Source organism: Spermophilus citellus (assembly GCF_964194105.1).
Source record: "Spermophilus citellus genome assembly, chromosome: 16".
NCBI classification, from domain to species: domain Eukaryota; kingdom Metazoa; phylum Chordata; class Mammalia; order Rodentia; family Sciuridae; genus Spermophilus; species Spermophilus citellus.
In genome coordinates this window covers 73,517,871-73,589,959 of record NC_138196.1, presented here as the reverse complement: position 1 = coordinate 73,589,959, position 72,089 = coordinate 73,517,871, and positions in this window count along the sequence as shown.

The following is a 72,089-nucleotide window of genomic DNA, read 5'->3' as shown; positions in this document are numbered from 1 at the left end:
AATTCCCTAGTACCTCCCTGTGCCCTCCTTCGCCCTTGTCCTCCTCCTCTCCAGGCCTCTTTTCTATTTTCATGAGATTTCTACCCCTCCCTTTCTTTACCTTTTTCTTCTCTAGCTTCTACATATGATAAAGAACACAGGACCCTTGACCTCCAGGGTTTGACTTATAGTTCTTGATGTGACGCTCTCCAGTTCCATCCATTTTCCTGCAAATGATATGCTTTCATTCTTCTTTATGGCTGAATAAAGCTCCATGTGTATAAATGCCACATTTTTTTTCATCCATTTATCTATCGACAGACACCTTGGCTGGGTTCATGATTTGGCTATTGTACATTGTGCTGCTATAAACACGGGTCTTAGTTACATATTTTAAAACTGCTAGTGTTTACTTGTTTTGCCTTGGGTGGCCCTGCTCTAGGGGACTGCAGACAAGGCAAAGGCAGAAAAGGTGGGATATTAGTTTAACTTGAGTTGTATATTTCTTGTCTGTTGACAAAGGCAAGGTTTTGTTCCCAGTTCTTTGGAGTAATCCTGTCTTTAGTTAAAGAAGGCAACTTTATCAATATTTAATAATAGCTGTAGAATCAGAAATATTATTGCCAGGCATGGTGGCACATGCCTGTAATCCCAGCAGCTCCAGAGGCTGGGGTAGGAGGATCATGAGTTCAAAGCCAGCCTTAGCAACTCAGCGAGGCCCTAAGCAACTCAGCAAGACTCTATCTCTAATAAAATAAAAGGGGCTGAGGATGTAGCTCAGTGGTTAAGCACCCCTGGGTTTAATTCCTGGTACCAAATAAATAAATAAATGATAGATAATAAATACACAGACTGCGGAGTTTGGAGAGTTTCAGTGGCACAGCCCCCATCATCTCAAGCTTAACTTGTCCAAACTGAGCTGTTTTCTTTGCTGTTCCTTCCCTTGCTTTTCCTTGACTCAGAAACTGTCACCATCCTCCATCTGGGTGTTCAGGAAAGACACCTGAGTGTTGCCCTAGACTCCATCTGATCTCCACATCCAGGTAAACTCCCAAGGAAGTCATTCATTCTCTGAGTTTCTCCAGTGTATCCATTTTGTCCCCACCCACAATGCCAACCTGGAGAGTCCCGGGAAGCCAGACCCAGCTTTCCTGCATGGAACCAAGAAGTCTAGCCTCATGTTCCTAGGAGTCTGGCACCTGGATTTCCGACTCTGGCCTCTGGGGAGATGAATGTTCACATGTGGGCCTTGGAATTTTAAGGAAGGGCTGCAAAGAAACAGGCACAAATTGGTATAGCTCTCCAGCCTGCAATGGCTGCAGCAGGAGCATCTTTATTCATGCAGCAGGGCAGGTTCCAGCCAAGAACTGAGCGATGTCCTAGTCAGCAGCAGCGTGGGCAGCAAGGTCTCCAGTGTGTTCTCGCCCACTTTTTCCATTACGAGTTGTAGCTCAGGCAGATCTGGCTCCCTTACCTCCTTGATTCCTGCCCATTTCCCAGGTGAACTCTGCAAAGGATCTTGTCGAATCACAATAACTGCTTTTCTTTAACTTAATTGGGTTGATTTCTATAGCCTGCAGTCAAGGACCCTGGCTGGGACATGCTCCTGTGTAGTAAGCCCTGCTGTGTGTAAGATGTTGCTCAGGGCGCTGCTGACTGCATGAGCCTTCCAGCCCTCCCAGCACTCAGGTGCCTGACACTACCCTCAGGAACGAAACTGTGCAATGCCCTGTGGACTTCCTGTTAAGTTGGCCTCTTCTTCCAAGGTGGTCAGCATCAAAGGAAGGCTCAGAAACACAAGCAGTTAATGCATTCAGAGAAGAGAGGAAGGCTACTTGCAGAGAAGGTTTTGAAAGTCTTGCCTCACCCAACAAGCATTAAGACACATTAATTTGTTAATGCTTCTATTAGTGCACCATAATTCTACTTAATATTGGGGTTCATTTTGACATAGTTTCATGCACGGAATGTAACTTGCTCTGTTTCAGTCCTGGGGAAAGGAAAGAGGGAGACAAATTTTTTTGAGGAAAAAAAATGTACAAGATTTCCAAAGTTACCAGGTTGACAGTCTATTCCTGGTGGATAAAGACCCATTTTTTTCATTAGAGTATTTTCCCCAAATCATAACAAACCTCCAATTATCAAGTTTGAAGATTTGGGGATTCAGCTGTTCTTGTTAGAGAGCCAATAACTTGGAGGAAGGCCCAGCTTTCTTACATTTTTGAAACTAGAGCTGGACAAGGAAGCCCTGTTTTTATTTCATTATATGTGAACGTCTGCAGAGTTGGTACTCACTCTTCCCCGCAGTCATGCTCCGCGGAGTCCCCGTGAACACTGGATCAGTGAATACGGAGCCACTGTTCTTGGAGGAGGCACAGGTTAGGTTCCTACAAGCCTCTGGTCAACTGATTAGTACATAACCTTGTTCTGTGTGTGTTTCTGTGTCAAGACACCTTATTTAATATGTATTTTTAACAGTAAACTTGAGACCACTATCACTCATGCCTGAAGCAAGCATTACCTAACACATGTAGTCTCCTCATAAGGCTCACCCCTGAGGGCTGCTAGACAATCCTTCAGCACTACACCCGGGACCCTTTTAACAGTAAAATCACTAACAAAAAGCATAACAATGTAAACAATGTGACACTAAATAGACCTTGAAAAGGTCTTGTTTCACATATTAAAAAACACCTTCCCCATGAAGGTCGAGTGGCCTTCTTGGGCCTCAGCTGGGAACATGCGCATCAATGGCTCAAATCTCCCTCCACCTGCACATGTCTAAGAAGTGCTTCAAGTATGATTTGGGGATATAAATAAAGGTGAGTGAGTCCCACATCTGTGACTAATGAGGACCTACTGTGCACACATGCTCGAGTGTGTATTTGCCTGTATTTTGGCTTCCCTAAGGGTGCAAAGAGCTTTCTGTTCCCCTGACTGGAAAAGTAGAAGCCACTTCAGGCTCCATGAGCCGAGCATGCCTCTTTGTAGTGGCTCACAGTCAGTGTGCCGATTTTCCTTCGTTGCTTATCACCGTAGGCCTCTCCTGGGACAGATTAGCTGTACCTCTAGGCCACTGGTTCTCAAAGTGATGCCTAGGAGCTCTGGGCCCCCAGAAACCATTTCAGGTGGTCCATGAGATCAGAACTATTTCCCTGGTGCTGAGATACCATTTAACTTTCCCTCCATTTTCCCTTGAGAAGGGGCTGGGGGTTCCCAGAGGCTCCATGATGGTGCAGATGCTAAACACAGTTGTCCCAGAAACACAAGTGCAAAATTGAAGTCTCAGTAACTTGTGTTAAGAACTGAATATCTGCGCTTCCTGCTCCAGGGGAAGCCATCTCCCAGTCCCTATGTAAGGGACACCCTTGTCTCCACCACTGCCAAGTCCTGCTCCTGTTCTGACTTCCTGGGATCATGCAAGCTCTGCTCCCTGACCTCTGACCTACCTACAGGTGGCCTCTCTTCCTTGCTTTTTGACCCCACTGGGACATGCCCCCTCTGGCTTGTTACCTTTGGTTTTCACCCTGGTGGGCCATGTCTCCTGGACAGAGGCAGCTCCCTCTCCTGACGTCCTCTCTAGCCCCTGGCGGGTCATCATTGGGGTCCCCTCTAGGCAGAGTCCTTGTGAAGCCGAGGAGGAGACATCTGAGGATTCTAAGGACGTGGGTGACAATGGAAGGCTGGTCCCTGTGTCACCCACTTCCTTCCTGTCTCTGGGCTGACCAGGTGCTCTGTGGTGGTGGGAAGGGTGGGGGCTGAGGCTGCCTTGGGTGCTGCCGTTTCCCCAGACCTGTGACCAATCACGCCACGGTGTCTCCTCCTCCCTCTGGTTCGCTCTTTCCATTTCCTTTCCTGTCTGTCCTCGTCCTCACTCAGCTTTATCCAAACAGGCAGCCCAGTGGATTTGTATCAATAAGAAGCAATCAGGAGCAGCCTTAATACTTGCAATCAATACATAATTGCATCAGAGTTATTCCATTACCTCGGGCCTCCCCGCACTGATTACCCTGAGGCCTTCGGATGCCAGCTGTCCTCTCCGGGCTCTGCTGCTGCGGGCTTCGGTGGTGCAGTGTGCGGGAGGTTTGCCAGGCTCAGCCCCCGGTGACCCACTCATGCTGGGCAGCTGCAGGGCCCCTCGGAGTCCAGGAAGCTGAAGGGCTGATGGGGGTGACTCCCAGGCAGCCTGGGCTCAACAGCCCAGAGGAAGGTTACTCCCTGGGACAGAGAGCCCCACCCTGCAGGCCCCTATCACCTGGATTGACGTTTACTTCCTGTTGTCCTTTTCAGACCTGCAGGCGTGCCTTCTCTTACAGGACCTCACACCAAGCCTCAGGATAACTGAGGAATCCTAGAGAAGGGCCTGGGGGCTCGGTGCCGCTCAGATGGGAAGTGGAGAAGCCTGGGTCAAGACTGGACCTGAAGTTTGAATTCAAAGTGGAATTCAAGGTTTAAAGAGTTTTCTACTGTGCCCAGTGCTATGGTTTGATGTGGTTTGTTCCCCAAAGAATCCCTGCTGAAAGCTTGGTGCCCAATGTAAGGGTTTTGAGAGGTGGTGGGACTTTAAGAGGTGGAGCCTCATGAGAGGCGATTAGGTCCTGAGGCTCCACCCTCAGGAGGGGCTTAATGTCTTCAGAGAGAGGCTGGGTGAGTTCTCTCTGGAGTGAGTGAGGTTTCTTGGGACTGGATGAGTCACCACAAGAACAGGTGGTCCTAAAGCTAGCTTGTCAGGTCCCCTGGTCTGTCCTCCACGCATGCTCATGCTGCACACAGAGCTTCTACTTTGTGCTTCTCCATGTCTGGATACGTGAAGTCAACCACGTGTGGCTGCCCCACTGCAGAGAGATCTGTGAGCCCCAATCAGTCTTTCTTTATAATTTACCCGACTTCAGGTATTAAGTTATAGCAACTCGAGATGGACCGAGACACCCAGAAAAGTGAACGAAAGAGTAAACAAAAGACTCACTACTGCCTCTGTGTAGCACTTCCAGCACTTTCATCTGGCTTTTGTAATAATCCTTTGAGAAGAAAAACAAGGTGTGTTACGCCCAGTTACCAGGTAAGAAGCATGAGGTCAGATTAGGGAAGCCAGCTGACTCCATTTGATTAGAACTAAGGGGGGGGGGCGTTCCTGGGATTTTCAGTGCTAACTGGGAAAGTCCCAGGACCAGCTGGCCACCCTCGGTCAAGCACAGATCTGCCGATTGATTTTAATAGCTGAGGGATTGGATTTCTTTCCAGCTGCACTAAACCACTTCAGGTAACTGCAGTGCACTCATTTCCTTCTTATCTGTGAAGACTAATGCAATAGCAACAAAAGCAACCGTTATGACTTAGTGAGTGTTTATAGTATACTCTGGTGTGCTATATATTTAGTAATAATGGACAACACATATACTGTACCAAGCCCTGTTGTAGGCACTTTATAAACACTAACTTGTTTGAAGTTCATTTAATCCTTTTGCAGGTGAGAGAATGGAAGCACAGAGAGGTTGAGTAATTTCTCCAAGATCATCCAGCTACTGACACATGGAACTGGGATTTGAATGTAGCCATCTGGCTCCAGAGTTCATCCTAATATCCACTGTCTCTCTAACCCTGGTTAAACACCCAGACAATAGCAGGTGTTGTCAGTGTGATCTTATAGAACATAAAACTGAGGCAGAGAGTAAATGCTTGTTATCTGGATGAGTCCATGAATGAATGGGAGACCTCTGACTTCCTTGAGATGGCGAAGCGGGTGACCCCCTCTCCCCATACACCATGGAATACAAGGCAGCAATAAAAGACAAGGTAACAACAAAGTGAAGGTCAGGAACAACATGTCGAGGGGAAGAAGGCCGACACAAAGCCTGTATTCTTTTTCCTCCGAGTCCATTCATGTGAAGTTGAAGAAAAGATCTGAAGTCGGTGGCAACACTCAGGATCGTTCTTGCCTACGGGAGGTGGGGACCGGCTGGAAGCGGGTGGAGGGACATTTCCAGAGTGATGGGGTTGCTCTATATCTTGACTGGGGTGTTGGTCACATGTCTGTATGTACCTATTTGACAAAACTTGTTGAATTTTCCCCTTAAGACCAATGCATCTCCTAGGTAAATTTTACCTCCCAGATGAAAAGGTGAAAAAAGAACAGATGAAACGGGAGGATGAGAGGCCAGCAGGGGTGTCAGACCCCAAAGCTCACAGCCTGCCCTCTGTTTGAGTTAGGGTGCTGTTCACTGGTGGAGAGGCCACGGGGAGAAGCTAGTGGAGCCATCTGACCCACCTGAGCCCTGCAGACCTAGCTGGCAAGTGCAGATGACAAGCCCAGCCCCTGCCTGGAGCGGCGTCCAGGCTGGAGATTTTTCCAGGCAGGAGAGATGGTCAAGTACAAAAAAGCTTGACCCTAGGGACCAGCTCCAGCTGGTGCAGGACTCCAGCCCTTGGGGTGGCCTAAGGTGGGGTGCATAACCAGCCATGGCAGAAGAGGGTCCTAGTTTGGAAGCAACAGGGGTCCTGAGCATGTTTCAAAGGCAGCCTCAGCTGTAGGGAATAAGGATGGAATTCAACGACTGCTCGTGGAGTGGAAGGAAGGTTGGCGGTGTTCCACAGCAGCCGGAAGCACAGGATCTATACCTGGATACAAGGCGGGAGCTGGGCTATCAGATATCCTGAGGGCAGTTGAGTGTCCAGGGCACTGAGTCCGTGAGTGTAGTGGGGCTTTGCTCCCTGCCAGTGGGGGAGGACCAACTCTGCCTGACCGTTTTGGAGAAGTGCGGTCGGGTGATCCTGCCACTGTCGAGAATCGAGGAATGATTGTGCAGACCCGGATGGTACAGGTCAGTCGCTCCAAGTGGCCTCTTGGTACAGAGATGTGGTCAACACAAGCCATATATTATGGTTTGGATGTGAGGTGTCCCCCAAAAGCCCACCTATGAAACAATGCAAGAAGGTTTAGAGGAAAGGATTGGGTTATGAGGGCCCTAAGCCAATCAATCAGTGCAATGATTCCCTGATAAGGAAGGACTAGCTGGGTGGTGACTGAAGGCAGCGGGTGTGGCTGGAGGGGGAGGGGAAAAGGGGCGTGGCTTGGGGTATATATTTGTATCTGGAGAGGGGAGTCTCTCTCTGCTTCCTAATCCTCATGTGAGCTGCTTCCCTCTGCCAAGCTCTTCCTCCATGATGTTCAGCCTCACCTCGAGCCCCAAGGAATGGAGCCAGCTGTCTGTGGATGGAGACCTCTGAAACCATGAGTCCCCAAATAAACTTACTCCTCTAAAATTGTTCTTTTCAGGTCTTTTAGTCACAGCAGAGAAGAAGCTGACTAAACACTGTGTGGAGATGCTGTTGGGGTAACATGCGTGCTGTTTTACAGCAAACTTTTCTGATTTGTTTTTGGTTTTTGAGACAGGTCCTCACTATGTTGCTCAAGTTGCTCTCACACTGTGAGCTCAAGTGATCCTCCCACCCAAGCCTCCCGAGAAGCTGGGACTGAAGACGTGTGTGTGCGCGCCTGACTTATAGTAAATTTTTTATAACTAGAAAAAGTACACCCTAAAGTAAATGATAAAAGCAGTTTCAGTAAGTACATCACCAGTCACACGGTTGTTACCATCATTATCAAGTGTCACGTGCTCTGCCTAATCGTATGTGCTGTGTTTCTATGTGATTGGCAGCACAGTAGGTGTGTCTACATCAGTCACCTCAAGCCTGTGAGCAATGCTGTGTACTATGATGTCATTATGTCCCCTGGCAACAGGAATTTTTCGGCTCTGTTATCATTTTACAGGACCCCTGATGTGTATGTGATCTGTCATTGACTGAAATGTCACCTAGCATGTGACTGTACTAAGCCACTGGTCTTTTGAGAATTCTTATTTTATAGGTACAGAAGTTAGGCCAGTGCCCAGAATCCCAATTTTTGTTATTGTTATCCTGGGCATTATTAAATTAGCGCTCTTAAAATCATACAATCTGAAGATGGAGTTGGAGGCCGGTCCTGGGCAGGGTGCTGTTTGTGAATTGCCAGGGGGTTCAGAGGTGGGTCAGGGGGATGCAGAAGCAGGGAGCTTGGTGGGTCTCAATGAAAGAATTAAAATAAATGCCATTACCCCATTTCACAGAGCCATCTGTCGAGGCCTATAGGGGGGAATGCTTGTCTGAGATGGAGACAGTGAGTGCAAGACCTGTCAGTTCTCCTGCTCTGCTTTCAGGGCTTCCTCGTCAGCTCAGCCCTGCCAAGCCCTCTGCACTCATTACCCGACCTTGGGCAGAGGTGTCGCTGATCAAGACAAGGGCTGCCTGCCTGATCTTCAATTTGTATTGTGCAGGGCATCCTACCTGGGACTTTACTGATGGGTAGGCAACATCCTTATCACATTCTGGCTTGTATCCATGTCAGAAGTGCCTGTCACAAGCCACCTGGGCACCTTGATCACACATTTTGCTGTCACATTCACATGCTCAGGGACTGACAGTCTGCCATCTTTACAGAACACACCATTCTTCACCCAGAGTCTCTGATCCTGACCCTGATCTCTTCTCTGTTGTTCACATCCGAACACCTGGGGGGCGTCTATATCTGCAGCAAGTGCACTCCTCACGTCCCCTCCCCATTAAGAGGGAGATGACTACTTCCTGGGGGAAGACTGCTGGCTAAAATTAGGGGGGAGGGACAAGGAGCCTCACCTCCAAGGAAGCAGGGCAGGGAAGAACTGTGTGGACGATGGTGGCTGCAGGTGCTGCACAAAGTGGGAACTCAGCAGTGGCAGCAGTCACAGCAGGCGATGCCTAGGAGAGGGGCTGGGCAGGGGGAGCTGGCCAATTTCTACAGGAAAGGCAGTCAGAGGCCTATACCAAAGAAAATGTGCACTGAAAAATGGCCCGAATATGCAGGCCAAAGAAGTGTGAAGAAAACTGCATTTATATACAACCTGGCTTAATTTGGGGATTAAAAGATTAAGGAGTATAAGCATTGTGAAAGAAAAAAAATAAAACCAGGAACACAATCACAGAAAGTCAAAATTAAAATGCCCTCCCACTTCTCTGCAAATAACCCAAGACAACAGCGCAGCTCCGTGGGAGACGGGGCTCCCTGGTCACAAGTCGATTTGCTTTCCTAGTGGCAGCTCTGGGAGACATGGTTTCCCAGCCCCCTGGTAAGTCAGTGGCCAGGTGAGCAGTTGGGTCTGATGGGGCAGAAGAGACGTGGGCCTCTTGGGGCCTGGCCCTGAAATCTGCTGGACTTCTACGATTGTCCTTCTCTCTTTCCTCCTCTTTCCCTGCTCACTGGCCTGTGAAATACAGAGGACTTACCAGGTGCCCCTGAGTAAGAACAGAAGGACCCAGGGGTGCTGATCCATCCCCTGCAAGGCTGCCTCTGTCCCTGGAATGGACTCTGAGGGGGGTTCAGCCATGAGATTCTGAGGCTGCTTGTTAGCGTGTTTGGCCTGCTTTAAGAGAAGGGTCAGAGTTCAGAGGGGAAACAATTCTGATTCGAGTTTGTTTCTTTTTTTAAAAAATTTAGTCAAACTGTGATTGAGGTGTGAACGCAACTTCAAAAATATAAGAGTTCAAGGAGGGCTTGGTGGTGCATGCCTGCAATCCCAGCTACTGGACAGGCTGAGGCCCAGGCCTGGGAGTGAGTGAGACAATGTCTTGATCAATCAATAAAATTTTTAAAAAGGGCTGGGGAACACTTTGAGGTGGAGCATTCTGGGTTCAATCTCTAGTACTAGGAGGGAAAAAAAAAGAAGATGTAAGAGTTCAGAATATATAATAGGCCTATTTACTTCCTGAAATAAGTATTCAAGGGTATATTCTAGTTGATTGAGGCATGTGAAGATAAAAACTTAATCATGAGGAGGTTATCCAAGAGTGACCCTCCTGGTAAGCCCTGAGATCCGTTAAGATGCTGTAAAGTCTAGATGATTCTTGTTAACATGGCTATAAAGTAGAATGGAAGGAAAAAAGTCATTTTCAAAAGTGAAAAAAAGCCCAGTAGATTTTTGGCTTTCATACCTGACTTTATTCCTGGAAAAAAAATGAGGTTAAGGAAGGGTAGAAGCATTAAAAAAGCATCCTGGCTTTCTCACCTGACAGGGAGAAGTGAACGAGTCTTTTATTTTTGACATTGGTTATTAGAAAAATAAAGTTTAAAAATTATTTCTCAAAACTTGAAAGGGCCACCAACAGAGCTTAAAATATGTTTTCTATCATCCAACCTATTGGGGCAGGGGATCACCAAAGAAAATAATACATGGTCTCTTTAGTAAATAGAAATTTTTTTAAAAAAGGAAAATTATAAAGCAAATAAAATCATATAAAATTAGGAAAATATCAGGAAAATTGAGAAAGTCTCATAAGCAGAAATAATAAAACTAGACTCTCTATATAATTCATCACAATAAATGAAAGGGTCAGTATTCCCTTTAATATGCAGAGAATCTCAGCTTAGATCAAATAATAAATGGCAACTCTATGCTGTTTGCAAGATATAAATTCAGTACACAATGACTGACAGGGAAAGATTAAAAATAAACAGCTGGGTGAAACATATCAGGATAAGATATACAAAATGCAGTAGTGACAACATTAATATAACAACAAGAGGTTTTGAAGCACAAAGAAAATTATGTAATATTGATAAAACAAAATCAAATAGATGATGCCAGGTAATTGAATACCAAGATATTTAAAGTAAAAGCAGTAGAAAACAGAAAGATAACAAAGAATATAGAAGGATGACAACACATGTTCCTCAGAACACAGCAGATGAGGTAGGCAAAAACGGAATGAGGGCATAGGGTTCGTGGATAAGGAATTAATAACTTACTTAATAAAAATGTGTCATCACTTTTAAGCCTATGAACAGATCACACATTTCAGGTCATGGTTGAAATTTCTTTTCAATGATTTCATTTAAATAAAGTAAAACCCATTAAATTTACTGAAAGTCAGTATTTACGTAGAATGTATCTACTGACTACCATAAAATACTGAATAGATAACAGTGACAAAGGCCATTGTAATAACAAAGGCTTAAAATAAGGCAGAACTGGCATTTTAGAAACTGAAACCTACTCAAGCTTAATAATTGTTGGGTCAGAGAAGAGATACAAATTACTTGTAAAGTAACAAAAATGAGAACAGTATATGCAGAAGCCGATGGCGTGAAGTCAAAGCTGTACAAAAGGGAAAATTCATAGACTAAATGTTTTTATTGTTTAATTAGAAATAAAATACTTAATCCAAATATTTTAAATAGCAGCAAAAAGAAACTAAACATGAAATAAGAAAAGAAAAGAAAAAAAATCCTAGAGGAGCTAGTCTTGAATTAGCATAGCAGCAGGGAGACCTAGAAAGTCTAACACACAAAATAAGGGAAACAAGTATACTAACTTAGATATTAGAAAGTGAATTATAAAAACTGAAAATATAAAATGTGGCATAACATCAATGATAACATGCTATACTATTTTTAAATATTTTGATTATAAGGATGATATAACAGCAAGATATTAATCACCAGAATTGGCTAAAAAACAGAGAACTGATATTCTTTGAAGAAATTGCCAGAAAAAAGTTGCTGAAGAATTACCTTCCAAAAAAAAATGCTATTGACTTAATTCTGTGGTTCGGCTGATCAAATATCAAGCAATATGTAATTTACAGGGGGAAATACACCATTTCCAATCATATGAAAAAGATGTAAAACTTTCTAAATTATTTTACATAACCCTAATAATGAGACAATAGCAAATAATGGTTTAATTTGTTCTATGAAATGGAAAGGAAAAATCCTTAAATTAAATGCCATCAAATCACACCCCTTGCTATTAAGAAAACAATACTATACCATGGGCAGTTAAGCGTTACCTTAAGAATGCAACAATAATTTATGTTTGGAATTCTATTAATATAATCTAGGAATGAGTGAGGCAGAGAAAATTTCAATTGGTGCCCTTAAGACATTCGATAAACTAACAGTCAAAAAATTTCTTGGTTAAAAAAAATTAATAAAAATTAATAGAATCATTTATCTCCAACTAATAGTTCAATATAATATGTCATGGTGAAATATGAAAGAAATTCCCACTAGAGTTAGAACAGTCAAGGACCCTGGGATCTGACTGTCATCTGACAAGGTTCTGTACATTCTAACTACACAATGGAGTCAAATGCTCTATTACCGCTGTATAATGAAATAGCATGCATCTGTGGTTGTCACGTGGGATGATTTTGTCCCCCAGGGAACATATGACAGTGTCTGGAGACACTTTGGTTGTGAAGATGGGGATTGTGGGGTGAGGCAGGGTCACTTCTGACACCTGGCCTGGAGGCCAGGTGTGATGGGAGGCCTCCTGCATCGCCCAGGACAGGTCCCATCGCACAGAATGCCTGCTGAGTGGCCACCCTGAACGGCCATAGCTTCTCCAATTCAATGGGTCCAAACTGAGCTCTTACTATTTGCCACTTACCACACTAAATACTTAATTTGTTTATTTGATCCTCACAAAACCTCTATAAATTAAGTGCTATGGATTTATGTAACTTATTCAAGGTCACATAGATATTAATGAGAGGGATGGGATTTGAATCCAGGAAATCTGTTTTTTTCCCCCCATTGTGCTTGCGTGGAATTCAAAATTATAAACACAAACACACACACACCATGGCCCATCCCAATTTCATAAAATACCATACATAATTAAATAAAAGTAAATATATCTTGTTTGTTAGTAGTAATCTTCTGTGGTGGAATTTCTAAAGTGTTTTAAATGGCCATGTATTATTTTGTTATCAGATAAAACAAAAATCCAATAAGTCATATAAAAAAATCAATGAAACTAATTGTATTTTGGTATTCTCTTATAAAAATTCAAAGTCTGAAGAGAGGGTCACACTGCCACCACATTGATATGCATTAGAACAAACATCGCCATTCAAGTATATGCACTGGAATCCCTGGAGGGGCAGAAATTCTGACTAACACGGTTTAAACGAAGAGAAGCAAATTGGTTCATGTAAGTGAACAATCTGGCGAAAGGGCTTTGTTAGCTTCAGGCAAAGCTTGATCTTGCAGCTTAAAATGGATGACCTCAACCTTTGATTCCTCTTTCTCTCCCTTTCTGGACTCTGTGTCCTTCCTGCTGCTGTACTGTGAGTGGACGCCCTGGTCTCTTTCCTATCCACAGGGAAGGGCAAGTCTCTTTCCCAGCATTCCTAGCAATTGTCTAGAAGTTCACTCTGATTGGGCACCCTTAGGTCACATGGATACACTGATTGGCCACCATCGGTCACACAGAGGCCCATCTGGACTAGGGATAAACTTAACTTTTCTGGGGCCCTATTGTTCCCCAAAGAGAAAACAGGAGTTACTGGGAGGTGGAGAAATTTATTTACACTGGGAAATGGATGATGGGGATTCAACCAACCTCGGACCATTACTTTAAGGGATGAGGGGAAAGGAACAGGAACTCACCTTCATTACACGCAAGAGGCCCTGGATTCAATCCCCAGCACCGAAAAAGCAGTCCACGGTGCACCTTTATAGTCTAAGGGAACATACAGCACGGCCGTCATGTTGGAGACTGGATAATACCGGAGAAGGTGCTGGAGGAGGAGGGACTGGAGAGAGCCCTTCAAGGATGGCTCTGGGCTGGAGAGGCAGGAAGGGAGGGTGTGCAAGGGCAGGGTGGCCAGATCAGGCCATGTGAGGGAGAACGGTGTGTGGGAACTGACAAGGACACAGCGGGGACATGTGGGGAGGACAGGGCATGGCCAGAGAAGACCAGCTGAACACTCCGGGGAAGGCTTTGGTGAAGTGCCTTCATGGGCAGCTGTTAATGCTCTGTGTTACGGAGCTGCTTTGTTCTCACCTTATTTCCCACCTTTAAAATAGGCACAGTTGCAGGATGACTATGCTGACTAGGTAGGAGTGTGTATATACATCCCTAACTGTAAGGGATGCGTGAAGAAAAGGAGTGAGTGCTTCAGCCAGCCCAGGAATCTACCTGGAAGGTAAGCCCCACTGGAGGGCAGACTCAGGTTTTAAAGGGAGGGGAGTCACACTGGGTGGGGTCCATCTGATCCCACGTACACTGTCCTGCTTACGGGGGCTGCCAGGGCTTCCCTGTTTTCCCATGTCAGGGCCAGCTCATGTGGTCATCAGTGTGAGGCAGCAAGGAGCAGACAGAGGCTCTGGCTCACGGGGGAGGCCAGCTGGCTTCGGGGAAGGACAGGCCGAGAGAAATGGTGTTCTGAAAGGGGCGGGAGTGCCCAGGGAGGAGACAAAATGACTTCTTGGGTTGAGTCTGCCAGAGACCATAAAAACCCCAATGTATGAAATTAGCTTGATTCTGTAAAATAGTTACATCAAGGCGGCTGTCAGGAAATCAATAGTGCACTGTAATTATGTCCATAAACATGCTGAAGAAGCAGCAGAGGTCAGAGGCAAAGGAAGGGGTGGCTGGTGCCAGGCCCTTGAAGACATGGCTCACAAACCTCGTGGGCGCTGCTGCCACCCCAGAGGGGCTAGCTCCTGGCTTCCGCCACCATTAATCCAGGGAGAAGGAAATACAATTTGGCAAATGTGTATTGAGCATGTACTTCAGGCCAGGCACGGCAGGCCCTGACAAAAGTCTAGCTCCCTTAGCATAAGTCTGACCTGGCAAACACACAGGGTGGGAAGTTTCTGGAATTGGCACAGGGCCAGTAGATGTGGACATTGGTGGGGAACAAGAAGAAGGGCAGAAAGATATTCAGTGCCACTTTGTGTTTGGATTAGCAAATCCGATTCCATTCCTGGGGACTGTGCCTGGATTCCAGTACTGACACAAAACTCAAAACACCTTCCTTTAAAATTCCTTTAAAGTTCAAATACCATATTCTTCGGAGAAGGAGGGAAGGAAATTTGCAATTTCCATGTACTTAATAACAGCTCTCTGCTCTATCTACATCATTTTCATCTTCTCAAAAATATTATGAGCTGGGAATTTTTATCTCCATTTTGTAGACCAAAAAATTGAGGCTCAGTATGATGAAGTGTTATTTGCCACATCATACTGATAGTAAGAGGAAATTTATGTATGATTCATACCTTAGTCTGAATTGCTTTAATTAAATTGTCATACTGGTGATTAGGCCAATCTTGTGGCTGCGACTGATTTGGCTCATAAAATTGGCGCATTAGAAGTGGGGGCTGGGAGAGACGCAAGAGGGTAAATTCTAGGCTGGGAAACAGCGGAGAAGGGCAGTCGGTTTGAATGAGACTTGGGGTGAATTGACTGGACAGAATAGGGTCATAGCAGCAGGGAGGAGAGGCTCAGAGGGAGAAACTGAGGCATTTATCCTTTGCCCTCCAGCCTGGGCCAGTGGAGAGGGTCTCAAGTCATCCTCATCCATGTCTGCCTTGGACCCCCAGCCTCTGCCTGGTAAGGCCTTGCACATGTGTGGCCCACAGTGCATCGAGGTGGGATTTTTTTCCCCCCAGAATTTCCCGGAAAGTATGTGCACTTATCCAAATCCTAAGAACACCCTGGTGGGGAACTAAGCAAATGGTAAAGTGTATAGCAAATCCCAAACTCTAACCGTCAAACAGGAATGCCGCTGCTTTGAAAAAACACACAGATAATGAAGTAGAAAACAAGATGGGAAGGGTGGGGGGATAAGAAACACAGGGAATAAATCTAACAAGACTTTCATATATGAATACACAGCGCATCTCCACATTGGGTACCTCTGCAAGACTGGGATCCTAGTTAGAATAATGCATACTGCATGTTTGTATAAATATGTCAAAATAGATTCTAGAGCAAAATAAAACAAAACAAAACAAAAAAACAAGACCAGGAGATGCTGACTCAGGAGTCAAGGTTAAGGTCCCCGGACCACAGGCAGGAGCAGGTATCAGAAAAGCTCCATCCACTCTCCAAGTCTGAGCAGGTGTTTATGGTCCTTACCGTGAAATAAGAGTGTTTTCATTGCTAATGGCGAGACCTCGTTGCAGATAAAATAAATATTAGTAAGCTGATACACTGAAATATTTTATTCACTTCTGCGTGTGGAGTTCCAGGAGCTGATCAGCTTTGGTGATGACCTATCATTAAATTGGCAATTTTGGCCCAGGAATCTGTGCAGTGCTGTTTGGAACATTTGCTGGGAGATCCGGATGTTATATATATATTTTTTCCATTTCTTTCCTCAAATGTTATGGCTGGAGTATTTGCTATACATTACATGGCAGTTATTTGCAAATACTTTGACTCAGAAATGCAAAGAGAAGACGGTGCATGTGGTGGAGGGACTGCAACATTAAAGCAGAGATGGATGCAAAAACCTGAATCAGCAAAAGCCAAAACAAACTCAAAAGGACTGAACCAAAATCATATCGAGCGGAGAAAATGTTTTGGCTGTTAAAAAAGGAAATGAGCTTGTAGGAAGCCAACTGGAAGCTGCTCTTGCACGCAGACTTCTTCCCAGTCTGATGAGCGTCGGTGCAAAAACGAAGGAACTTTCTCTCTGGACCGTTTGTCACGGGCAGCAGAAGGATGGAAACTTCTGAATCGGGCAATTAATGCTTTGTGTGTTTTAAAATTTCATTGAAATAATGGCTAGCTTTTAAATATTAAATGTTGTGGCATTATCTTTTAATGTTAAGTAGTTTTAATTTGGCATTTATTTTCTGCAAACAGTCTCATCTTTTAATGTTCTCGATGATGCAATGTCTGTATCAGGGGGAGGTCATTTTTACATATTGAAGTCTATAGTCTTTAATTACCACTGGATTCTAGATTCTTGAAGTATGTACTCATTGAAGTATGTAATCTGTCATAATATATTGGTTTATAATAAGATTAAACCATGCATTTTTAATGTGTTTCAACGAGAGCTTCTCTGATAACCTTATAACTGAAAAAAAAAAAACCATTCACTGTTGGTTATTACAGTCACTCATTATTTTAGAACACACAAATAGAATATTATGAAAAAATATAGAATAAATTATTATTGAGAGGCTCCTAAGAATTATAAGGAATTCTGCTCTCTTGTTCTCAAACCGGGAGATTGCTAGGTTTCTGTCCGCAATTAGTAAGCACCACCTGGTGAGGACCAGGGCGTTGACCATGGTGTGCTCTGGACCAAGAGGCACCATCGTAAGTGTGACATTGGAAAAGCCAACAGGCAAAGGGGGGCGTGAACCAAATCGAGGCCTGCAAATGGTGCTCTTGGCGAAAAGATTTACCATTAAGAAGAGGTGCTGTGTCAGAGGTGTCCCAGTTGGGGAGGTCCATCTGGTCTGGGTTGCTGTGGTCAGGTGTGTCCATTTCTCTTTCTTTCCCGGGTTCACACACCACCTGGGCACCTGGGGTCAATGTGCTGAAGGGACAGGTGGAAGGGCATTCCTGTGTCCCCTTCTTCCTGTCACTTTCACACTGCTATCTTCCTAGAACCCCTTTCAACCTCCTTTTGGTCAGTTTAGATCCTTCTTGATCTCTCTGTGTGGCTCTCCTTCCTCTGGGTTATGGGGCAAGATTCCTCTGGAATGAGGGTCTTCAAGGGAGAAGAGTGAAGGGAGAGAGTGAATTTCTGGGTTTCATGGCTTGCTTAGCGGGAGGGAGCATCTAGTGTCTTGCCTCGGGGAAGAGGAATTCTGGTTTCCATGACTTGCTTCACAAGGAGAATGAGGAGCCAGAGACAGGCATGCCCGACAAGGTGTAGTAGTCAGCTCTGCATCACTATAACAACGTAACAGAGGCGATTAACTTTTAATTAAAAAAAAAAAGTTGTATTTACACCATGATTCAAAGAAGTTTCAGTTCAAGATTGAACAGCTCCATTCTTTGGTCCTCTAGACAGGTGGCACTTCATGGCGGGAACACATGGCAGAATAAATTGCTTATATCATGAGACAGAAGGCAGAGAGAGACTAAGTGACTAAGTGACTGGGTGCCACAATCCTTTTTAAAGGGCCTCCGTTGACCTAAGGACCTCCCAGTGGGCTCCACCTCTCAAAGGTTCTATTTCCTCGCAGCAGTGCCAAGGGACCGTACCTGTACACATGGGCCTTCGGGGGACAATTATCCAAAGAAAATTGGGGAAAGGCTTTGCTTCTGCAGTTGCTCTGGAATCTTCCAATTTCCTCCAGTTCAGAGTGGCCAGTGTGCAAGCACCAGTTTTGAGGAGGGTACCACTTCCTGCGGCCCGACACCTGTCATACAGAGCTCGGCATTGCATTTATTGTGGTTGGTGGGAGACACTGTGCAGAAGTGGTTGAGATTAATGACAATCAGATTTTCTTAATCAGATACTGGATGCGATCAATAATAGCCAATAAGGCAGCATAGATGTTAACAGCTGATAGTGTTACAAAGCCTCACTCTCATACTATCATAAAGCTGAGAGCAGCTTAACTGTGGTGCTGCTGGGAGGGAGGTCAGCTCTTTACGGTGCCCCTGGAGGAATAAGACCTTTGTTTTCCCTTTTGAGACCCAGGACTATGGAGCCTGTTAAGGAGCCTCTCCCTCTTCTTCCAACTCATGGAACTTATTTAAGTATAGTGCTGTGGGACGAAGAATAGTGATCCGATGAAGCCAACCAGGGACATTCTGATTCTTTGTCCAGGACTGATCAGGGAGAGCATGTGGCTCCACTAGAACTAAGCCGAGGTCTATTGTGACACGTCACAAACCATTTCCTTCAGTGGCACAAATTGGGGGGACACCTGTTTCTTCTTTGGATGGCAGCTGTTTGAGGAGAAGACACCTGGAGCTGCCCTCTGCAGCCATTTTGTAACCAAGAGGCCACCTGCCAGCTTGCTGAAGATGCAGATTAGAAAGAAGGAAAGATCTTGAGGCCTTGATGTGCTCTTTGTGTGATTGTGTAGACATGTGGGAGCTGCTCCAATCTCAATCTGGAGGCTGCTTTGCTTGAGAGAGTGTTGATCATTTCTACCTCTCCCTCTTCACTGGGTGACACAGCATCCCAGATACAGTTAGCCCTGGTTCTCTTGTGGTAAAACATGTAGAAACATTTTTTGAAAAGCTAAAACCGCTGCAAGTTGAAGTCATTTATCTTTATCGCTGGCCCCCATATACACATGATATCAAATAGTTCAGTTTTGAGTCTTGTGGCTGGTTCAACAGGAAAAAGATGGTGCTGGGCAGGAGGCCTTACCCAGGTCTCTCAATTCAGACCCTGTAGCTAGCCAGCTTCTTGGCCACTTAGGAGGCGGGCTCAGCCCCCACTGGAGACCCGGTATGCAGGCAACAGGTACTTTGTACTCTTTTCCAGGAGACCCGTTTATAGGTTCATCTCTGCAAACAGTCATCTGTGAGACCCTGGACCATTTTAAAAACCTTGTGAGCCCAGATGCCCCTTCTGTAATGTGGAGAGGACATAACCAGTGGAATTACCAGTGGAATTACCAAGGCACGATGACATGGAGGATGCTCGTGACAGGGATTTTGCTCCATCCAGCCGTCAGTGTGACTCTAAAAAAAATAAGAACTGGAGAGAACGGCAGTGGACCTACGAGGGTCACAGAAGGGGTGGGGAATCCGTGGTCCTTGAGGTCTGACCCTGCCAGGAGGTGGCTTCAGGGAAGAGGAGCTCTTGGAGAAATGCAGGCTTCCGCTCCTCACACCAACACTCTGCGCATCCCACGAGTTTCAGTCCAGATGGATTTTTTCCCACATGGTACACATCCAGTTCCGGGGCTGTCAGGGTTCAACCCTGAGCCTCTGTTTTCCAGAGCTGCCTGCACCCAGAGCAGCCGAGCCCTGGGCTCCGGCTCAGAGCCTTCTCTTACTGTGTTCTAGGTGACAATTCTTTCCCTACAAATGAGCCTCCTTCCCTAAAATCAATGAGTTTCTCTAAGTACATAAATCAAAACTTTGTACATTGAGTCATATTGTACTGGAGGCAGGAATCCTGTGCTGGGGGCGCGGGGGTGAGGGTTTGTGTCTAGCAGGTGGTCTGTGCAAAACGTTTCAATCCACTTCTCCTTCCTGGTCTCCTCTTCCCCAGCCCTGTGTGTTCCATACATAGGCACTTTGGTTCCTCACAAGGCTGGATATGACCATATACCAGCCTGGCCAACTCCTACTCAAACTTCAAAGCCCATTCCAATTTTCCCCTCCTTTCCACGTTTCCCTATTTTCCCTGCACTCTTCCTTGGTTATTCCATGAGTTATTTGCTTTATCTTGATTCCCCAGAAAGTTTAAGTACGCCTTCAACATAGCGTTTGCCAAATTGATAGAGGTATTCGCTTAGTTGACCGCCTCCCTCCATTCGAATATGAGTTTCCTCAGGGCGAGGATCACATCTTAAATATCTTTGCTATCACCCACACTGGCACAGCGCCCTGAATACAGGAAAAGTAATCAATAAACATTTGTTGAATTAAATTGAATTTGTAAATTAGACTTACATAAGGGAGAATACCCCTGTATTCATTTTGCAGAAGGGTTCGTGGCAATATAAATTATTATGCCAAAGTATCCTTTGAAAGGGTCAGGCCCTGGTGGATTGCAATAGGATTAAGTTTCAAATAGACCATATTCCCCATCGTGTTTTGCATTTTCTGCTTAAAGTAGGACGGTCCAACGTCTGCCCCCCAAGCCTGTGATGCACACCTGGTTTACATGTGGTGTCGATCGTCAGAGGGTGATATTTTTTCACTCTTCTTCAGCCAAGGAGGAGAATGACTGAGCCTGTGTCCTGGGTGGACAGGGGCATTCAGGACACCATCTGAGCTGGTAAGACATGGGAGGCGACGGGAGGCTATTCTCTCAGGGAGAAGCACGTGTCTGGGTTCCCATCTCTCAGCCATCCACACAGCCCATTTCTGTTCCACCCAGAAGTCACTCATCTGTCATCACCCATTATAGGTGTTTGTAAGTAACTGCAAAATATTGAGGTTGATGCTTCTTGGCACTAATACTGCTATTAATATTGATATTCCTTGCAACGCCAGCGTCATGTTAATAGGGCTCCTTGCAGGCTCCTCAGGCGTGGTCCTTTCTCCAGTTTTATGGTCCCTAGCCTTACCCTGCAGCTTATTTTTAAGGGTTTTAAGAAGTTATTGATCACATAATAAAAGGGAGCAAGAAATCAACCCTGGCCTTTGCTCAGCTGAAATAGGTTCTGGGTAGGAAGGGGCCTTTTCTAAATGCTTTAGAAAGCCTCTCTTCTTGCACCACACAGGCATGGTGGGATTTTAATCATTCACTTATCCTTGGACATTTATTGAGCACCTGCTGTTTGTCAGGTGCTATGCAAGGTGCTGGGGACCCAGAGATGAGAAGCCGGGTGCTGTTCTCACTGACAAGACGGGGAAGGCCACCTCCCCTGGCTGGATGCAGAAGGTGAGCTCAGGAGACCTCCTGCCCTTGCTGACAGGAGAGATAGGCCTTGCCGTGGAGGGAATCGAGTCTCCCAGATCTGTGTGCTGAGGCTCCACCCTCCAGGTTCTCAGAATGTGACTGTGTGTGAAGAGAGGGTCTTCTATGTGGTGAGTGAGTTAAAATGGAGTCACTGTGCTGCACCCTGACCCGGTATGACTGGTGTCCTTATAAGAGGAGATCAGGACATGACCCATACAGAGAGAAGACCATGCCGACACTCGAGGAGAAGATGGGAAGACAAAAAGGAGGCCTCAAACTAACCTGCCCACACCTTGATCTTGGACACCCAGGCTCCAGCGTTGAGAGAAAACAAATGTCTGCTGTTGAAATCTCCAGTCTGTGGTGCAGACTAATAGTGGCCTTAAGGGTGAGTCTAGTAGAGATGTCTATTAGATACCCCAGGTCTTGGGGTGATCTGGATTCCTGCTATGTGGAGGGTGTCTGCAGCCACCAGGTGAGAGAGGATATGAGAATGGGAACACCTACCCTCCTTAACAGGACTCAGCTTCCTTTCTGCACAAAACCTAGATAAAGACAAAAAGAGCAACTTTTAGTAGAATACAACAGATAATTACCATGTGCTGTGTTCTAGCCAATCACTGTAAGCGACTTTTGTTTATGAAGCATTTCCTGTACCTCCTCACACTACCACGCATAAGTTGTGCATGAAGGTGTGCTATTTATCACCTGCATTTTTTTTTTTTGTACGAGGGATTGAACCCAGGGGTGCTTAACCACTTAGCAACATCTCCAGTCCTTTTTATTTCTTATTTTGAGACTGGTAATTTGCTTAGGGCAGCCTCAAACTTATGATCCTCCTACCTCAGCCTCCCAAGCCATTGGATTACAGGCAAGCGCTACCCTACCAGGCATCATCTGCATTTTTTTTTTGAACATGGAAATTCAAGTTTACAGAAGGCAAGTCCTTTTCCCTGGGAGGGTACCATGTAGGAGCAGTTTCTGCCTGGTGATCAGCAGTGTCCACCAGGCAACCCCAGAGCAGCTACCCTTTTCCAAATTCTGCCTCCCTGGCTGCCCGAAGCAGGGTGCGCTGGCTTTGGGTGGGAACCTGAGCTGTTATTTTGCCATAGCAGGACTTAAGAGCAACCTGCTCCCTTATTCCACGCAAGGGGGGAATTGGAGTCTCTTGAAACTCCTTGTTTCATCAGCTCCTCTCCTCCCCAGCTGCTCCTATTTCAAATTCTCCCATTGCTCAAACACCCTTTAAGTCTCTCTACCCAGGTCTTGGCCTTCTGTTCCTGGGTGCTCCTGCCTTCCCTGTTCACCTCCAAGCAGACGTAAGCCCAGACCCACCCGGATCTTGCCTGCACCCCCACTCCAAGCTCCAGCCAAAGCCAGCGTGTCTCCTTGCTCAGTCTGCTTACTTGAGAACAGGCAGGGGTGGCAGGAGCAGAAGGAAACCTCAGCAGCTTCAAGTTCAGAGTCGAGCCTCCCCCGCAGAGCGGCTGCTGGTGTTCCTCCTGAGAGCCCCCCAAGGCAAATGTAACTCACCTCCTGCAAAATAAATTTTCTTGATACACTACCCAGTCTGGGCTGTATGAGGAGTTCTCCCTGTAGTCGAGGGAAGCAGCCAGCTGCTGGGTGGGGACAGTTTCTAAAGAAACCATCACCTTGACCTTGTTTTGCTAATGGTGACTTCTCCTTCCATCTGGCCTAGTTTCCTTTACAAATCCTGTGCCAACTCTGAGCCAGCCATGGTGCCTGGTGCAGGTATTTTTTAAAATTTTCTTCTGACCCTCGACTTCTCTCCAGATAGCAAGAGAGGAGATTTCTGTGGCCCCACCCTTGTGCAGGCCTTATGCGAGAGAATATTGCTAATACACTGGGGCCTGAAGCCAAGGTTTTAGGATTCTTCCCAAATCCTTTCTTGCTTATGTGTTTGAAGGGCTATCTAGGCATGCAGCGTGAGTCTGGGTGCATTTTGGCATGGTGGATGATTTCTAAAATCCTGGCCTATGTGAGCCACCTGCTTGTTCATTTGGATCTTCGACATTTTGTACTGTGGCTAGCAGACACGGTCCTCAGTGTTGGGCATACAGAAATGAATAAGACCAAAGTCCTGCTTACGGGGACATTAGATCAGATGAGCCACGTAAATTAATAATCACAATAAAAAGGTCTAATAATTCTTCACAAGTGCCTCTTGAAGTTCTGCCCCCCCCCCCCCAAGAATACCTCTTGCCTCTGCGAGCCCAGGATGAATGTTCTGGGGGTGCTCAGACATCACTAGATTCAACCCTTCATCTTACGAATGAGGGGCTGAGGCCCAGACTGGGGAGTGGCGTGTGGGAAGCGTGTGCTGGGTTCTCAGAGGCGGTGGCTTACTGTGAGTGGCATGGCATCAGGGGCCAGCAGGCGCCAGCTGAGCGGCATCAAGTCTGCCTGGCGCCTGCCACTGAGCATGCTCCGTGTTCTTCCCTGGAGCTTGTGTGGGGAGCTGGGCCTCCATCTGCCTTCCACACCTCCCAGACCCAGTGCAAGCCCTCGGGGGCTGGAGGGACAACTCCCTGGCCCAGGAGCTCCTGCACTCATCAGGAGCTCTTACTCTCACATGTGTCCTGGTCCCTCTGGATGCTGCCCAGCCTGGCCAGATCAGCTCAAGTCCCCGTGTCCTACAACTCCTCAGGATCTGAGTTATAGTTACATCTGTACTGGCCATCTCATACCTCATGCACCGTGTCACCTGGGGAGGCGGGCTGACTTGCTCCCGCATCAGGTGGATGGGGAAACAGGTCCAGCACTGGGGGCCCTTGTCCTGTTGAGACAGACTTTGTACCTGCCCTTCATTTTGGCTCCGTGGCTGAGCTCTCTCCCTTCCACCTCCTGATGTCTTTTTGAAGAGCAGCTTGGTGTGGCCAAACCGAGCCCCACAGCTCAGCACTTATTGGCCCAGCTCCTCAGTGGCCAGGGGCCAGTTCCGAGCAGATGGCAGTGGGCTTCTGCTACTGCACTGTCGCTTCCCTACTGGGGAGATGAGGCTGTGGTTCTCCTTCCAGCCAGCACGCTCAACTCTCTGCCTTTCCAGTTGGTGGCCGCAGGGCCAGAGCAGAAGACGTTGTCCAGTTGGTGCAGTTGGCACGGATGCTGAGTGGGCAACCGCATTTTGATTTGTCGCCCTCTGCACAGGGGGAGGGGGCCTGGGTCCTTCTCCTGCCCCAGGGAAGGCTTGGACCCATGTGCCATTGTGTCTCAGGCCTGTGTGTGTGGCCGGACTTTTGCTTTGATCCCACATCAGACTCTGGCTTTATTATTTTTCCAAGCATAGTGATTATCCTCCTAATCATGCCAGGAAATGAAAAGCCACAGCCGCTTTCAGCTCGGTGGCCCTGTAGATCGCTGTTGTATTATGAATGTGAAAGTTGATTGAACCAGGGAAACAATTTGAAAGCAGGGTTTCCAAAGCGACTGCGATAAGAGGAAGCCTTGCTTGTGGTCAGGGGCAGCGCAGGAGCCAAGAGGCAGGGTAGGGCTGGAGCCTCTTGCCCCTGCCCACCCTCTGCAGGTCCCAGGGAGCACAGAATGCTGAAGCTAGACCAGTCTCAAGCCTCAAGCCTCCTCTAGCCCAGCCCGGGGTAGTACAGGTGACAAACTAGGCTGATCCCCTCAGACTACTTCTAATAACCTGGCCTCTATAGAGTTGGTGGCTCCTTGTGCCCACTCCTCCTTCCTCCCTCTCCTACCTATTAACTGATCTGTTTCTGTATTTCTCTCCTTGGGGTGGGGGCTTCCTCTTCCTTGAGTGTATCATGGCTCCTAGCACAGGGAGGGACTTAATACATGTTTAGTGAACAGCATTATAAATCAATAATGATGGCAAGGAGAATGTTTGAAGAATAGTCTATGTGTTCTGTGTATTTTAAATATTGCAAAGAATTTAAACTTCATAAGCAATCTTACAGGAACGTAGGTTGGTCGTTCTCTGTATGCCATTTTTCCATGCCCTCTTTTCTTATTCTCCAGTGATATCTGGACCCCTGTTTTGCTAAGATCTAATTGCAGGAAAGTGAGGGATCTATAGCAGCCTTCTCTGCCTGGGGATTAGTGCTTGTTCCCTTTCATTTGCTGTCTCGCCTTGCTCTCGGCTGCCCGCTTCCCCTCCTGTCCTCTCCCTCCCCTCACCTCTCCTGTGTGACTCAGCTCCTGATCCACTGGACATGCTTAAGAGCCCTGCAAACCCCAGCCCTGGAAGCCCCCAGCCCCACACACTGCTTGACGGCTCTCTCTGCTCTTTGGCTTCTGCTGGGAATATCTTTAATTTCATCATTTACCTCCTGCCTCCCCAGTTGAATGTCATGAATATTGTTTCCATTGATGGTTCATTAAAAAAAAAAAAAAGTGCTTGCTCTTCTGTGGGCTTGGCCTGACCTGGCCCAGGAGTCCAACGGAAAAAAAGCTCAAATAAGCATCCTGAAGACCATCCCTCCTCTCCAGGGTGCTGGGGCTGCCGGGCAGAAGTGAAGCTGCTTCCTCGAGGGAAGGAGAGCCTGGCCTTACAGAAACGGTCGGTTTCACCTGGTGTTGGCTCTGGAAGGCGCATATCATGGCGACTTCCTCTAGTTTTCTTAAATGTGTACAGCAGACGCTATTTGACAAACTTGCATTGAGCATGAGTTGCCCATGAGGCTCGCTAGAGCAGAAGGGAGATTCCTAACCCCAGGAAACCAAGGGTCAGGCTGGGGCATGGTACCGGCTCTTCTCTGCCAGGTGCTACTTACAGTGCCTTATGGACAGTTCTGCTTGGAATCCTTCTCACAGCCCAGCAGCAGGGAGATGCTGGTATCATCCTCACCATTTTACAAATTAGGAAACTGAGGCACCACAAGGGCCAGGAAATTGCCCCGGGTGCAGAGCTGTGACATGGCAGGGCCGGGACTTGAACCTGGACAGCCCATAGCTGAGGGGCTCTGCTCCACTGGAGCTCTCCCACTGCTTCCCGGGCCGCAGGGTGCGCGGACAGCGGGATGAATGTGCGCATGTGCAGTGCGTAGGCGTGGCTAACAACAAGGTCCAGGGGCTTCCTGGGCCCGGGGGAGCTGGATTTGGGTCGCCATGGAGGAGTGGGAGGCAAAAGAGGCTCATGTCAGGGAGGAAGAAATAAAACATGAGAGACGTGGTTTCAGAGAAAGAATGTGAGAGCCAGCTTGTGTGCACAGGTGTGCATGCGTGTGCGTGCGCATGTGTGTGCAGGCATGCGCCTGTGTGTGCCTGCGTGTTCCTGCAGGAGGCTGAGGAGGGGGCAGGTGCGATCCACCCACTGGTCCTGGTGTTCTGTCGGCAGGAGGTCTGGGATGTGCTCACTCTTGCTTGGGGAAACAGCTCAAGTGGGGAGAGTCCCCGGGCACATAGGGCAGATGTGCTGGGTGACAGTGACCCCTCTCTAACCCCACCGCCAAGGCAGAGTGTGTTTTCTGCTGTTTTCCGCAGGACTTTCTTGATGTAAGCCGCCCGCCGGGCGCAGACTGTCATTCCCAGCTTTCTTCAGCTGTCATGGCATTAAGTGTAAACAACAACAACATATATTTATTTTATGTTATTTACAAGCTGTAATATTCGGCAGGAAAACAAATTGGGATTTCTGGGCAGAGAGGCGGCAACTGATGTCAGAGTGAGATTTCTCCTCATTCAGATTCACTGTGTGGAAGCAGACGTCCTTGGAGGAGCTGGAGTGACCTGGTGGCAGGAGGGATGGTGGGGAGGGACACCAGGTGTGGCTGGGGACTGGGCTCAGAAGGCAGAGGTGGGCAGTGAAGCCCTCACGGTGGTTTTACCAACATGGAGCCCACGTGGGTCAGAGATGAGCCATGGTGATGCTCTCAACGGTGGTCCTGGGGCCCAGAGTGCACCGGGTCTCAGCTGCGCATGCGCATGCGTGTGCGTGTAAGTACGGGTGTGTTCTTCAGTGGTGCTACCTGTGCCTCCTCCCACCTTTCTTCTTGAGGAGTTCTAGTCTTCCTTGTTCTTCCTAAAGCAAGTAGTGCTTTCACTTTCCAGGCCTCTTGGGCAGCCAAGGCACCCTCTAGTGGGCGTGGGCAAAAAGCCAAGAGGCATGGCAGGGCAGAGGGACGCGGAAGCTGGGCACATCACACGTGTGCATATGAAATTGCATGACCGAGACTCCCAGAGTGATGGCATCCTTCTCCTCCTTTAGCAATTGCTCATTTGCTCTGGGGTCCAAGCTCTCCTTGAGGCACCAGGGACCAGAACATTGACCTCTCACCACGCTTCTCCCAAGCCCAGCACCCCTTCTCACAACACTGGGCTCCCAACCTCCAATGATCTACACGGAGCAAGTCTAGGATATGTGTGGGAGGTCCTAGAAGAGAGGCCCTTTATTTCCTCCTGGAATTGTCAGACCAGAGTCACATAGGCCCTGAAGGAAGACCCCGAGGAAGACTTGAGAAAGATCCTAGTGAGTGCAGGTGGCAGCTGCAGAGCAGCATGCTGGTGACTGGAGCCTCGGGTGCATCCAGGCCTGAATCTCATCTGTTCTAGGACTGTGCTGTTGGTGAGTGTGTCAGGTAAGTATGTTATTCATTCTACATTGCTGTGACAAAATGCCTGAGAAAATCAACTTAAAATTGAGGAAAAATTTAATTTATTTTGGCTCATAGTTTAAGAGATTTCAGTCCAACATCACTTGACCCTGGTGCCTGTGGGCTTGTGGTGAGGCAGAAGATCATGGCAGAAATGTGTGGGAGAGGAAGCTGTCACCTCATGGCAGCTGAGAAGGAGAAAAAAGAGGGCCTGGAGTCCCATGTCCCTTTCAACAGCACATCCCCAATGGCCTGCTTCCTCTGACGAGGCCCTACCTTCTCAGGGGTTCCACCACCTCCTGGTGCCAACAGCTGGAGACCAGGCCTTCAACATGTGAGTTTTGGGGGACCTTCCTCTAGCAGTAGGAGATTCCATTTTTCTCTTTTCTATCACAGTTTGCCATTTGCATTTGTGAAAGAGCACTCAGCAGTACAGTGCTGACCACAGCCTGGTGAATGGATCAGCTGACGGGGGAGGAAGGAGGTGATATAGGAGGCCCTGAAGAGGGGTTCCGACCTGCTGACTCAGGGCTGCCCCCAGTGTTATTCAGAAACCACTCCTCTGCCAAGCGGGGGTGGGCAGGCCTGGTGTGTGGACCCCTCAAGGAGCTGAGCTGGTTTCGAGGAGGGAGAAGGACAAAGCCAGCAGGAATACAGCTGCTCATTTTATGGCCCCAAGAAAGAGTAGGACTTACCCAAGACCACACCGTGGGCTGATGACGTGTGACTTTCTGTCACCTGAGAGCACCAGGGTACATAGCTGTTGGGCTGGGAAACCCACTGATGGGGGCATTTGTCATAGCAAGCCGGGCAGCAGGGGGACAGTGCTGGGGCTGGGGGTTCGGCAGTAGCTGAAGGACTCACGGTCTTGCAATGGCCCCGACCAGTTGAAGCTGAGCTCCTGCGGGTCTGGGATTCACTTTTCAAGCAGCCACTGGCAGCTCTATTTTTTATCCCGTGGCCTGGAGTTACTGCCTGGCTCTAGCTGGGGCAGGGCCCCTCCTCCGGGCGTCCTGTGGTTCCCACTGAGCTGCAGGTGGAGAAGCTTCATCAGCAGCTAGGTGTGAGGATGGTCAGACTGAGGATCTGGAAGGGCACTGGTGGAGGGTTGGCATCCAGGGAGGGCAGACCCAGGCCCATAGGTCCTCAGAGCATGCTCTGCTTGGAGCACCTTCCATGCCCCAAACAGCACTACCAGCCCTTTGCTGAGGTCAATGCCATGGTCACTTGCTCAGCATCGTTCTCCTGGGGAATCCCGTTTACTCCACCCGGGGTCTGCATTGCCTCTGACCTTCTGAATGAAATGACCAAACGCATACACACACACACACACACACACACTTGCACACTTAGGAGGGTGGCAGAGTGTGGCTGAACCCCTCATCTGCCTCCAGCCCCCTCCACCCCATACTCCAGGAAACCAGCCAGGGTGCTGGCACGTGTCCCTGGGGGCAGCAAATCAAACCTCTGGATGTTTTCCAGCCTGTTCTATTTGGGTATCTGGCAGAGCACCTTCTACTGTGCAGACCTCCCTTCAGCCTGCAGGGAAGCCAAGCGCATCTGTGTCTGAAAGACTGGGGGAAGCTGAGGGCACAGCAAGGCTCTGTCACTCAGTACCTCGTTAGGTCACTGTGCTTATCCAGGTCTTGGGTGTCTTGGCAACAAAGATGGGCTCCCTTGGGCTCAGGCCATCTTTGTGGTCCTCGGCTTTGACTCCCAGGGTCTTTCCTCAGAGCTGGGTTGGTTTTCCCAGCTGGGCTCCCTGCAGTTCTTCTGGTCACTGACCAGCCACACCCGTACTAGTGAGGGTCACCCTCTGAGCTCTGGCGTGCAGAGAAGCTGGTGACCAAGAGCTGACAGCTGCTGGGGCACACATGACAGGACACCCCACCTTGGGGAGATTCCTTGGGACCTGAGCAAGGTTCGGGCAGCTTGAGGGTCCCAGGGCAGAGAGGCAGGGCTGGGTGTCCCAGCACTGAGCCAAGTGGCTGCAGGGAGACGCCGCAGTGACTCTGCAGAAGCGGCTCCTCTGAAAGCCTGGGTTGGGGCGCGGGGAGCGTTCAGCCTCATTGCCTCTGATTCCGAATCCTGTGTAGATAACATTCCGACTCCATCAGATTGACACAAACACGAGTCTGGATCCCGGACTCTTCCGCGACATCAGGGGTGCGTGTGTATGTACACATTTTTAATCTCCTCACTCAAAAAGTTATTCAGTCTTTCTAAAAGTGGAGGCCAAGTCGGTGATAAATTGCTGACTCCTCCGACATGAATATTGTTCATTTATTCACAGATGTGTTTGCCCTGACAAAAGCCTTTGCTTCAGCACATTTCCCCGTTAAGCGAAGGCATTCATGCTAATGTGGACTCGGCTATCATTAGCGCAGACTCGGCAGCTCTCATCGGCTCCAGCGCCTCCTTTCTTCACTCTATCATTTTCTCTTATGATTTAATTAGTGTGAGGCTGGAATCTGGGCTCTTAATTCATCCAGGAAGTTGAACAAACTGAGTTTTGACACCTGCTGATTTCTCCAAGCCTGGCGTCTGCTCCGCTCTGCTAAATGACACTGCAGGCAGGGTGATGGCTTCACTGCTCTCCCGCACCTGCCTGTGGGCGAGAGCCCAGGACCGTGGCAGCGCTCGGGGTTTCGGGACCAGGTCTCTTCCTGGAGGATGCTGGCTTCACCTCTTTTTGAGTTCAGCTCAAACTGATCTACAGAGTGGCTTTATGTCACCGGGAAGGCCTGGTTGTCCCTGCCTGGGTTGTCCCTGTGGTTCTAGATGTCTAAGGACAGGCTAGTTGGTGTCTGATGGACCTCCAGGAGCAATGGTTTTCCAGCTTTTCATGGTGACAACACAGCACCTTTCAGATGGGATCCTGTGCAGAATGCTAAATGTCCCCAGAGGTGGAGCCAGCCACTCTGATGGGATCAGAGGCTATGTCTCGTGCCCCTCTTCTCCCCACACCCTGAAGGCCCTCTCAGGATTCTACCACCAATCCAGGCTCCACCCAGAGAGACAGAGTCCCGACCAAGCCTTGGCCAGACACGGCCCCTGGTGGGTGGCCAGGTTCTGAGCCGCGCTGGAGGCTGTGGCCTTTCTTCCATGGCAGGTTCCAGATGCCACCTTCTTCACACGCCTTCCTGAGCACCCCAACTGGTTCTGTTTGCTTTTTATTCATGAGGTGGTTGTTGAACCCTGCGCTGGGCGCTGTTCTATGTGTGGGGAAGCAGCTGGGGACAGAACAGGTGAACTCCTTTGCTCTGCTGGGTCCTGTTCTGGTGGGAAGAGAGAAGCAGTGAACCAAGGAGCAGCTGGGATTTTTAGTGTCAGATGACTGGCTGCAAAATAAAGCAGGGGACAGGGTGCCAGGGAGGGGGGTTACTGTTAGCAGTGGGTGTTCTCCTACCAAGAAGAGGACTTTGAAGCCCTTTGTAGACTTCTAAGGTGGCATGAAGAAGGGCCAGGAGAGATCCTGTGAGGGGTGTGGCTGGAGCTTGGTCCAGCAAATGCAGTGGTGCAGGGGCAGGGACCAGCCCAGGGAGTGTCAGGAGCCGTGAAGAAGCTACTGTCCCTGTCACAATGGAATGGAAGGGAAAAGGGCAAAGAGAAAATGGGGTAAATATTGAGAAGTTACAGGCCACCGTGAAGTCTTGCGCTTGCGCTGGTGAGTTGGTTTGAATCAGAGGATCCCATGATCTGCTTGGGATTTTAAAGGGATCACGCCCCCTGCAGGGTTGGGGAGAGACATAGGGTGCAAAGACAGAGGCAAGGAGATTAGAGCAGGGAACGAGGCCAGCGCTGAGGGTAACTGACCCATGTGTGGCAGTGGAGCTGGAGAGGAGGGTTTGTCTTTAGGATGTATTTTGAAGGCACAGCTAACAAAGTTTGCTGCAGGATTAGTTGTGAGCTGTGAGAGTAAAGAATAGTGGAGGAGGGTTACTCAGCCTGAGCCTGCGGTCATTCAGCCAGATGGGGAGGACTGCGTCTTTGCAGGTTTGCAGGACTAGATGGGGGAATATCAGAAGCTCAGTTTTGTAAAAGTGGAGTTTAGATATTTGTTCTGTGTGATATAAAGATCTGCCGAGTAGTGAATTTCCAACCTTTGAACCTTTAAAACACTTTCATAATTTCTAATTTCATATTCTGGGCAGGATTAATATTACTTATGCACTTGTCTGGATATTGTTAGTGCAATATAAGTATTTTGGGGTTGGGGACCTTATTCCTCTTGGCGTCCCCTGCGGTCTTAGCACTGGACTCAGCATGTGGCTTGTACTTCGCAAATGCTTGTTGCTATGAATTCAGCAAAGATTTTGGAAGAGTTATAGAATTGGATAATCAGGATGACAAAGCCTAGCATCTTCCAAATTGTTTTCTGCTGAGCATTAATCCCTTGGGATGCTGAATTAAATAACAGATCCCGTATTCAAATAAGTTTGGCGAGTCCTGCATTTTACTCCCTTCTTTTTTTTCTGTATTTTTATTGGTGCATTATAGTCATTCATAATGATGGGATTTGTTGTTACATACCCAAACATGCACACAAGGGAACAATATCATTTGGCCAATATCACTCCCCAGCACTTCCCATCCCCTTTTTCTACTGATCTCCCTTTAGTTTCCAGGAGATCTGCCCCTGCTTTTCTTTTTCATTTTCCTCTCTAGCTTCTGAATATGGGAGAAAACAAGTCTCTTGACCTTCTGAATTTGGCTTATTTCACTTAAGATAATGGTCTAGTTCCATCCATTTTCCTGCAAATGACATGATTTCATTTTTCTTTATGGCTGATTAAACTCCATTGTGTATATTTACCATATTTTCTTTTTCCATTCATCTGTTGATGACACCTAGTCTGGTTCCACAGTTTGGCTATTGTGAATTGTGCTGCTATAAACATAGGTATGCATATATCACTGTACTAAGATGATTTTAATTCTTCAGGGTAAACACTGAGGAATGGCCTCGTGGGTCATACGGCGGTTCCCTGCCTAGTCTTTTGAGGAATCTCTATACTGATTTCCACAACCATTATACTAATTTACAATCCCACCCACAGTGTAAATGTGTTCCTTTTTTGCCCACATCCCCTTCAGCATTTACTATTACTTGTGTTCTTGATGACTGCTGTTCTGACTGTACACCCTTCTCTTTGAGCATCAAAAATAACAGTTGCATACTAACAGAAAATCCCCCAAACGTACCTAACTCTGTCCACTTTAATGGCTCCCAATCCTGTGTGCCTACTGAACAACTTCTTCATATAACACTTAGGATACCCTGTGAAACAAGAGTGCTATGTGAACACACCATGTTGGAAGACAGAAATGTTAGGATCTGTTGGGAGAGAAGTACTGGAATTAGTACTCTGAAGACCTGAGTTCAAGCACCCACCGTTGAATGTCGTACAGACAGTTTAGCTGACTTCCATTCCCTTAATTGAGGAAATCAGATTCATTTTCATGTGAAACATGAAAATTGTATTCTTCCATTCCAAGTGTGTGACTCCCTGTGGCAGAGCTAGGCTTTAGCAAGTCAGTGAAGATACCATGGTTTATATTTAGCACCCTGCTTATCTCTTGCTCTTCACTCTAATGTCCTGTTGGCTTCCCTAGGGAAGGGCATGTCACCTGATCTGCTAACACCTCATCCCCAACACTGACACGTGTGTCTCTCTCTCATTCCCTGGCCCCCGCCTCTTGCTCTCTATAGCTACAGAGCTCTCCTGCCTTTTCCTGGGGCAACAATGGTTTATATCACTCTTTCCAGGTATTCCAGTTTTAGTAGAGTCTTTCTGCCAGTTAGTACCTATGTCCAAGGAAGTGTATCTCTGATGTTCATGCATCCGTGTCCTGTTAGTATGTGAAGAAATCGGATGAATGAGGTCCGTGAAGAGCAAGAAAAGATGTTCAGAAAAATGGCTCTCAGTATAGCTTGCCTAAACGTGTGGAATCTAAAAACGAATCTAAAAACGAAAAGTGTGTGTCTGAGTCAGTGGGAAGGACAGTGAACTCCTCATAGGCCAGGAATCAGAGAGCCAGAGTTAATCTGAGTTAGTGAGCCCTAAGCTGGCACAGGGTCTGCCATGTGTGTTGCACAGATAGGGCTTAAGAGAAAAGGGCTGAGGTCTAAACCATCTTGGTGGATGCCCCAGTGAAGGCAGATTTGGAAAACATGCCTACTGGTCTGGGTGGAACAGAACTAGAACAACATACCGCTCCTGGGAACTCTTGTTCATGAGCTTTCCCTTATGTCTGAATTTGTACTGCATAAATGACCTGAAAAACCACAGGCTGGGAATTTAGCTGTCAGTTGTCCCAGGTGGGAGCTGCCCCTCGACATTTGGAAGAAACTAATATAAACACCCACTAAATAAAAACTCCAGTCACGGAACTGGAGAAATCCCTCAGGTAAAGGTCCGGGGAACAGGAGCCCACAAGGAGCAATCGGTAGGCTCAGGAAGTTCACACTTGGAATGACTTGCTGAGGCAAGTCAGCAGAAACAACCAGCTATACAATGAGGACGGTGGAGATGGGAGATCAGAACAGGCAGATGGAGAGATCGAAGCAGAGATGTTGAATCCACTTGAAGGAGTAGAAGACAGGGTGAAAAGTATGCTAACAAACAAACAAACAAAAATACAACCCTGAGAGACTATAGAAATTGATCAGGAAGGTTTGGAGAAGAGCCAAGTAGAACTTCTAGAAATGGATTTGTTTTTTTTTAAATAAATGATGTGAACTGAAAGCTGGCTCTGAGGGACACTTGAGAGAGAGCTTGAGTCATTGGTGTAGTGAGAAGGGCCAGAGTCTCTGGAATCGGAATATAAAAAGTAGACAAAGACAAGAGCGGGGAGTCTGCCCTAAGACCCCGTGATTGAGTGCTTTTCAAATTTTATGAAAAACATCCACAAAGTTCATTAAATCCACACCCAAGTTCACTGTAGTGAAGGGTCAGACACCAAAGAAAGATCTTAAAAGCTTCCGGAAGAAAAGACAAATCACACAAAGGAAGGAAAACGAGACTGGAGATAACTTTTCAATACCAACATCCAAACTCTGAAGCTAAGAGAACGGGAATCTCGCATTTTGGGGAGAGCATGGCAGACCACAGGATTCTGTATGAAGTGAAATTCCTTTGAAGAATGAGGACAACAGAAAGAAATTTTCAGACAATCAAAACCAGAGAGCATTCACTGACAACAGGCTGTACTTGAGGAACTTCTCAAAAGGAGGGCCGAAGGTACTAGAAGGATTGACTAGAAGAGAAAAATGATAGGTGGGCAAATCTAATGAACACTAACCGTGTGTATCAATATTAATTATGCCAAATTTGTGGAGTTAAAAAAAAATCAATTCAAAACCTCAATCCTGGATAATTGCATATAAATCAGGAAGGAAGTGATAGGATTTAAAGTGCTCTAAGATCTCTGGGTTTTGAGAGAAGAGTGGAAATAATAATGCATGTGCCAGACAGTGGTCCCTGGCTCCTCTGCTGATGTACCCCATTACAGTGGCCTTAGACACTTGCCCACAGCATCCCACCTCCAGGTACCTGCATCCTTCCACTCTGTGCCACGACAATTAGCATTTCACTTCATTAGGAAGTGTTAGACTTAATTTAACACATTTAACAACTGTTCAAAAATATAAAAGTAGAGTGAATAATCCCCAAAACTGATATAAGAAAAAAAAATGAAATGGAAGGAGAAAGAAGTTTAAAATAAAATGGTAGAAATGAACCCAAAGGTATAAGAAATCACAATCAATGAAAATAGGGCTAAATGTTCCAGATAAAGGATAGAGTGTCAAAACTTACCAAAGTTCTGATATGTGCCATTTACAAGACACATATCAAAAATCCAAGGATACAGCAAGATTGAAATTAAAGGAGAGAAAAATCATAACCAGGTAAATATCAAAGGAAGGCTGAAATAGCATATGTTTATAGATAAAATTATATCTCAGATATGCTTGACTTTAAGGACAAAAACCATTTCAGAGGTAAAAATGCTGACTATACACTGACCAAGGCTTAATTCAAAGTTAAAGATATTACAATCCTAAACTTGAATGTATCTTATAACATAGCTTCAGAATACATAAAGCAAAAAATTTAGCCAACTGTGAGGACAAATTGATTCTTAATCTGATTTGGAGATTTTAATCTTAATCTCAAACAGATCAAAAAGGTCAGTAATGATGGAGAAGCTTTGAACCACATGTTTAACAATCTTAATTTAGAGAATGCATTCAAAATGCGTACCAATGATTGGGGAATATGCATTCTCCTCAAGCATGTGTGGAACATTTATAAAAATTCAACAGGTCCCAAGCTCTCTCCATTTCATTGAATATGTACCTACCAACCACATTCTTAGACAACCATGAAATTATATTAGAAATGAATAACAGCGAAGAAACCACAGCTGACATGTAAAGAGCTATTAAATGAAGGTGGGATACAGCTAAATTTGTGCCTGCCAATAAAATTGTGACCTTAAGTGTTTTTAGTGTAAAGAGGAGAAGCTGAGAAGACCTGAGCTTAGCACTCCATTTTAAAAGGTGGATGATATCAATAGATAAAAACCTTAAGAAAGAAGAAAGGAAACCCCAAAGACAAGGGAAGAAATTAAGAAAATCCAAAACAGATCCAACAGAAAGGAGTAACAGGCTCAAAGTTGCTTTTTGGAAAATCCTAATGAAATTGGCACATCTCTGCAGAATTGATCAAGGATAAAAGTGAGAAGAAACCAGTTAGGAATGGAAGGGCATGACTACGAATCAAGGCAGCAGAGATCAGAAAGTAATAAGACAATATGAAAAGACTATGCTATTAATTTAAAAATCCCCATGTTGGACAGATTCTTAAGAAAATAAAAAATCTCAAAGTGACTCAAGGAGAAAGGAGGCTGTGGCCACTGAAGCACCAAAGAAGAGTTTCATGGTATTTCTTTCAAGAAGACACCAAATGCAAGAAAGGTCTATGAATCATATAAGCCCTATAGAACTCACAAGGAACAAATAATTCTAAGCTTACATAATGTTTAGAGTCAATTAGATGAAGTGTATCCACCATAGGAAAGCCCGAGAGAATCAGCACAAGAAAGGAAATTTCTAGGCCAACTTTTCGCGTGCTTATTGATACAGATGTCCAAAGCAAAATATTAGCAAACTGAATCTAAAGCGAAAGATAATATATTATGACTGAGTTTGTATTATTACAGGAATACAAGGTTAGTTTAACGCTAGAAAATACATGATTTGCCAAATTAGCAAATTAAAATCTTTGGCATATCATAATTTTTTATGGTAAAGATTTTTTTTTTTAGCAAACTCAAGAGTAGAAGCAACTTTCCTCATCTGGAATCAATAACCAACATTTTACTCAGTGCCACAATATAAATGTGACTCCTTTAAGGTTAAGGACAAGAAAAGATTCTTGCCACTATTACTTCCATATATGTATATATGGAAGTAATATATGTGTGTGTGTGTGTGTGTGTGTGTGTGTGTGTGTGTGTGTGTGTATATATATATATATATATATATATATATATATAGTGTGTGTGTTTTTATCTATATATTTTCTCTCTATATTCATGCAGCCTTATAGCAACATTATGAGACAGATACTGTTGTTAATTTCATTTATAGCTTAGAAAATGGAAACCAAAGAGATCATATAAATTGTTGGTATTTGATAGTTATTCAGTGGCAGAGTAAAACTTCAACCCAACATCTGTTTTCAGAATATGTGCTTTTAACTGTTATCCCACCATTTCCTTTTTGGAGAAAAATCACAAAACTTTATTGAAAGACACACAAAATATAAAACAAACAAACAAACAACAACAAACCAACCCCCAAACAAAACAAAACAAAACAAAAAACAGGAAAACCATGCTGGTGAGTAAGAAGTTTTAATATCATTAAGGTAACAATTCTTCTCTAATTGGTCTATATGTTCAGTGCAGTTGCAACCAGAACCCCAAGAGGATTTTCATGGAACTTGACCAACTAATTAGAAAGTTTATAGGAAGAAGAAAAAGGTCAAGAAGAGTCAATGCATTCCTGAAGAATAAGAACAACAGAGGGGAGAGGCACTTGGCCTATAACATCACAACATAAAACGATAATGCTACAGAAATAAAGAGTGTGGTATTGGCACAGGGCTAGACAAATAGACCAACGGAACACAATAAAGAGCTTATAAATTGACCTGTGCCTGTGTGGAGACTGATAGATGACAGTGTGTGTCAGTGGGGGAAAATAGGGTCTTCAATATGTGGCACCAGTTGGAAAAAAGTGAAAAATAGATTTCTACTTCACACCGTACACCAAGATTAATTCCAGATGGCTTAAGGTCTCGAATGTGAAAGATAAAAGTTTAAGACTTTTAGAGGAAAACGTGAAAGGATATCTTTATGAGGTTGGGTAGTTATTTCTTAAACACAGCACACAAAGACCCTAGGATCCAGAAAAAGATTGCAAAAAGCTGGGGACATTGAGATTAATAACTTCTAGTAATGAGCAGACAACGGACTAGAAATACAAGCCAATACAAGCCACAACCTGAGAGAAGAGACTTGCCACACATAATTGACACTGGTTCACTTCAGAACATAAGGAAGAACTCCTGTAAGTGAATGAAGAAAAGACTAGCAACCCAGAGGAAAGTGGGACAAGAGATACCATGAGAGATTTCACAGCAAAGACTTTGCATGGTCAAAAAGCATGTGGAAAGATGTCCAGCCCCCATCATAGCCATGCCCATTAAAATCACACAGCAATAAAATTTCCTACTGTCTTAGATATAAGTGTAATTCAAATGTCTGAAAATGTCAAGTTTACTCAATAAGGACATGGAGCAAAGGAGTCTTCCCTGTACTGCTGGTGGGAATAGAGATTGATACAGCCATTTGAGACAACAGCTTGGAAATGCCCAGGAAAGTTGAAAATGTAATTATGGGAAGATCCAGTAATTGCATTCATACACATGTCCTGGAGAAATTCATACCAAGTTAATCAGGAGAAAGGTACAGGTATTTTATCAGCAACATTGTTTCTAATAGTAGAAATCTGGAAACAACCCAGGTGGGACAGCCTGCTGCATGGGTGCATTTTTTATATAGTCATACAAAGGAATACTATGTCGTGATGGGAATGAGTCAACTGTCACATGTAGGAATTCTCACACTGCTCTACTGAGTTTGAGAAACATTTGCAGAAGAATAAATAGGGTACAATTCCATTTATATAAAGTGAGGAAGTACTAAAGAGTATTTTGTTAGGAATTACAGCTATACCTAGTAAAACTTGAGAGCAAATCAAGGTAATGATAAATATAGTTCAAAACGGTAGTTCCCTGTGGGGTGGAGGGAGAGTGTGAGGGGCCCCCGTGGGGGATTTTGAGGATATTGGTTATATTCCATTTCCTCATCTGGCCAATAGGTACAGGTTATTGTAGTTTGATGTTTTATTTTATTTTTAGACTTTAAAGTTTTCATATATTTTACACACAATACTTTGTGTATATGATATATTTCCCAATGAAACCAAGATAAGAAAAAAGTCTAAGGAGAGAGATTTTCTATTTCAGATTGTGGTGTTGCCCTTGGCCTTTCCCAAAGCTCCTCTTAAAACATCACAAAAAGGAGAACAGAAAGAACAAAATCCAGACCTGATGGAGGTGGGAAAAAACCCACCCGTGACAAGCCATGAAGTGGAGCTGCTCAAGTGTGAGAGCTGGACAGAGCAGAGGAGGGGCGCTGGAAGCTGTCCTCCCTGGGCTGCCAGAAGGAGGCACACCTCCCCTGAGACAGAGGTTTCCCTCTGAAGGTGGCCTGGCCCCAGAAGCAGCAGGACTGTCCCCTTAAGGTGGGCCATATGACTCCATAGAAAGGCAAGAGGGGCAGGTAGAGAATCAAGATGGCGGGTTATCTCTACTCCTGTTGCTGATGACTGCCCACCTGTCCCAAGGTGGCTGCCTGAGACACAGTGGGTGGAAGAGGGAAGGAGGAGGCAACACAGAAAACCCAGACTCCAGTTGCCAGGCCCATGCCTCCATCCCCCAGTGGCTGAGAGTGCTAGGTGCATGGTTCCCTCTCCAGAGCATACCCCACAACAGAGAGGAGCCCCTGCATCGAGGAACAACAGGTAGGGGACACCCTACCCCCAGGCTCAGCTCATGACTGGCTTGTAGAAGGGAAAGCTCCAGCCAGATGAGAATGATTAGGTGACACCATCCCCACCCCAGAGCTCCCGAGGGACCAGCTGAGTCCAGACTTCAGTAAATACCTGGCCTCTTCCTCTGCTCCACCCCACTTATCTTGTTCCCTTACAGGGTCCTGCCCAATTCTTCCCCAGGTTCTGCTTTAGGATCCTGCTGTGTGTGAATCATGTAGACCTCCTAAACATTGCAAGTTGAGGTGAACATGCATCTAGGGAAGAAGAGATACTAGATTTGTGAGAAGAAATTGTTCATGATGTGCCCAAGGGGTGTTGAGAAGGTCCCACTCTTACCCATCTCCTCTCACATGATCCTTAAGTAATTAACCTCATTCACATTTAATTTATTATTTGTTTAAACAAAGGAATAATTGCAGGATCTTTGCACAGGAATGATAAATAAAGCAGGGATGGGGGAGAAAGAAAAAAAGGCCCCGAGTAAATGAAAAGCATCCATAATAAGAGGAAGGAAACAAAAACTGCAGATAAATGTTAATTTGAACCACATGAAGTTATCATCATCTGACCACAAAAGTACCAATTTCATATGGTCCAACCTGAATTGCTTTTCAAATTCTTAGACTTTACCAACAGTGCAATCTCTCTAAAAGAGAGCTTAGAAAGAAATAGATGTTTCAAAAGAAAAATACCAAACGAGTGTCATGTAAATTAGCAGAACTCATGAAGAAAGTGAGGAATAAGATAAAAATGTTGCAGAGGCAAAAGCCACAGGAAAGGCCATGAAAGTAGAATAAAAACAACCAAAAAGAGTTATGGTATCTTGATGAAGTCATGCAAAACAAAGTGGGAAGCTCAACCGTGCAATCACCATAGGAGAAGGTGTTGCGTGGTGTGTCAATGATCTGCCTGAGTGCAGACTCCAAGGTGGACAGTTGCTGGCAGAAGCTGGCCTGGAACATGTCTAAGGAGCTGAGAGAGGCAGCACTGAGCAGGATGAAGGCAACGGAGGTCTCAGCAGATCCTGCATGGAGTGCCAGAGCAGGACCCCTTCAGAATTGTCCTAAATCAGAAGAACAGGGCCAACCCTTTGTTTTCTCTCTTGAGTTCAGGCCATCATTGGCTGTGGACTGGTCTCTGTGTGAGGAAGTTTCCTGTAGCTGAGGGCACAGCTTTGACAGAGCAGCTGCTGTTTCTGGCAGCCAAGGGTGGTTCTGAAGCCGGTCAGAGCCACAGTGTCCTTTTGAGCTTTGTCCCATCTGGAAATAGGTTCTTCAGGGATTTCCTTGGTCATGCTTCCATTGGGCCACGGGGCCCAAGGAGCAAGGGTGGCTGCCTTTGCAGTTGAACCTCCTGCAGAGCACTTTCCTGTTCTGGGCACCACTAAGCTGGCAGCCTCTGTCACCTAGCAAAAAGGTAAACACGAAGGCTCTTGAACTTGAAGAGGCCCATTGAAATGTTATGCTTCTTTCTTAGAGACATTATGAAATGCAGAAATTGTCCTTTAGCTTTGAGTGAGTCAGGCGTGTCTCAAATCCCTGAACCTCCAAAGCTTTACTGATATGTTTGGCTCCTGCACTAAAAGGCTTGTTACTGAGGCCTCCATTGCACTTGCCACTTCTTGCTTATCTCCTGTCATCAGAAGAATGGAGTTCTGCTAGTTAAGTGATTTGATCTTACCTATTGATGTAGTTCATAAAGGGGGCACAGGGGTAGATGCTGAGAGGGACAAGTCGTATCTCATAAGACACCAGCCTCCTTGAGGCTCCTGTCTGATCTCTAAGCAATGGGGAATCACTATCTTCTAATAAAGTGGGCAGCTTCTGCACACCTAGTAAGTTTGGCAGAATCTAAGAGTTCAAGATTCTCCAATATTTTGGGGCATGGTGGCACATGCCTGTAGTTCCAATGGCTTAGGAGGCTAAGGCGGGAGGAGGATCACAAGTTCAAAGCTAACCTCAGCAACTTAGCAAGGCCCTAATCAACTTAGCCCTAATCAAAAAAAAAAAAAAAAATAGTGTTGGAGATATGGCTCCATGGTTAAATGCCCCTGGGTTCAATCCCTGTTACCAAAATAAATAAATAAATAGAAGATTTTCAAATGTAAATATTGGGGCATTCCCAACCCAAGTCTCAGGGTCCAAGTCCTTCCATGTGTGGGCCCTGGCTGTTGCATAGACCTTCTGGGACTGGGAACTCAATTGCTCTGTATCTCCACTGAGCTCCTGAACTGGGGGTCCTCTGCTCAGTTTGCTCAGCAGCTCCAGTAGTTAGGGTCTCTCGAATGCTGCCGAGGAGTCCCTCTGCAGGTTTTCTTGAATTGGTGGTGAATTCACTGAGCACATCAACAGAGCTCTTCACCACATGGCACTCCCACAGTCGCCTTGTTCCCTCCTTAGAGTTCTACCGCTTGTCTTACAGCCTCAGGTCGCTCTTTCTACCAGAATCACTTTCTCCCGTAGCTCGTTAAGTTGGCAGAAGCAGCCACAGTGTTTTGCATCCTGTTGTGACTTGTTGCATGGTCAATTTTATCAAGTGGGATTTGGCCCATTATTCAAAGTGGACAGGATTTTGCGTCTTGGTTTCTCATTCACTGTTTTATCTTTCCAGTTTTATATCTCCTGTAAATTGGATAGACATAACATCTATATCTTCATTCAATGTATTGATAAACATATAAAGTGGGCTTGGGTCAAGGTTGATAGAAGTGTTGAAGGGGGCTGGGTAGAAGCAGGTTCTTGAGATATGCTATTACAAAGCACACTTCATCAGTCTCACTAAGCCAACAAATGTTTATTGAATATCTGATATTTGCTGAGCAACCTCCTTACGTCGGAGATATAATAATAAATCGGGAATGTCGCACGATCACAAGCTCCTTATGTCCTTTATACAGGTTTACATCAATCTATTCATTGTCTCTCTTTGTGCTGGAGTATTCAGCTAAGCTATAAATACACCGAAATATACTATTCTTTAGCTCTGTGGTTCCTGGAAATTTTAATTTAGTGGATCGGTAAAAACCTTAATAAAAATGACAAGAATGAGGGGTAACATAAGCAGGGTTTTTTCTCCACTGGTAATTTTGCAATGTAAGATATTGTTTGAAAAATTCTCTGTAATACCATCATTTCATCAAATAAAGGGCACGGTCACTGTCCTCTTGCAGTTTACAAACTCATGGTAGCCAGATGCTAAGCAGAGAAACACGGGACTGAATACAAAGTAAAGACGTGAGGCTTGTTATACAGAAAGCAGCAGGGCGTGAGAGTGGGGAATAAGGGAGGCAGTCAGGGGACACCTATCAGAGGAGTGACATTTTGTTTGATACAAGAAGGAATATGAAGGACCTGGCCATGAGGGCAGCCCTGGAGAAGCCACTCTGGGCATAGACAGATGGGAGCAGAACCTCTAGAGGGCGCAGGCTGGGCTTGGTCCCTGGGCATAGTTGAGGTCAATGTGAGCAAGGAGGAGCATCCAGCGAGAAGGTGGGAGACTGTGGACAGAGGCGCAGGATGAGCTGTGAGTGACAAGCAGGCCTCTCCTCATGTTGCCTGCCAATGTGTGGCAGGGACTGATGACTCTGTAGCCAGCAGTGGGAAGGCTGTGCATGACCTCACCGCCCCACTGAGCCTCCAGGTGCCTTGGACACTGGACTGCTGGCTCTCCCAGCAGGAACATGCCACTCCCTGGAGCATCTGGCATCCAAGCTCCAAGAAGAGCAGCAGGAGGTGGCATCCCTTTCCTGGGCACCACCTAGGATTCTGGTGGACAGCGTGCCACGCGGCACAACTGTAGAATGCCCGCCTGTGAGTTCTAAGTGGCTCTGCGCTGCTTACTGAGACCATCTGTTGACAAGAGAGGTTGACTGGAGTCAGACTGGGTGGGGCTTTCTAAGCCACAATAACGGATTTCAATTTTATTCAAGGTGCAAAGGGAAGCCATTGAAAGGTTTTGAGCAAGGAAGTAACACAGTCTGATTGAAGTTTTAAAAAACCACTCCCTCTGCTGGATGTGTAGGAGAGGATTCGAAGATGACATGAGTTAAAGCAGGGAACCGGTTGGAGGCTATTGAATTAGCTTGGATGGAAGGAAGTGATTGAGCAAGAGAGTTCACAATGCACATAGAGAGAAGTAAATGGATTCTGCATGCAGGTAGGAAGTAGAAAAGATAAGGGTTATTAATAGGTTGGATGCAGAAAGACATAATGCCCAGATATCTGGTCTGAGCCACTGTCCAAGGCAGATGGCCCCCAGGGCATTATGGGAAGGTATGGAAGCTCTATTCATGTGGATAGGGGAGAGGGAAGAGGAAATCATTTCAAGAGAGAAAAGAATTGGTTCCTTTGCAATGTTAACTTGGGGATATCTGTGAGACAATCAAATGGAGATGGTAAGCGGGCTGTTGGATATATGAATCTGGAGTCCAAAAGAGGGTCTGGGCTGGAAATAGACATTTTGGAATATTCATTGTTTAGATGATATTCAAAACCATGGATTGAGGAGAATGTGGAATGATGAAAAGTGGAGACCAGTTCTGAGATCCTGGGAAGGTCAGCATAGAAGATCAGGAAGAAGAGGACAGAGAGAGATAGGAGAGACAATAGAGAAGAAAGAAGTTTGATCCCATGAAGAAAGAGGAAATCCTAAGGGGGAATCTGTGAATATCAAGAAAGGAAAGTGTTTAGGAAGGATGTCCTGCTAACCATGGGCAATACTGGCCAGGCTCAGAGAAATCGGGACAGAGAGTGACCTGCACATGTGGGAACTCAAATGTTTACTGTTCTAACATCTAAATGGTCTAAATTTTTGACAACAAAAATTTCAGTGATGGAGGGTTGAACCAGCTTGAGATGGGTGGGTCAGAAGTGAACAGAGGAAGAATAATGGGTGTGGTATATTGTAGGAGAGAAAAAGTAATCTTCTGTCACCCATTGCAGAGCTCATGGGTGACACCCTTATACCAAATGATAGATTAAGAGAAAAGCATAAGGAATTCATTTAACAAAGTTTCACATGGCCTGGAAACTGTTGGTAAATGAAGACCCACACACCCAGGGAAAACCATGTGTTTTCATGTACAAGTGGATACTTGGGGAGAAACATGTTGGATAAAAAGTGGGAACTTGGCAAGGCCTATTCAGATTCTACTTGGATATGGGTGGGGGCAGAAGCTCTCTGGCATGAGGGTCTTAGGACTTACTTTCGGGAGAGCTAGGTCTGTGGATTCCTTTGTGACCACGGGGAAGGAAGGCTGCAAAAGGTCTGGGTAACTTTCTTGTGTCTGTGATTTTCTATGATGCCCAGGTGCATATTTTGGGGTTATCATGGTTTGAGCCTCAGCAATCTGTAGAAAATTCTTATAAGAAGATTGGCCCTAAAGAGGGGTATAGGAATGGAGTGTCAGCTGGAGAGGGAAAGGGAACTAAATGAGGATTTTTTAAAGAATGGAAGGTATCAGGGCACTTTGTTGGCTATTTGGAAAGATGTGAGAGCTGGGGATAGTTTGGCTGTAAAGGAGAGAATTAACTGAAAGCATGACATTGGTGGGTTGTGTCAAAGAATTTCCAGAACCTATGTTTTCCTGAAACCTTTCAGAAAATTGATCCATTTGTCCCTGTGTTCTTTGAATCTTTAAGTGTGCAATTATAGGTTTTATCCTCCCAATAGCAAGCTCTTCTCATTCTAGATTGGCTGCAGTCTAAAACTCAGAAGTCATAGCATGTCAGCATTCCTTTCCTACCCCACACTTACTTCTGATCAAAGTCTTCAAACTGACGTCAGTGGCTAAGTGGTCATGCCTGTCCTCTGCCTTCAGTTGATGCTGCACTATTTGCTCCAAGGAAAAAAAAAAGTGTTCTTTACCCTGTAAATACCAGTGCATCTGGAAGAACATTTGTGTGGTCTTTTCCAAGGTCACCCTTGCTCAGTATCAGCTGTGACTCTAGAGATAGTTCTTTTTGGGCATCTACCCCCTGGCATTCTCTCTGGTGATGTGTCTATCTGTGTTGCTTGGTTTAGCTGATTTCTCAGTATCCTTTATATCTAAGTCAGATATTGTGGTCATCATTCTACTATGATTTATGAAACAGTTCTTGCCAATGAAAGGTTTGGAGATGACCAAACCAAACCAAACCATTATGGTATGCAAAATGTTTGCCTCATCCCATGTGTTGAAACACTAACTCCCAGTGGGATGGTGTTGGGAGGTGGGAACGTTGGTAGGTAATAGTCAGATTGGTGCTCTGTAAGAAGGGGTGCTAGAGAACCTGATTCTTCTCTCTCTGCTTTCCACCTTGATGTGAGGGTAGAGCAAGAGGACGGCCATCTGCAAACCAGACTTTGATCTGCCGCCATCTTGTTTTTGGACTTCCCAGGCTCCAAAACTCTGAGAAATAAATATTTGTTGCACAAGCCATTCATTCTGTGACAATGTGTTATAGTAACCTGAATTGACTAAGATACCACATTCTTCAGTTTTGCCTTGCCTGAGGTGAGCCAACACTCCCACGCCTGGAGCCCATCCCCAGTGCGCACGTGTCTATGAGGATAATATGCTTTCTTCTTTTTCAGCTGAGTTGGTGTTTTCTATATTTTTTGGTCAAACCATTCTTCCTTCATTCCTTTAAAAAATGAATGTTCATCAGAGAGCTTCTTGTACAGGAAAGTTGTTTTCTGTACATGCCCTCATGTCTTCTTAATAGGTACCAACTCAGTTACATCCTGAGAATTTCTAGTTTAGAGCCTCCCAACATCTCCTTCAGTGTCCCGATGCTATAAAGTTTGAGGCACCCATATTTGATGGTCTGTTATTCCCATAGACATTCAAACGAGTGCTAGAACACGTTTCGACACCCAGCCTTCTTTTCTTCAGAGTTTCCATCGCACCAATTGCACCATAAAAATCTGTTGTCTGATAACACGTCCTGACTTTTGGTTTGGAGATATGGCCCCTGTTCTTTGAAAGTATATCCCTGGCACCAGACTGATGGGAAGGTTTGAAGCCTTCTTTCCAAAAGTGACTTATCTGACAAGAGCCAATGTTTCTTTCCTTCACAATAGCAACCGCCAACATGACACAGTCCCTTTCTCCCAAGGTTCCCGTCACTTCTACTTCATCAATCTGTTCTTCCTTGTTGGTCAGAATCAAGTCCAGGACAGAAGTTCCCTTTCTTAATCTTTTCCTTTCCAGGTCGGGATTGTCAGTGTGGCGAGTCGGGTTGCACGACTGGGACAGACCCAAGGGAGGTATTTGTGGTAATTCACATGCCTGGAAGTAAGGAGTTGGATGTGAGCGTCAGGTCAGCAGAGAAATTGGATTTATTTTGGACACTCTGTCAGGAGGAAAAGACCAGAGCCGGGGGAGAAATTGAGGTGATTGAATAGATCAGACCCAGGCTAAAGGCTGCTATCCTTCCTTTCAAGAAATGAAACACTGGTTCTTGGAGACGCTGTGTCTGCAGTAGGAATACACTGTCAAGTGCTGACAGACCTGAGACAAGATGCAGAACACTTGGCGTTGGGGCTGGCAAATGTCAGCCAGAGATGGAGCGGCAGTGGGAGTGGCCATCGGCAGCCACTCACCTGGTGCTTCTCCCCAAGAACCGGGTGGATCTTGTTGGTGCCGGCTACTGGCAGGGTCTGGAGGGCTGGCTAGCAGGTGGCAGGAGTGTGGGGTCACAACAGAGTTTTCTGGTGAGGGACAGGAGAGTGGGATGGCTTTAGGGTCAGGTGGCCCTGGGTTAGAGTCTTCCCTTCATTCCCAGGTCTGATCACCGGTTAGTTATGTCACCCCCTGCATGTCACCATCCTCCTCTGTAGGTACAGATAATGCACCTTTCCACAGGGTGGTGAATTTGACTTAAACCATGTCATACAGAAGTATCACAGAGTAAGGATCCAGGAGATGAGAGCACAGGGAATAGAAGAAAAGGACTTCAGCTGCGGTCGGAGGATTCCTGGAGAGCTGAATAAGGAGGCGGGAGCTGAATGGAGGGGATAGGACCTAGGAGGGGGAAAAACAGTAGGGCCGGGAGGTGGACATTCCAGGAGAACTGAGGGCAAGAGATGGCACCCAGAAATAGGGTCCAGGGATTGCCAAACTAGGGACAGGCAGTGGGGACCCAAGTGGACTCTCCTCAGTGTAGGCACTGTGGAGGGGGAAGTAGAGGCACAGAAAATGTGTCTCTGTCCCATGAGTGCACTCTCCACGGAGCAGTTTTATGGCTAGTTATAGGTACTGTGTTGTAAAGAGACTGTATAGACACCAGAAAGGTAGAAATGAAAATCTGAGCTTATCTTGCAGAGAGATCAACTTACGCCAGCAGTATCTACCCTTGGAGAAAAAAGGCCCTGAGAGGCCCTGAGCCTGTGTCTAGATGGCAGCCCGGGCAGACCTTGCCGTGGGGCAGATAGGAGTCTGTCCGTGTGAGTCCCTTCCACTGTGAGGCTTTCTTAAATGCACATTGAAATACAGGAGCTTTGCTAAACGTACTCAGGGGAAGGCGATTTAAACACTACTGCTGACCCAGCAGTTGTGCCACCAGCGCACCACAGAGGGAACCTGGGGGGGAGACGGAGCTGCCGATGCTGGGCTGTTCTCAGGTTTCCTCCCTGGTGCGTCTTGCAGTGTGGGCCTTTCCTGGGTTGCAGGAGATTCTGGTAAAGACGCAGTTCTGGGTTCTGTGACGTTTTAGTTTACATGGAGACACCTTGCCCCACACTGGATGCCATGGACTGAACGTGTCCATCCCTGTGAACCCACTTGGTCAAACTTGAACCTTGGTGTGATGGGATTTGGAGGTGGGGCCTTCAAAAGGTGCTTAGAGTCAGATGAGGTCATGAGGGGGAAGTCCCCATGAGGGATCTGGGGCCCTCCTAAGGGGATGAAAGGATGGGAACTCTCTCTCCTCACATGGTGGAGCCAAGAAGGCAGGCCTCTGCAGACCAGGAAGAGGCCCGAGCAGTCGGCACTGTGATGTCGGACTTCCCGGCCTTCACAGCTGTACGGAGTTTGCTTCTGCTGAGTAAGGGGCATCTTTGTTACAGCTGCTCAGACTGGCCAAGACGCTTCACCATGACGTTGGACTATACACGTCATAAAACACCTCAGAGTGTAGAGGACACACAACACGCACGATGTAGAAAAGAAAAAGAGGAAGACGGGAAGGAGGAGGGGGAGGAAGGAGGAGGAGGAAACCAATAATGGAGCCCCACCCAGGTTGACAGACCAGTGTGGATGCCCCAGAGCCCTCCACGTCCCCCTCCTGATCCCTTTGCCTTGTGTCCCTGCTGAGTCAGCTACAGTCCTGCCTTGCTTTCCTTTGTCATTCTCCCACCTAGTCACCCATCCCTAAATACCACGCTGTTGGGCGTTGTGTGCCTTTGAACTCCATCAAAACTGAGCCATGGGGCTGGGGTTGTGGCCTAACATGTGCAAGGCCCTGGGTTCCATCCTCAGCACTACATAAAAATAAATAAATAAAAATAAAGGTATTTAAAAAATCACACATTAAAATAAAAAACAAAAAATAACAAAAACAAAAGCTGAGCCATCCTGTGTGTATCCCTTGAGACTTGCTCCTTTCCTCCACCTTGGCTCTGTGCCCTGGGTCGGGCTATTTTGTCATAGCTTGCTGCGCCCTTAGGGCTGTGCACCATTCCCTCACCTGCTCTCCTGTTGGCAAATGAGTGTGGTTGGCAATATTTGGCCCTCACAGTGGGGGGATTACCTTTACTTGGCTGCTGATGCGTGGGTTTGGGGTCATGAGCCTGCTCACCTTTGCTAGGTCATGCCGTCTAAGTAGTGTACCAGGTTATACTCCCATCGTCAGGGGATGGTGACATTCATTGCTTCACGTGCTCTGCTCGCCATCATTCTGTATTGTGTGTATGTGTATAATATAATTACGTACATAACATAGTCATTAGATATATTCAATTTGTGCTCCTATAATAATATAAGAGCCGCACTTTCCAATCTTTGCGTAATGTTCTTTATGGACAATTTAAGGAATTTGCAAGGGTGATATTTCTCTTATTCAATTTCTTCTTTTCCTTTGACATTAGAATATACCTCTCAAATAAAAATGTAGCTCCTCTGTTTGGAGAAGCTAAATTTTTAGTGGGTCACAGGAGAGTTTCTTAGAAGACCCCAGGAGTTTTGGTGAAGTGTGCTTCTCTTCCATTTTGGTTTGTAATCAGTGCATCTCAGATGAACTGAATATATAATGCCGAGCAAGTTTTCTCAGTCAGGAGGGTGTAGCGTCCTGGAGAGCAGTCCCAAACCTCAGACAACCTGAGGCGGGAAGGAGCGGTTGTCCCCATTGTGACCTGAAAGGACTGCTGAGGTTGGAGATGACTGGTCCCGAGTGACCTAACAAAGACTCCAAGGCCACAACCTCTGTACAGCCTGAGAGTCCAGGGCTCCCTGGAACCCTTCGCCTCTTTTGTGTTGTGTAACTGAATCCCACGATGAGGCGAGTGTAAGTACAGAGGCATTTTTATTGGGTTGGTGATGGATCCGAGAGGAATTACAAGCCATTTGAAGAGAACGATTCCACTTCTGATAGCAAACCAGACTAGACGAATGACAGTCTAGTATACAGTGGCCTATGTATACCTATATTTTTTGGATTTCTTAGAAACGGACTTGTTTCTTTCAGTAGCAGAAGCTTTTATGTAAACAAAGTATAATAAGAAGTTTTATTAGTCTGTGTTTGTGACTATGATGTGATACTTGAGGCAGGCTAACTTGATAAAGAAGTTTGTTTAGCTTACAGTTTGAAGCCTGAAAATCTAGAAGCATAGTATAGTCTCTGGCAAGGCCCCCCCCATTTTCTGTGTCATTTCCGATGGCAATGGAGGGAGTACACAAGGGAGGAAAAGATCATCACATACAGGAAGCCAGAGAGAGACTTGGGCCTCATGATCCTTTCCAGGCAGCACCCTCAATTTCCCTAAGGACCTTCTGGTGGGACCCACCTTTTAAAGCCCCCCCTCATACTACCCTCGGGACCAGGCCTCTAATACACGAAACTTTGGGGGCACCCATTTAACCATATTCAACCTACAGGAGAAGTTGTGATTGGCGGGCGGGGGGAGGGGGACTGGGGATTGAATTTAGGGGCACTTAACCATTGAACCACACCCTCAGCTCTATTTTGTATTTTGTGTAGAGACAGGCTCTCACTGAGTTGCTTAGTGCCTCCCTTTTGCTGAGGCTGGCTTTGAACTCATGATCCTCCTGCCTCAGCCTCCTGAGTCACTGGAATTACAGGTGTGCACCACCATACCCAGCTAATTGTGCTATTTTAAAAGGTTAAATGAGTACTTTATTTAAAAAAAAATCAAAAAAGTCCATCAGTGAGAACAGTTAAAGAATCTAGATTTACATGAGTGGTAGTAACACATTTTCTTTATTTTTAAATTTTTGCTTTTACATACTCATTTTTAGAGCAGTTTTAGGTTCACAGCCAAACTGAATGGAAAGTTCTGAGAGTTTCTTTTAACCCCTGTGTTCCCCTTTCTGGGCAGCCTTCCTCACCACCAATACCCCCCATCATGAGAGTGGGCCATTTGTCACACCTGATGACCTGGCTGATCTTGTGTCAAAACATTCCCACCCACAGTGTGCAGCTGACATGGGGTTCACTCTCGGTGTTGTGCATCCTGTGGGCTTTGACCAAGGCGTGATGACTTGTGTCTCCTATTGTGGTGCACACAACAGTTTCTCTCACTACCTTAAAAATCCTCTGTGTTCTGTGTGTTCGTCAGTGAGAACTTCACTTCCCCCAACTTCTGCATTTATTTTTCAGTACCTCTAGAGACTCAGAAAGAGTGGAGAAGGAAATTGTTACATCAGAGATAGATATGAACAATCTGTAACATCACCTGTATTTTCAAAAATAAAAATATTGCAAGTTCCATTAAGAAATTGAAAAGGCAGGCCACAGACTGGGAAGGAATACTTATTAAACACACACCTGACCACAGATTTGTCAGGCCTTTTACATCAAGAGCAAAATGACCAACGAGCTTGGGCACAATGGGCAACACAGTCGAGGGACACTTCACAAAGGAAGGTTTGCAAATGGCCAGTAAGCATAGGAGAGGGGTGCACAAGACCCCAAACTCCCAGGGATACAATTCTTTGTATCAAAGAGGGCTAAAGTCAGTCAGACTAATAGCAGCACAGGTTGGTGGGATCTGGACTGACATGGACACTCGGGCTTTGCAGGAAAGCCTCCCCTGCTTTGGAAAATCATTTGGGAGCCTCTTGGAAGTTTCAAAACTTACCTCGCCACGATTCCATGCCTAGGTATTTACCCAAGGGAAATGAAAATATAGGTGTGCAAAAAAAAAAAAAAAAACACACTGAATGATAATGTGTATAGTAGGGGTTGGGGACATAGCTTGCAGGTAGAGTGCTTGCCTAGCAAGCCTCTGGGTTTGATTCCCAGCACTGCAAAGAAAAAAACGAAAGAATATGTATAGTCACTCTATTTAATAGCCTTAAACAGGAGACCACCCATATATCCATCTATAGGGAATGAATAAACAAAATGGGCCATTTCCATGCCTTGGAATACTACTTAGCAGTGAACGGAATGAACACAGATGGACCCCAAGGCATGACACTGGGTGAAAGGAGACAGACACGGAGGAGCACCTGCTGCGGTTCCATCTCGTGATATGAAGTTCAACAGCAGACAGAGACTAATCTATAGTGATAGGAATCAGGCAGGCAGGGATGGAGATTGATTGGAAGAGGACATGGGGGAGCTTTCTGGAATGACAGAAATGTTCTACCCTTAATTGGGTGTTTACACAGGTGCATGCACACTTGTCAAAACGCATCAGTTGTGTGGTGAAGATCTGCATATCTCATTGTATGCAAATTTTTAACTCAATAAAACTGGCCCAAGATATCAATTAAGGAACATCCATAAATTATCATAAGCACTTACATTGTCATGGTCTGATGTTGTCCTGGTGCTGAGTCACTTGTCACCAGTGATTGCATAAAAATTATTCCAGGTAGCAGGTCCCTCCCAGCATGGGCCCTGGGCCTTGCCTGGTTTGAACAGGCCATATGCACATGTGTGGCAGTAGTATGTTTTTTCAAACAGCCCCACATGAGGAAAACATACTCCAATGCAAAACAACATTTCTACCCGCGAAGGCCTGTACCAAAAGTTTGTCACAGGTGGCAGAAATTATCTGAGTTCCTAACAAAGACACTTTAACTTACTGTCATGCATTTTCTTGGTGGTGGTGGTCTTCTGTGGGCTAAATTTTATTATGTGACACATTTCCACAGTTGTCCTGTTCTGCCTTGTGGTTTTACATATTAATATGTTTATAATAAAAGTCAAATGTTTGCAAAGCCCCTGGAGGACCTCCCAGGTTGAAAGCTACTGGTCTGGCTACACTCACTCTGTGTTGGAGGCCAGGACGCTGCCTTCTGTTTATGCTAAATAGCTTTGTTAATAGCTGGACTTAAGTGTTCACAGTTTAGTGGTAATGGGTAGGCTGGCAGTCTGGGAGACTCGACGACTCCTGTTAAAAAATGGGTAATGACTGTTCCATGGCAGAAGCGAGGGACACTAAGGACAGCAAGGCTGTACACTGTCCAGCGATGTGTGTTTGAATGACTATTTCAACTCACTTTGTGTGAGTTTTAGCGAGCTACTCAGTTTTCTGGGCCTCCATTTCTCCATATGCACTGTCCAACTCTTTGGGCTTGGATGGTGCTCTGCAGACTGAAATCAGTATATGAGCCACTGGGAGACTGAGGTCCAGTAGGCCTGGGGTGAGGCCAGGGACTGCATTTCTAACAAGCTCCAGGGAGATGCAGATTCTGTGGGGCTGAGGACCACACTTAGAGGAGCCAGGCACAAGGGGATCAAGCTGCTGCATTGTGCATGGGACTCAGTGATAATTAGATTAAGAATGGAGAGAAGGAGGAACTGGAAATGAAATGCAGGTCCTTGAAGGCTGGGCTGTCAGACATGGTAGCTCCTAGCTCCATGTGGCTATTTAAATTTAAATGAATAGAATTAAAAATTCAGTTCCTCAGCCTAAGTGCTCAGTAGCCCACCTGAGGTGAATCTTGGCTGATGTATTGTCGCAGCACAGAATCAGAACACTTTTTTTTTTTTTAATTACCAGAAGCCCTCTTGTGCCGCACATTGCTTGTGTTCAAAAGAGAAGAACTTGGGCCAAGAGCAAGCTAGAACCTGGGAGCCAGAGAGTCTTCCAGAATGAATAATGTCTCATGCAGATTTATGAGCTAGGCCGGGTGACCCTGGAAGTGCAGCTATGGCTAATCCTTGGAAAGGTCTGTCTGGCATTAATTAGTGTCATTCTGAGCCTTCAGACCTGCGCTGCTCAGGTGCCCGTTGTCGGGTTTCTGACCTCCTCCACAGCACTGGTCTGTTTCCCTCTCTAGACACCCAGCACATGTGGTTTGCATCCCAGCAGGGTGGGCGGGTCTCTAGACAGTGCAGAGCTGGGTGAATCGAGTCAGGACTGTCCATATCACATTCTGGGGAGGTAATGGCATCCCGGCTCTTTTCTCTGTTTAAGTTGGTTTCTTTTGGTTTCCCTGAAAATATCCCTCTGGAAGAAAAATCGGTCCCACTGTTAAAAAAAAAAATTCAGAACCCACGGATTCTGGCTCAGTCATCTTACTTTGTAAATGATGAGACTGGAGTCCAGGGAGGGGGAGGGCTGAGCTTTCCAAGGTCACGTGGCCAATTAGTGGGAGGGCTGAGATTAGAAGGTGAGACTCCCCACCCAGGCCCTAGGTCTCTGGGGCAGAATACAATTTAAGAGGAAGAGTTGACTGTGTTCCTTCCACCAGCTCAGTGTTCATTATCTTTGTGAGCTACAGTCTGGTCACCACAGCTGGGCCTCTGGCTCCAGAGGGGTGGACAAGACCAGTGTGGTTTTAGTTACCTGGGTGACCCCACTGGAAGCTGTGGAGTCTAGTGAATCCCAGGGTCTGGTGGCTTCTGGGGAACTGAGGCAGGACAGGTACTGCATCAAGACCCCCAAGTCTATATCTTGGAGGTGATAGTCTCAGCACGGCCAGTTCGTCAGGCAACTGTGACTTGTCGACTCCAAGGATCAGGAAAGGCCATCAGAAGCCATTTGTTCTCTCTTCCCCTGGACCTACAGCCTCTGTCTCGGAATTGGGCTCTGTGTTCCAGCCTCCTGGGGTTGGAAAGTGGCTGATTTCTAGCCTCCAACTGGAGCTGAGTGCTGTTCCATCGTTGGCCTCATTAACTATACAATGATGATGGCTGGCTCCCTGGCTGGCTGTCTTCCCTTCTTTTTGTTTTTATAGTAGATCTTTCTTGAGCTTCTATCTGTCCCTCTGGTAACACTTCATGTCTATATTCACACATGCTAACCATATGCCGAGGAGCAGAAGTTTCTGAGCTCCTCCCAAGTGGTACTGATGGGGGATCGGATCTAGTTAGGCCACTGATGCTGACTGGGGATTGTTAGAAAATGATACCTGAACAAAGCTCCGACAGTCAACTCTTCCTCTTAAGTTGTATTCTGCCCCAGAGACCTAGGGCTGAGTGTTCCAGACATGCAACATTTCTTGCTTCACAAAAGGGTCCCATTTACCAAGCATGTATAATTTAGGTTAATTTTAAATTTATTCTAAATTTAGCAATCTCTTTGCTTACTCTCAACATAATGATGATTTATTGGCATATGCATAATGCATGGGAATCCATGACTCCAGAAGGACATTTACAGTATTCATCCTGGAGGCCTTTCACAGAAGATCTCTGTGCTCTGGAGGTTTCTACACCCCCGGACACACACACACACACACACACACACAGTTGGTTTTGGAGGCCAGCCAAGCTCCTCACAGGTATCGCCTGGTGGGTTCAAGAAACAGAAGTGACGATGTAGAGGACTGGGGTGATAATAACATCCTTCGCTCTTGTTTTTCCTCTTCTGAAAGATTTACGATAGCTACAATTGGTTGACTCAGTCGATACCCATTTCACCCCCTTCCCCTTTGTCTTTCTGTCCTATAGACTCTAGAAGGCAAATAACCTCAATTTCTTGCCTTGACTGTCATCATGGTGAGATTATTTGGAACAATCTGATGTTATCAGCTTCTGGAGAGACCTTCCATTCCTGAATAGAAAGACGGAGCCTTGTAAAGAGATTTTACCTTATATTTTAACCTTCTTTCTGCCTGAAATATAGAAGTGGTCTCTGAAAGTACAGCAGCCCTTTTGCAGCCATGAGGACGAGAATAAAAGCTCCACATTGAAGATGGCAGAGCCAAAGGACAGGAAGAGCCTGGTGGCCTGATGAGCATTTTGAGCAGCTGCACTGCCCCAACCTGCTGCTCTGATATAATATTGTAAGAGAAAATAAACCCTAGCTCTTTAAGCCACTGTTAGGTTTTTGAATGACTCTCAAATACATCATTAAGTGACTCAGGAAAAGTGAGAACATTTCAATGCCCCGTGGGGTATTTCTTGGGTAAGTAGTCATCTGATTACCAATAAGAGTGTTGGATTAGAACTCAGACTCTTAGGCTCTAGTCCTGAGTGTATCGTGGATTTGGCCCACAGGATATCAGAGCTATGGACCCTGCATCTCTACCTTCATCTGTTAAATGATGGTGTTGAACCATTTCTGGCTTTTCTAGGATTCTGTGAAGCTTTCCCAGTCTATTAGGAAGGGACAACATACAAAATCCTTTTTCTGGCCACCACCACGTCTCTTTTCATTAATTATTCCATACCTACTGTTTTTGTATCTAATTTAGCCAAGAGAGTATATAATGGGGATGATGATTATGTCAGTAACATAATCCTGTGTGATAAACTGCCCTCTGAAACTTAGTGGCTTAAAATGAAACAACTGTTATCATTTCTCTTTGTTCTGTGGGTGGGCCAGCAAGTCCACGGCTCTTGCCTAGACTCAAAATACAACTGCGTTCAGCATCCAAGATAGCCTCGCTTTGATGGTGGAGAGTTCCTCATTAGTTTTATTGGGGTTGTTTTTTGCTTCTTTATTACTGACTCAGATTCTAAGAGAGCAAAATAGAAGCTGCAAGACTTTTGAAGGCCTGAGCTCAGATGTTTCAAAATGTCACTTCTACCCTCTTCCATTAGGAAGGGCCCTAAAATCTCCCCAAAACCTAGGATCAGAGTTGACATCCTCGATTTTGTGTTCTGCATCTGTTCCAGAAGTACAGAAGGTAGTGGACACAGTTGGTCCCATGGGGCTACTGCTACTTCAGAGACCTATGAATTAAAGATACAAGTTATCTGCCATCGACATCCCCAATATAGTTTACCAATAGGCAAGAGAGTCGGAGAAAGGATCATCAAATACAAAAGATTTACCCAGATAAAGACGTGCACAGGGGGCCACATCCTGGTTCATAGCAACCACCTGGTTCATAGCTTACCCACCCAGAGCATGAAGTGTTCTTAGTTTAAGCCCAGTTATGCCTCCTCATCCACTCACTGATTTTGCTCTCTGTCCTTGGCATTCTTGGATCTTCTCTCAAATTTTGAAATGTCTTTCCTTTTCTATAAGAAGTTCATGATTATGGATGAGAAGCTTTTTCAATCTGCTTTCTGTCTATAGAGAGGTGGAATAGACCATTTTGATTATGATCTGTTGTCGTTTCCTTTTAGTAAGAACCGATATACCTCCTTTAAAAACTTTGTGAGTTTTCTGTGTATGAGATTATTCTCCACTCTGTTGGGTAAATGCTTCACTTGGCTTCTCTCCTTAGGCAGGCCTCACTTAATTTTGGGCCATGAGTCAAGGTACTGAGGGATTCTCAGAAAGCATTTTGTCATGCTGAAAGGGTCTCTGATGGTTGTGGTTGGATATGTGGTTCCCCCCAAAACTTATGTGTGAGACAATGAAAGAATGTTGAAAGGCAAAATGATTATGAGACTCTTAACCTGATCAGTGGATTAATCCACTGATATGAATTAACTGGGTGGTCACTGTAGGCAGATAGGCTGTGATTGGAAGAAGTAGGTCACTGGGTTTGTGACTTGGGGGTTTGTTTTAGTCAGCTTTTTTTGCTGCTGTGGCCAAAAGACTTGACAAGAATAATTAGAGGAGGAAAATTTTATTTGAAGCTCATGGTTTCAGAGGAATCAGTTCATAGGTAGCTGACTCCATTGCTTGGGGCTCAAGGCGAGAAAGAACATCATGGTGGAAGGGTGTGGTGGAGGAAGGAGGCTCAGGACATGATGATGTCAGGAAGCGGGGGGGAGAGAGAGAGAGAGAGAGAGAGAGAGAGAGCGCTATGATCAACAATGACAAATTATAAAACCCAAAGGCATGCCACCAGGGCCACCTCTACCCACACTCCACCTGCCTACAGTTACCACCAAATCAGTCCTTATCAGGGCACTAATGCACGGATCAGCTTAAACCTCTCATAACCCAATCATTTCATCTCTAAACCTTTTTGCATTGTCCCATACATCTGCTTTAGGGGGACACCACATATCTAAACCGTAACGGGGTTTGTATTTTGTCTCTTGCTCTCCTTCCTAGTTGGCATGTCCTGGGTTGATTTCCTCCACGAGGCCCTTCTGTCATGATGTTCTGCTTTGCCTCATCCCCATGGAGTTCACTGACCATGAACTGGACCTCAGAAACCAGGACCCCAAATAAATTTTCCTCCCCTTTAAGTTGTTCTTGTCCGATATTTTGGTCACAGGTACAAAAAGCAGGTAAAAACAATGATGCATTGTTCCAAATCCTCCTGAGTTCCCAACAAAAGGTGTTCTGGCCATCTTCTTGATTTTATCTTTACTCCAAGGCCACTTCTTACTTTGAGAATGTTTTGCTGACTGGAGGGACTCTCCTGGGTCCTCTACATGGTATCTAATTTCTTCTTAAAAAACGAAAAGAGTTTCTTATTTAGTTCATCTCTCTTCATGTGCTTTGTCCAGATAAAAGAAGTCCAGTGGCACTTTTGATACATCTACATCTCTAGCCAGAACCGTATAGTCACAAGGTGCCATTTCTATCTTCCACAGTCTCTAGTGTTGCCAAACATTCCATTTCTATGTGATATGAACTGCCCTTTTCCCAGTCTCCTGAAAGGTACCTGAAAGTGGCTGATAGAGGTTGGAGGGACATCAAGGAGATTGAGAGTTGAGTCTGGAGGACAGTAATGAACTTGGTATTGATGGCCACCATCACTGATCACCATTGTGAGTTGACTGTGTAGGGAGCAGAAAAGCAATCTCTTCAGTTCACATGTTTCTGGGTCAGCTGCACTGGATGGATTGCACAAGTATCCTCATCCACAACTGGATCTGGCTTAGATGATGAGATTCTGAACTTGAGGCAGATACCACAACAGGGTTGGTCTTTGGGGGACAGAGCTATGTGTGTTTTGCATGTTCAAGGGGTATGCGCTGCTATGGTAAGAGATTGTTTCCCAAGATGCATCCCGCCCCTGCCATATGCTCTCTTGCAATGTGACTTTGCCAGTTATTCCCTCAAGCGTTGGGGTTCATTTCCCCTCCCCTACATTCTACACTGACCCTGTGTCTTGCTTTGGTTAACAGAGTGAGGCTAAAGAGATCTTACAGCTCCACTTACCCAACCTTGGGGCTTTAAGTCCCTTTGCAGAGAGGTATGGCTGTCCATCCTGGGGAATAGTGTGGAGAGAGACTGACCCTGTCTGACAGCAGTCCAGCTCTAGACCTTCAAGGGAGGCCACCTTGGACCATCCAGTCCTGGCTCCTTCTCTACATGAAAACCTGCAAATGACCACACAGGGAACAGAATGCCAGACAGAACTGACCAAGCCCCGAGAATCATAAGAGATAACACAAACCACTGCTTTTACTCCATTAGGTTTTGGCATCGTTTGTTATGCAGCAAGAGGTGACTGCTACAAGGACAGTGGCCTTGTTTTCTGCTTCTTGAATGCTCAGTCCCTTTAATGCCTGTGTGAAGGCAGCAGTTCTCTTTGCAAGGCCAAATTACCTGGAAGTTCAGAAATGATTTTTGTAAGCCTTGATTGGAGCCCAGCAGGTGTTTAATAGCGCTCCCTGGAGTCCCCCCACCCCCTCCCTCCTCAGCAGCCTGTTCCCCATGGATTGGAGAGAAGGCAGCGGGAACAGCTGGTAGGAACAGCTGCGAGACAGAAAGGCACTGTGAGGGTCATTGCTTAGATGCTGGTGGGGTGCTGGCTGAGGACCAAAGCGGCACCGTGAGCCGTGTCTGGGGAGGACAGTAGATGGGCACTGGGACGTGCCCCCACCCCACGTGGTCCTCTGTGGCTGCAGCAGCTCGCAGGCACCCCCCCATTCCTGAATAACCACAGGCTCTCCTACTTCCCTGTTTCCACCTGGGATGGCCCGCCCCTCTTGTCTACCAGAAGAAATCCCACTTCATTTTAAAGTGATGCTTTTTTTAACCTGCCTGGGCAGAGTCCATCGACCCTCTTGGTTCTACTCTCACTGTGCTCTCTCCTTAGAACACGATTAGCTCTTAACTACAGTCTCACTTGTCTACTGGGTGCTTTGCTAGTAGGATTATATCGAATTGAACGTAACAGAAAACTCTAAAATAGTAGCATCTTAAAGAAGGTAGCAATCTTCTTCCTATATACAGGAAATCTGAAGGTTGTGAGCCCAGGGATTCTAGGTGCCCCATGATGTCTGAGCATGGGCTTTCCCTGTTCTGTGCTCTACTGTGTTTAGATTCGATTCCAAAGAGAACCTCCAGGTCTAAGGTGGCTGCTAGAGGTCCAGCCTTCATGTCCATGTTCCAACCAGCCGGAAGAAGGGAGGGATATAAAGGGTACACCCCTTTTCTTAAAGAAATTATATATTTTACTTCTGCATTTGGCCAGAACTTCAAGTAAAACTGGAAAATACGGCCTTTAAACTGAGCTAAAATCCAATGTTGTATGTCTAAGAAAGAAGAGGATGATTCATATAAGACAGGTGGTGTCAAAGAACTATCTGTCTTTATCATCAGGATGACCTTCTTGAGGCCAGAAAACACACCCCATTCATCCATATTTTCCCCATAATGACCAATGATAGTGCTGATACATAACTGTTCCATGAACAGCAACCTAGCAATTCTGCTTGCTGATGTGAGGCCAGTACCTCGGGGAAGGGTTGCACTCAATTCATTATTTACAACTCAGTAGAAATTTATCTCTGGTCTCCAAGGTCTGCCTGCCTCCTCTCCTTTTTTTTTTTATTTCTCTTTGACTTTTTCATGCTTATTCGTATTTGTCCCCGGGTCTCCTGATCCTCTAGCAATTCTCAAACCATCTCACAAGCTCTTCACCGGCTACCCAGGAGCACAGCCAGGGAAAGCTACAGACGGGAGGGCGGTGGAGCTCTTCTTGGTGCAGGAGAAGGTGAGGGCGTGTATTTGAATTGGAAATCAGAGAGCCTGGGAGATAGTTTCATTTTGGACTCCTGTGACTCTGGCAAACCGTTTATCATCTTTACCTTGATTTCTTCATACATTTTCTCCACCCTAGAATTTCAGAACATAGGACAGCACATGAAAACTCACGTCTATTTTTATGCATATGTGTGTAAATATGTGCATAAGGTAAAATTGCAAGAATTATGATAGATTTCTATGAAGCAAGAACATGAACATAAAGGTTTTTCTCTTCCAGTGCAGCTGATTTCCAAGCCAGGTGTTGGACGGGAGGTGTAGGAGGAGCCACGGTCCCTGCCTTCCTCTTACTTGGGTGTTCTATCCCGGGCTGCCATTCTGCATCTCAGAGCCTGGAAGCGCTCCTCAGTCCTGGGCCTTCCTCCCAGTCATCTCCGCTGATGGGCTGGGAGTGACAGGGTGATGGATGTTGCTGTCGCTGCTCTATGATGGGGAAATGTTTTCTCCAGCCGCCTGGGGAACCCTCCCTGCCATTGATTTTCTTAGGGCTCAAACGCTTGAGGGATGTAAGCCAAAGGTGGCCTGCAGGGCCCTGGGGGTGGACTGGCCCAGTTATCCACCCTTTGAGTGTTTTTAAGCACTGCTTGGCCTTTGAAGTATTTACTGTGTCATAAAAGTTTAGAGAGGGGAAGAGGAAATTAGGTGGGCGAGGGAGGTCTCAGGAGAGCATCTAAGCACAAGGCTGGTAGAAGATGGACTTGCTTTCCTTCTCACTGCCAGGGGATGTGGCAGAGCAGGAGAGGAGGGGTCCTTCTAGAAGGCCAGTGCATGGGGGCCACCCCCAGCTCTCCTGTGGATACAGCAATGGGAGCATTTACCAGCCTGGATTCTGCCCCTGGGAGGCTGCAGCAGGTCTACCCTCTTCCCTTGCTTAGGATAATACTGTTCCCAGAGAAGGGCCCGGGAGGGAAATGGGAGCAGGATCAGGGAGGCAGGAGGAAGATGGAGTGAAGCTGTGCACAGCAAGCTGAGTCCCAGTACCTGGTGCTGCTGGTGGTGAGGTGCCCACAGGCCGTTAGCATCCCAGAGCCAAGGCCCAGGAGAGCGAGGCAAGAGAGGACAAGACTTACAGTGGACAGTGCCTCCGAAAGACTAGAAGCATGCTCCCACCCTGCACAGTGTCTCTGAATGAAGTGGTTCTTCTAAAGGGTCCACTGTGGTCTTGATGTATGAAAGGAGTTTGAGAAAAAGAAAAGGAAAAGGAGGGAAGTTTATCCTGATAGGAAAACACGGTCAGGGGTGTGAGCCCGGGAGGCTTGGTCAGAGTGTGATTGTGTGTGCGGGACGAACGGGGGCTATGAAGTCCAAGGGTGTGATGGTAATTTTATGTGTCACTGCACTGGGCCATGGGCTATTTGGTCAAATATCACTCTGGGTGTATCTTTGAGGATTTTTATTCTCTTTATGAAATCAACATTTGAATTGTGGGCTGAATAAAGCAGATTGCCCTCCCAACATGGTTTCAGCTACCCAGCCGAAGGCCTGAACAAGACAACAGAGGCTGAGTCAGGGGGGCCCTGCCTGACTGTTGGAGCTGGGACCTGGGCTTTGCCTGCTTTTGGACTTGAACTGAAACATTGGCTTTTCTTGGGTGTTGAGCTGGCGAGCTGCAGATCTTGTGGCTTCCCAACCTCCATAACCGAAAGAGCTACTTCCTTACATCTCTTTCTCTCTACTTGCCCAAATCCTATTGGCTGTTTCCCTACAGAACACTGACCAATGAAAGGGGGCCATCTGAGAAGGCTGTGAGCACAGAGGCGGTGGGGAAACCAGGGTTTTAATTCAGGAGGGTAGGGTGACGAAGACGCCCTGCTTTCTCATCTGGGGTAGGGGTCTGGAGGGCCCTTGTCAGCTGCCAAGACCCCCTGGGCTTTCTCTCTGGTCCTGTGATGGCACTGTGCCTGTGCACAGTGAGCCTGAGGTCCTGGTGCTGTGTCCTGTGGGTCTGGGTGCTCCGGGCCAGTCTTCTCTGGGTCCCTGATCCAGCCTTTCCTGTAGACATTGGTAGCAGGTAGAGCCTGGAAATCCCTTACAGGGTTGGAACCTGCAGGCCAAGGTGTGGGCTCCCTGGCAGATTTAGAAGCTCAGACCCTGATGTTTTCATTTGTCCTCTGCTCTTGCTGTTTTCTGGGAATATTTGCTAGAATCTTCTTGGAGTCTCTGTGCCTCAGTTGTGCAAAGAGGAGTCCAGGGAAGGACTTGCAGGTACATTTGGACAGTGCTTTCAATGTGTATAACAGTCCTTTGGGGACAGTGAGGTGGGAGCAGCAGACCATGGAACGCCAGAAGCCTGAAGGGACAGGGAGGCCATGAAAGAAGTTGTGAAAGCCGCTTGCTCTGATGAGTGCCTTTGTGACTGGAGGCTGTCCCTATTAAACCTCAGAAAGTACTGTTTTACCTTAATAAGGGAGTCTCTTTATAGTCTGTCATTTGGCAAAGCCGTATTCTTGGCAAGGTAAACCATCATTTCCCTTAGACTTTGGAGTGAGTCCTAGGTTTGAATTTCGGCACTACCACTGGCTCGCTGTGTGCCTGGGGTGATCTCCTCCGGGTCTCTGTGAGGTGGAGAGAGCGGTGGCTGCAGGGATCATTTAATGAAATGCCTATGTTGCAGCACATGGTGTATAGGATGTTTCCTCATGATACTCTGCTCCTTTCCCCCTTTCCCTCCAACTCTGGAGAAAAGTGCTCTAGGTAGCTCTCTGTCCTTCCCTAAGGAACCCATCAAATTCATCTATTTATTTCATTTATTCTGAAAATTGTTGCTTCCTTCTCCTTAACAAAATCTGCATAAATGGCTGTGATGGTCCAGGCTGGGGGTCCTCTGGGAGCTGCAGCCAGGTAAGCTGGTGGGAAGAGACTGAGCATCCAACTTGTTTTTAGAAAATGGTTAAGGAGCCGGGTGCAGAGGTGCATGCCTATAATCCCAGCAACTTGAGAGGCTGAGGCAGGAGGATCCCAAGTTCGAGGTCAGCCTCAGCAACTTAGTGGCCCTAAGCAATTTAGCAAGACCCTGTCTTAAAAAATATAAAGAGCTGGGCATGGAGTTCAGTGGTAAAACACCTCTGGGTTCATTCCCCATAACCAAAAAAGAAAAGAAGATGGTGGAGTCCTGGATCTGCTAAGACAGAACCAAGGCTCTTTAAATCCTTATTCCCTGTCTGCAAATGGAAGAGCCCAGAGAAAGGCCAGATCGTGGTTCTGGGGAGAGGAGAAACATGCAGATCCAGTCTTGTAGGTGGCCAGTGTTTCCTTTTCTCACTGAGCATAAGAATGTGGAGCCTCACTGACCATCCCACCAAGCTCATGTTGGTACTTGCCAACCTCCACTCATCATCCATCCACCCATCATCCATCCATCAGTGTGCTCATTCACGTGAATTCCACGGCTCTCTCAAGGTATGGGAAAGGAGAATAGGTAAGAGTTTTGAAGCTTGTTGAGATGGTGAAAAAGAAGCACGCAGGCAGGGGTTATCACAGCATACGAGAGGATTCCCAGACAATGCCTTGTGACCTGGGTCACTAAGGACAAGTAGGAGTTCCCAATGCAGTAAGGACTGTGTGGGGTGAGGAGAGAGTCCTGAAACACAGATAATACTGTATATACTGATATACTGTATAGAAGCTCCTATGCATCAGAAGTTGTGGCAAGTTCAAGAGTAGGCATGGGGTCGGACTGAAAGGAAGCAATGGGGTGTATGTGGACATGTGCTTGGGAAGGGGCAGGTGAGGCTCTGGTGGCATTTGGGAGCAGATTGCCCAAGAGGGTGGGCTTTGAGGCTGGAGAGGTTAAATCCAAACGCTCATGGGGTAGTTCCACTTTATTCTGGTGTGTGGGGTGGGGAGGCTTCACAGGAACTTGAGCAGGAAAGCAGTAAGGCCATTTATTTGGACTGTTTTCTCTGACCAATAACATAGATATTGAAAACGTATAATATGGAGGCTTTACTTTTGTAGAGCGAAAGGTTCTATTTAAATTTCAGGCACACACCTGATGTCTCTCTCCCTCTTTGGCTCCAGGCACGTCTGTTCTTATCAATGGAATATTGAAACCAGCCAGGGTTTCTCCAGGCTCAAGCCCCAACCAGGGGGCTGGGGCCATGAGCCTGCTGGATTGTCCTGTGTCTGGGCAGGCCATTGAACCTGGTCCCCCAACCCTTGTCATTGGCTGCAGTTTGGCTCTGGAAGGCCACACTCCCTCCCTGACCTTAACAAAGGGGACACTGAGTGTTGGCACTTGCTAGAACCACTCTTGTCAGTTAGCCAGAAAGGAGGTGGCCTGAACTACCTCCAGTCCCGTGTGCATTGGCCTCTAGGAAATCCCCATCTCCACTGTCCCTCTCATGCCCCAAGATCAATCTTGGCCTCCTTCTCTCTTTGGGGAGCAGCTCAGAGCACCCAAAGACTTCTGAACATCGTTTGTGCCAGACTGGACTGGTGGCCTTCAGCATCCTGTTGAACCGTGGGGAAAACAAAAGGAGAAAACAAAGATACAGGGACTGTCCCAAACTGGCAGGTAAAGAGGAGCCAGAGGGGGAAGAGTGTGGGCTAGCTAAGGGGACCAGCCAGTTCCTCCCTCAGCCAAGACCTCCCTCCAGGGACTCTGCTGTGTCATCCTGCTGGATAGGTGGTGGCCCCTCTGCCCTCCAGTGCTGAGCCAGGCCTGCTGCTGTCCCTGCACCTCTGTGCCCCCTTAGGCACTGTCTGGGTGGGACATGGCAGGGCTGGGATAGGGGCCTCCTCCCCCTCTCAGGCTGCAGAGTCCTTCCGACCCAGGACTTGCCTTCTGGGTCTGCATATCCCACCAGCAGGCTCCCTGAGCTGGGTGTGGGGTGTGGTTGTACCCCAGAGCCTGACACACTGTCTGGCGTCATCTGAGTGCCCTGTGGTGGCTGGATGAAGTGAGAAGAAAGTGGACAGACACAGTGGCTCATCTTCTGGAAGTTGGTAGATGCAGCAGTCCATCTTCAGGTGTTGCCTTGAGTCCCTTCCTCTGCGAAGGGACAGACAGAGCCAGATCCCCCTGAAGCACATAGTCTTCATCAATGGCCTCGCCTCCTGTTCGGGTGAACAGCTCCTTTCTTTCATCTAGTCTGGCTTCCATGTGGCGGAGGCCCACCTGTTAGCCAGCTTGTCAGACCTGAGGTCATTTATAAGAGTTCTCCTGTGGGAAAGTCCTTGCTTCGCCAAGGGAGTGAATGGGGTGCAGTACCTCCACGCAGACCCTCCCTGGCTCTGTGTCCCTCTGCACTGTCCCCAGGCTGGACAGGGGAAGGGTGCTCTATGGGTTTGAATGAATGAATGGAGAATCCTGCACTTCCCTCTATATTTTAACTTCAGCCAAAATAGTTATTAGTTTTTCTTATCAAAAATATAAATCCCTGAGATTCTTTTATTTTTTTCTTTTCAGTGTTTCTTAATAGAATGCCCCCCTAGCCAAACCACATCCAGGAGTGGGTCCAGGTCTTACTGTGTTGCCCGGGCTTGTCTCAAATTCTTGGGCTCTGTGATCCTCCTGCTTCAGCTTCCTGGGCAGCTAGGGCTACAGGCACCATGACTCTTGGCTTGTGATCTCTGAGAGTCTTGAATGGAAGCTTTCTCCTGGTATTGGAAGAAGGTGACCTATCCTGACACTGTAGAGGTAATCACAGTTCTCCTGGGAAATCCCACCTGGGACAACTGATGCTGATTTATGTATATTTACAGGCAACAAAGCCCATAGCCTAGTGAGTAGTCTTGCAAGTTCAAAGGTAGCCTTCCAACAATAGGAGCAGAATTTTAATTGAAAAAGGTAAAGCAGGCATCTGGCAGATGTGGTTTGGTGAGGGGGGCATTCTATTAAGGAACACTGAAATAACTCTAGCCATTGTAATAGATTCTTATTTAAATGAGATTTCACTTTTTTTTCCTGATATAGAGAAAATTGCCAGTGTTTGCAATGTTTTTCAATGAACTGGGATTTCTTTCTCTCTTTTTCAAAAAATCATAATTGATTTATTTTGTAATGCAATATTGCCTAATATTCATGGGCTCATTTGAATAAATTATTCATCACCATTTTAGTTTCAGACATGTGCGCGCACACCCCCCCCACACACACACACACATACATACCAACCCATGCCTACCTCGAGACCCATCAACTCCTTTCCTGTCACCAAAGTGCAGAGACATGATCTAACCACGGTGAGGAATGCAGGTGGACATCCAGGGCAAGTTGCTCTTATCTAAAGCCACAAAAGATGAAGCTAGTAAGGAGGCTTGATGAATGTCTGTTTGGTGGAGGTGGAAGGCTACTGATTCCCGGATCAGCATGCTCCCCACGGGTTCTCTTATTATTATTTTTAAATATTAATAGAGCTAATTAAACATAGAGGTGTACTCCAGCCCTAATTGGTGGCTTCTCATCTTTCCTCTCCTTCCCTCTCCCTGCTGTGCATTGTCAGATCTTCAAGTGGGAAGGGGAGGAGCTGGGAGCTGGCCGCCATTGTGTGTAGGTGTTACTGTTCAGGGACACCAAGATGGCGGAGGCAGGGCACAAGAAAATTCTGCTGGAGGACAAGACAGGGAAAAGAGCCATCACGTCCCTGTTTATGGTAAGTCCCATCACCATGAAAACTCCCGCCACTGACGACTTAGGGCCCGTGGTATCTCCAGCCACAGGTTCAATATTCTAGAATGACCCATGGGGGTAAAGTGCACAATATTCTAACCAGGTTTTCTAGAGTAACCGGTGGGGGAGAATTGGATGCTATTCTAATCAGGTAATATAAGGTAAGTGGTGGGGGAAAATGCGGTAAATCCATGGAGGGAAGAGAACACTCGCAGGCGAGCATATGAAACCCTAATTTCCAGACATCAGGGCCTTGAGCTTCAGGGTGCCACTTCCACCCTCACCTTCAGTAAATCTGCACTTTGACTGTTACTTCTGTACGTCTTGCTCAATTCTTGTTTGTGACACCAAGGTCCTGGACCCCCAACTGGATGTCCCTACAAAAACTTTACTTCCGGGAGTCCTCTGAGCAGTGAAGGCAGGCCCCATTAGTGGATGGGATGGCACGTTCACAGATGGCATTGGGTGATCGGGTGGGGCCAATCATTTCTCAGGGTTCTTCTTTTCTGACATGGAACACAGTGTCACAGCTGAGCGCTGATGTTGGAGGCCAGTGACAAGATCATCGGGTATTCGCCCAAGGTGCAGGTGTCCGTCAGTCCCACCTGGGCAACACCAAGGGCAGAATGGGCTCTGAGCGCCATGCTGGTCAGCAGCCAAGTGTGAGACCCAAGAGCCAGTGCCCTCTGGGGAGTGGGCTGCCTGCGGCACTGGCCTAAGGATCTCCACAAATGGTTCTCTGGCCTTTCCAGGTGGGCAGAGACCTCTGGGAGGAGCCCTGAGCTCTTGAGAGGGTGGCCTGGGGCAGGGCTGTGTGCTGAAGGACAGACAGAGGCCGTGCCCAGCCCCGAGTCTGGCCTCCATGCCAACTGGCATTTCAAGGTGGCTGTGACCCCGGGTTTATTCCCAGGTGAGCAGGAAAGATTCCTTCTCTCTTTCTCACTAAAGAAAACATGGAGTCCTTCAGGGTCTCTGGAGAATCCCTGCTCCAGAACAGCTGTCAATCTCTAGAGCAGTCTCAGGATCAGTATGCTCCCCACGGGCTCTCTTATTATTATTTTTAAATATTAATAGAACTAATTAAATATCGAGGTGTGCTCCAGCCCTAATCGGTGGCTTCTCATCTCCCTTCCCCTCCCTCCTCCTGCCTGCTGCGCCCGAGTGTGCATTGTCAAATCCTCAAGTGAGGAGGAGGGAGAAAACCGGGCCAGATAACACAGCATTGGTATGCTGGGCCCAGGCTGCGGACACAGGGGACTGCTTTTAATCCACTCCATTAATCAATTTCTTCGTAGAAATTGAATTAACTGTCTTTCATCAACATCACATCCCAGGACTTGAAAACATGGTGTGCACACAGGAATGCAAATGCCGCCGTGTTCCCTCCCTTCCATGCAGGTGGACCTGCGGGGCTCATGTTCGTCTTGTACTTTTGGTCCAGTGCACGGAGAGTGGAGGCCCTGAAAGTCATATGGGGTTGGACGTGGTCAGGTCTTGCCTTGAACCTGGGGTCCAGGGCAGACATGGATGCAATCTGCCATTTGTTTTTTTGTTTTCTTTTTGTTTTTGCCAATGGCTATGTAGACAGGTTTCCTGCTCCTAACCCTCCTTCAACCTGAATGTACTCACCGTTAAATATCGGTCACTTTTTTTTTCCCCTTTGGGCTTGGATTGCACTAAAGTCCGCTGGCTCATGCCCTGCTGCACCCATCTGAGTCCTTATCCCTGTGGAGACAGAACTCCTTCACAGGGTCAGTAGGTTCCAGCTCACGTGGGGAACCTATCCAAGCAAGTATGAAAGGATTGCTCTGTCTCCGAGAGAACAATGTGGATTTTTTTTTAATTTATTTTTTTCAATTGGCAGATAAAAATTCTATAGACTTATGGCACGTGATATGCTGTTTTGACACAGATATGCACTACAGAATGGCTAGATCAAATTAACTAACATCTCCATTATTTCACATACATTTCTTTTTTTTGTGGTGAGAACATTTAAAATCTTCTCTTAGCCATTTTCATGTACACAATATATTATTATTAACTGTTTTTACTGTTATGGTTTAGATGTGGTGTCCCCGAACATTTTATGTAAGAGATAATGCAAGAAGGTTCAGAGAAGAAATGATTGGCTTATGAGAGCCTTAACCTGGTCAGTGAATGAACCCTGTTAGGGATTAACTGAGTGGTAACAGTGGTGGGGTGTGGCTTCAGGAGGTGGGAACTGGGGTGGGCTTTTGGGTTATATATTTGTATCTGGCAAGTAGAGACCTCTCTCTACTCTGATCATCATGTGAGCCGTTTCCCTCTGCCGCAGATTTCCGCCATGATGTCCTGCCTCACCTTGAGCCCAAGGAATGGAGTGGACTGTCCATGGACTTAGACCTCTGAAACCTTGAGCCCCCAAATAAACCTTTTCTCCTATATAGTTGTGCTGGTCGGGTCTTTTAGTCTCAGCAGTGAAAAAGCTGACTAAAACATTCACCAGGTCGTGCAACAGAGCTCTTGAATTTATTTCTCCTCTTTAACTGAGATTTTTGTATGCTTTACCTTTTGATCAACATCTCAGCCCCACCCCCAGCCCTCTGCCTGGCCTCCCCACTCCTCCCAGGCTCCTGCCCTGCCTTTGCCTGATGGAATTCTGAGTCCTTCAGACCTTTTCTTGGCCTCCCTCAGTGGTGAGTCAGGGTCCACAGTCACATCTCTGCACTGCAGCCGGAGCTTCTCTTCGTAGCCATGAGCCCAGCTGGGACCCTTGTTTACACCCAAGTCCCTCTGCTAAGGAGAAACCCAATCCCTACCTCCATATGTTGATGGTGTTTGGAGGTGGGACTTTGGGAGGTAGTTAGTGTTAGGTGAGGTCATGATGGCATTGGTGGCTTTAGTGGATAGAGACCAGAGCTGGTACTTCTGCTCTTTGGCCATGTGATGTCCTTGCCATCTTACGTGGCACTGAGAAGAACCTTGCCACTGCCCGCAGCATGCCCTCGGACCTCCCAGCCTCCAGAGCTGTGAAAAAAATGTTTTTTTTTTTTTTTTTTTTTTTATAAGTTACTCAGTCTCAGGTATTCTGTGCATCAACACAAAATGGGCTAAGACACGTTCTCCGGACCTGCCATGCCAGGGCGGGGTCGTGATAGCTCTGTGTTGGTCACTTTGATAGAGTCGGGGCTGCCCGTGGTAGATGCTTGATAAACACTGCAGCGGTATTTGCTGGATGGATAAGTAAAGGCTCGTGCTTAGAGAGGCTCATCTGGGGACTTGGTGGGTGCAGCCAGCAGCAGCTTGCTCAGTGCAGAGCTGGGCAGCCGTGCCAAGTGTGATTGGATGGGACTGCATGTCACACTAAGGGGCTTGGACTTGATCCTGCAGGCAGAAGGAACCCTGGATGGCTTATGAGCAAGAGAGTGGCTTAACCTGATTTGTGTCTCAGAAATACAACTGGAGGGCACTTGAAGCCAGGGTCAACTACCCAGAGCTGGCTCTTATTTGATTTCCTAGGTTCTCCCTTTTCTAGTTAGGTGAAGTGAAGGGAATCAAGTCTTGGGTTTCAGGGGTGGCAGGTTTGAAGCTCAATAGCTGCAGGGCATCTTCCCTGTGCCCCCAACTCTTCTCGACCCCTCTCGAGGTTCCTGTTACCCAGTTTGCATTGCGGCTCACTTAGAGCCATGGCTGCTGCCCCAGCTCCTGGGCTGTGCCCCTCCAGCCCCTGCCTTTGTTTGTGTGTCCCTCTGCCTGGAGAGTCCTTCTCACTCCCTTCCCTTTCCCCATCATTACCTGTCTTTTGGGGCCCAGATCAACATTTACTGCTTCCCTGACCACTGCAGGCCACCTTACTCTTTGGAACTCAGAAATAACTCATGTTTTCTGCTCATCAGAGATTCATAGAGCCAGAAGG